The following is a 72089-nucleotide window of genomic DNA, read 5'->3' as shown; positions in this document are numbered from 1 at the left end:
GTGCAGATTTTGGTGTCGGACCTTGTGAGTAGCTTGAGGTAGCTGCCTTCAGTCCAGGGAGACCAAGGTAGATCTGCTAGCGTCTGCAGAACCTGAAGTCCCCCTTTCCTCGCTTTAGTTTTCTGCTATCTTTTTAGTTTTTAGAACAGCTGTACTTCTTTCAGACTTATATTTGTAGTAAATCTTAGTCGTTCGTGGATTGTGACACCAGATCTTTGGGTAGCTATGTACTTTAGTTGTGGTACTGTTATATTACTTCCGTATTTCCTATTTATCTTGTTTTAACTAATATCTGATTTTGTTTGAATTAATAGTAATGGTAGTAAAACTGTAACTGTCGACTAGCCTAGCTTTCACGGGTAGGTGCCATCATGATTCCCAAAGATGGAAAATCCGGGTCGTGACAAGTTGGTATCAGAGCTATAGGTTGCCTAGGTCTCACAATTCACAAACAAGTTAGGTAGAGTCTGAGGGATCGGTACGGAGACGTCTGTGCTTATCTCCTAGAGGCTATAGAGTTTAGGAAAAATTTCACATCTATTCCTTTCTGTTGTGCGACTTGACTTCTCAATGCTAATTGAACTTCCACTCTGTTCTTTCATAGATGGTGAGGACACGTACTGCTTCATCAGCTGACCAGCAGCTCGAGCCCCTAGTGGCAGCTCCTACAAGGGGTAGAGGCCGAGGCCATGCTAGAGGCCGAGGCAGAGGCAGTGCTCAGCCCAGAGCTCGAGCAGCAGCACCAACAGCGGAGCCTCAAGTAGAGTTTGAGGAGGAGGTTCCGTCCTAGACAATTCCAGCAGGGCCAGCTCAAGTTCCAAAGGGGTTCATTGCCACCCCAGTACTCTAGGATGCTCTGGTCCGTCTTGTGGGCCTTATTGAGAGTGTCACTCAAGCAGGCATATCTCCTGTGGCACCAGCCGTCTCTCAGGCTGGAGGGGGAGCCCAGACTCCTACTACTCGCACTCCGGAGCAGATGACTCCAGTTTCAGACTTCAGTAGCTCAGCCAGTTAGGGTAGTTCTGCCGGGTGTTGTGGCACAGACCGGTGATGGGTCAGCTATGTCTGTTGATTCCTTGTGGAGGCTAGACAAGTTCACCAAGCTTTTTACTACTACCTATGGCGGTACATCTTCAGAGGATCCCTAGGATTATTTGGACAGCTATCACGAGGTTCTACAAAACATGGGGATAGTGAGACCAATAGGGTCGACTTTGTTGCTTTTCGTCTGTCAGGTTCCGCCAAGAAGTGGTGGAGAGATTATTGTTTGGCTAGACCAGCTGGGTCACTAGCTCTAACGTGGGATCAGTTCTCTCAGCTCTTTTTGGAGAAGTTTCTCCCTATCACCCAGAGAGAGGAATATCGGAGGCAGTTTGAGCGCCTCCAGTAGGGTTCTATGACTGTCACCCAGTATGAGACTAGGTTTGTTGATTTGGCTCGCCATTCTCTTCTTATACTCCCCACAAAGAGAGAGTGTATGTGATGAGGTTCATTGAGAGACAGGGAGCGAGATTTCTTTTCAGGATGCGGCCAATGTGGCCAGAGGGGTTGAGATGGTTCTAGCTTAGGAAAGAGGTCAGGGGTCTGACAAGAGGCCTCGTCATTCTGGTAAGTTCAGTGGTGCCTCGTCTGGAGGCAGGGATTTTTTTGGTAGGGGCCATCCCCCCAGGCAGTTTCATTCAGCACTTCAGCCTTCTCACGGTGCTCCAGGTGGTCGTGGTTCTCATATGCAGTATTCAGATCAACTACCCTACAGTGCATCACCAGCTCCTATCAGTGCACCTCCGCTCCAGAGTTTTCAGGGTGGTTACTCAGGCCGTCAGGGTCAGTTTCAGGGTAAGTAGTCCCAGTTGCCGAGGACTTGTTATACTTGTGGCGATCTGAGGCACATTGCTAGATTTTGGCCTCGAGCATCGAGCAGTTCTCACCATCAGGGTTCTCGTGACATGGTTCAGGCACCGGGTGTTCCACCGCTCGCTCATCCAGCTAGGGGCAGGGGTCATATAGCTAGAGGTGGAGGTATACGTGTTAGAGGTGGAGGTCAGGCCGCTAGAGGTGGAGGCCAGCCAATAGAAGGTCATCCTAGGGACGTAGTTCAGAGTGTCTATCGCTCGTGTATGGTTATTATTGGGGGTGTTGAGACCCGTGTAGATCTCTTACTTCTAGATATGGTTGATTTCGATGTTATTTTGGGGATGGATTAGTTGTCTCCTTACCACGCTATATTGGACTGTCATGCCAAGACTGTGACCTTAACCTTTCCAGGTTTGCCTCGATTGGAGTGGAGAGGGACTCCTGGTCATTCTGTCAGTAGGGTTGTTTCTTATATGAAGGCTCGGCGTATGGTCGAGAAGGGGTGTTTGGCTTACTTGGCATATGTTCGTGATTCTAGTACTGAGAATCCTTCTATGGATTCCATGCCAGTTGTTCGGGGGTTTCCAGAAGTATTTCCTGCGGACCTATCGGGGATGTCACCCGACAGGGATATCGACTTTTGCATTGATTTGGCTCTGGGCACTCAGCCCATTTCTATTCCGCCATATCGTATGACCACGCCACAGTTGAAAGAATTAAAGGAGCAGCTGCAAGACTTGCTTGATAAGGGCTTTATTAGACCTAGTGTCTCGCCTTGGGGTGCGCCGGTGTTGTTTGTTAAGAAGAAGGATGGATCGATAAGGATATGTATTGATTATCGGTAGTTGAACAAAGTCACCATCAAAAACAAGTATCCATTGCCGAGAATTGATGATTGTTTGATCAGCTTTAGGGTGCCAAGGTATTTTCGAAGATTGATTTGAGATCTGGCTACCATCAGTTGAGGATTAGGGCATCCAATGTCCCTAAGACGATTTTTCGCACTCGGTACGAGCATTATGAGTTCTTAGTGATGTCATTTGGGTTGACAAATGCCCCAGCAACTTTTATGGATTTGATGAACCTGGTGTTCAAGCCTTATCTGGATTCCTTTGTGATTGTCTTCATTGATAATATTTTGATCTACTCCCGCAACTAAGAGGAGCATGAGCAACATCTTCGAGTCGTTCTTCAGACTTTGAGAGACAGTCAGTTGTATGCTAAGTTTTCGAAATGTGAGTGTTGAGTTCAGTAGCATTCCTGGGTCACGTTGTATCAGCAAAGGGTAGTCATGTGGATCCAAAGAAGATAGAGGCAGTCAAGGACTGGCCTAGACCCACATCAGCTACAGAGATCCGGAGTTTCTTGGGTTTGGTGGGTTATTATCGTCGGTTTGTGGAGGGGTTTTCATCTATAACAGCCCCGATGACTAGGTTGACCCAAAAGGGTGCCCAGTTTAGGTGGTCGGACGAGTGTGAGGCGAGCTTTCAGAAGCTAAAGATAGCTTTGACTAAGGTACCTGTATTGGTTTTGCCCACAGGTTTAGGGCCATATACAGTATATTGTGACGCACCTCATATTAGACTTGGTGCGGTGTTGATGCAGAATGACAAGGTTATTGCATATGTTTTGCGACAGTTGAAGATTCATGAGAAGCATTATCCAGTTCATGATTTGGAGCTAGCAGCTATTGTTCACATGCTGAAGATTTGGAGGTATTATTTATATGGCGTGTCATGTGAGGTGTTCACAGATCACAAGAGTCTACAATATTTGTTCAAGTAGAAGGAGCTAAATTTGAGATAGAGAATGTGGTTGGAGCTATTGAAAGACTATGATATCACCATCTTGTATCATCCATGGAAGGCCAATGTGGTGGCCGATGCTTTGAGTAGGAAGTTGGCCAGTATGGGTGATAAGTAGGGATTTTAACGAGTTTCATGCTCCTTCTTGCCTATGATTTGATTATAAATTGTTACAAAATAGTCCCAAAAGGCTCATAAGTTGTGTAAGATTGCAGATTTGATCGACAAAGTGACGAAATGTCAAAGATCGGCTCAAAAGGAGTAAAACCTGCTCAAGTATCAAAGGCAAAGTAAATTGAGGGCAAACAAGCCTAGTGCAGACCGCACAAAATGGAATGCGGCCGCACTAGGTGATTCAGAGAGATGGCAAGATCAGGCTTAGAGCAACGCGGCCGCAGTCCACACTGCGCAGCCTGCGGTAAAGGTTTCGCGGCCGCACTACCTTTTTGTGCGATCTGTGGAAGAGAGGTTCAGAGAGATGACAAAAACTAGGCTTAGGCAACGTGGCCGCATTACACATTGTGCAGCTCGCGGTGAAGATTCTGCAGCCGCACTACCTTTTTGTGCCGCCCGCGAAAGTGATATTCAGAGAGAGGCAAAATGCCAATGCGGTCCGTAGTCATAGTTGTGCGGACCATGACAACTGCCTCTATGGCCGCGGTCCATTTTATGCGGTCCGCGGAGCCCAAGTCAGAGAGCCTAGAATCGAAGTCCAAGAGCCTAGCGTGGCCGCGGTCCATTTTATGCGGCTCGCGCTGACCCCGCAGGGGTATTTTTGTCCAATTTTCCAGCCTAGTATAAATAGAACATTTTACCATTTTTAGGTCATCAGATATATCCAGAACTTAGTTGCGCTCGTGGGAACCTCATCTGTAGCCATTTTTTGGCATCTTAGCTTCAAATTAACGATAGTATCTTGTATTTTCATTTAGAATTTAATTAATATGCCTTGTTCTTCATCTAATTCTCTATTTTCTTCTTCAATCATGAGTAGCTAAACCCATTAGTTAGGGTTGTGGCTCAACCCTAGTGTGGATAATTGATGGGTGTTGTCATCTATTGTTAGATTGACTATGGGTGTTAGTTATTTGAGTCAATTTTATGGTTTAATCTATGAATTGGTGGTTGCAAACACTGGTTTGTGCTAAGTTATCTTCTTGAGAAAGAGAGTCTAAGTCTCCAAAATTGACCCAACAAGGAATTGGGATGGACTCAAGAGAATTGATAGTCCCAATTAAAGGGTTAAACCTCGAGAGAGTAATTACCCCACTTAAACCCTAGTTACTTGAGCTAATTTTCCTACTCGTTTAGTCTCAAGAGAGTCAATTGGACAAAATCACTCTCTCTACCAAGAGGTGTGAGAGTGGGTAAAATTGTGCAATGGTTATAGCATAAGCCCCAATTATGTCAATCGAACTTTAGTAACATCTACTCGTCAATTAGCTACCTAGGTAATGTCATGACCCTAGTGCCTTCCTTCCCATTAAATACAACTTAGCAATTATCTTGTAGCATAATCTAATTTCAATTAATAGTTTGATAATAGTAGTTTATAATCAAAAACCTAAAAATGTATGGAAGTGACATTTGGAACAATTACACAACTCTAGTCTAGATAGATACTCGACTCCATTCCTAGCTCCCTGTGGAAATCGATCCCGACCCTCATATTGGGTAAAAGCTATTGCGACATTTTCTTCCTATTTTTTAGTAGTGTGGAGTTGGTAGCGATCATTTTTTGGCACCGTTGCCGGGGAGCTAACGGTTTTGGCTATCTATTTAGTTAGTTTTGTGTATTGTACTTCTTTCCTTCTTTGTTACTTACTTGTTTGTGTCATTACTCAGGGACCAACATGGCTTTAAACAACGCTAATGATCCTCTTCGAAATGTGACAGCGGGGGAGTAGGTAGATGATCTTGAGCAAGATGAGGTGCCTCTTACAACTCAAGGTCAACAGAGAGGCCGGAATGCCAATGCTAATCCAAATGACAATATTCCAGACCCTCCCCCGGTTCCTCCAAGAGTGGCTCCCAGAGTATTACCGAACTAGGGCTACGCAAGTGCTATCATCCCACCCCGAATCCGGGGTTGGCAACTTTCAGATAACTAGTGTGATGTTGACCTTACTAGAGCAGCGTGGGTACTTCACAGGCGCTGCAAATCAAAATGCCTACAAACATCTCAAGGGGTTCGTAGATACATGCTGGGGGAGCAAACAGACGAATGTGTCCGATGATGCGTTGAGATTGAGACTTTTCCCGTTCTCACTTCGGGGAAAGGCATTGGATTGGCTCGAGAGACTCTCCAACCATTCCATCACAACTTGGGATGAGTTGGAGGATAAGTTTATTTCCAAATTCTTCTCTTCTAGTCATATGGGGACACTTCGAGATGAAATATTAGCCTTCAAGCAAGAGCCGACGGAACCTTTGCATGAGATTTGGGAGAGATATAGAACGATGGTGAAGGAGTGCCCAAATAATGATATGACCAAGGCCATGATCCAACAGACCTTCTACCGAGGCATAAATATCACAAATCAATGCATTGTTAACCAATGGGCTGGGGGCAATTTTATGAAACTTTTTTATGAGGAGGCATGTGATGTACTTGATGAAATGGCGGACACTTCTTCAGCATGACAGAGTAGAGCAAATGTGCCTCAAGGTGAGCCTATGATTATCCATTTGCACAAGGAATTACATGATCATGGGCAAGCGATAGCTGACCTTACCACCACGATGAATCAATTGGCTAAGGCACAGTTGCAACAAGTTCAGAATCCTTGCCAAGTGAATGCCATGGAGGGTGTCAGTATGCTTGTCAACAAGAGAAGGCAAAGGAGGCAACAAAACCAAGAAAATTCTGAGCATTTTGTTGATGAATATGATGGGTGTCAAAATGATGGTTATGATGGCCAAAGTGAAGAGGTACAATATGTCAACAACTATCAAGGCAATAGAGTCAACTCTTCAAACCAAAAATGGCGACCCCAAGGAAATTGGGGCAATCAACAACAAAATGGTGGCAATTGGAACAACAACCAAAACAACAATTGGGGTAATCAGAACAACAATCAAGGCAACTGGAATGGAAACAACAACTGGGGCAACAACAATAATCAAGGCGGGTGGAACAACAATGGAAACCAAGGCAACATGGGGCAAGGCTTTCAAAGGCCCCCAATGTACCAACAACCGAACAATCCACCCCTTTTCTCTTCTCAGGGTCCTAGTTCTTCTGGTAATGATATGGGTAGAATTGAAATGATGTTCGAGTAGATGATGAAGAGGAATTTGGATTAGGATGCATAATTAGATTCTCACAACACCTCTATCCGAAACTTGGAGGTGCAATTAGGCCAAATCTCTCAGTCATTGAATACTCGCCCGAAGGGTGCTCTACCAAGTGATACGGTAGTGAACCCTAAGGGTGGAAATAACAATCATGTGATGGTGGTTACAATAAGAAGTGGGAGAGGCGGTGATGTGAATGCCTCAAAGCAAAAGCAAGTTGTGGATGAAGATGTTGAGTTGCGGGATGATGATATACCTTTGATTGTTGAAGATGTGGTTGAAGAGAATGTGAACAATGATGTGAGGATTGGTATTGGTGAGGCCGAGGTAGAAACCCAAGATGTCGTGAACCCGTATAGGGAACACGTGATTGACATGCCAGAGCTGGTTGTGCCAAAATCCAAGGCTCCTTTACCAAGACCACCTCCACCTTATCCTCAGAGGCTCGCGAAGCAGAAGAATGATAATCAGTTTAAAAAGTTCATTGATGTGATAAAAAACTTATCTATTAATGATTCATTGGTGGAGGCACTTGAACAAATGTCGGGCTATGCAAAATTCATGAAAGACTTGGTCACAAAGAAGCGTTCTATGGACTGCAAAACTATAAAAATGACTCACCAAGTTAGTGCTATAGTGCATTCAATGGCCCCGACGCTTAAAGATCCCGGTGCCTTCACCATTCCTTGCACCATTGGAAATGCAGATTTTGCTAAAGCTCTTTGTAACTTGGGAGCTAGTATCAATTTGATGCCCTACTCGATTTTCAAAACTTTGGGTATTGGGCAACCTAGGCCAACTTCAATGAGACTTCAAATGGCGGATCGATCGATGAAGCGACCTTTGGGCATTATTGATGATGTGCTTGTTCGGGTGGACAAATTCATAATGCTGGCCGACTTTGTGATTTTGGATTGTGAGGTGGACTATGAGGTTCCTATTATCTTGGGCAGACATTTCCTTGCAATGGGGAAGGCATTGGTTGATGTTTAAGTGGGTGAGATCACTTTCCGAGTGGGAGATGAAAATGTCGTTTTCCACATTTGTAAATCTATGAAGCAGCCCAATAGCACCGAGGTATGCTTATTTGTAGACCTTGTCACAGTGGTGATTATAGATGATACCAGTGTTATGATCAACGTGGAAGATCCTCTTGAAGCAGTGCTCTTGAACATGGATGTCAATGATGATGCTAGTAGAGTGGAGTGCGTGAATGCCCTACATGGGATGGGCTCTTATTCTTACGAGCCGAGGAAGCTATCTTTGGATCTTGAAAACCAGAAAACTCCACCAACAAAGCCATCAATTGAGGAGCCACCGCTGTTAGAGTTGAAGCCACTTCCTCCACGCCTCAGGTATGAATTCCTAGGTTCAAATTCTACTTTTCCAGTTATTCTTTCTTTTTGCCTTACTAACATACAGGTTGAGGCCACGTTGGCGGTGCTTCAAAAGCGAAAAAGGGCAATCGGATAGACTATAGCTGACATTCGGGGAATAAGCCCCGCATTTTGCATGCACAAAATCATCTTGGAGGAGGATGAAAAGCCTTCTTTGGAGCATCAAAGAAGATTAAATGAGGCGATGCAAGAAGTGGTGAAGAAAGAGGTTATCAAGTGGTGAGACGTCGGTGTGGTTTATCCTATTTCTGACAGTTCTTGGACTTCTCCGGTGCAATATGCGCTGAAGAAGGGTGGTATGACTGTGGTGACCAATGACAATAATGAACTCATTCCTACTCGTACGGTCACCAGGTGGAGAGTATGTATTGATTATTGGAAGCTAAACAAGGTGACCCGAAAAGACCATTTCCTATTGTCATTCCTTAACCAAATGCTAGATCATCTTGCGAGCCGTGCTTTCTATTATTTTTTGGATGGTTACTCGGGGTACAATCAAATTTTAATTGCCCCGGAGGACCAAGAGAAGACAACTTTTACATGTCCTTATGGCACATTCGCTTTCTCTCGAATGCCGTTCGAATTGTGTAATGCTCCGGCGACCTTCCATAGATTCCATGCCTACTCAAGTTCATCCTTGTATAAGGACAAAATGAAGTACCTTCACGACAAATATGCTCGGGGTAAGGAGTTCAAGGTTGGAGATATGGTTCTCTTATTCAATTCTTGGTTACGTCTGTTTCCAGGTAAGCTCAAGTCAAAGTGGAGTAGGCCATTTGAAGTTGTGTTTGTGACCCCATTTGGTGCTCTTGATCTAAGGAACAAAAATGGTGAAGTTTTCAGAGTTAATGGGCACCGGGTCAAGTATTATCTTGAAAAATTTGATGACAGCCACTTGGTGGCACTTCTTCATCTGAAGTGATGTGCTGGTAACATGCGTCGTGCCGCGACGTTAAATCAGGAGCTTCTTGGGAGGCAACTCATGCCTTTTTCTTCTTGTTTTCTTTGATTTTCTTTGTAGTGTAGGAATGATTTTTGAGCTAATTGGTTGTGAGATGTTGCAGGGATTGTGTTGATACAGTGCAAAATATTTTGGAAAAATTGAACAGTCTCTGAAGTCGCCAGTACGGCCGCATTGCACTTTGTGCGGTCCGCACTGGTGAAGACCAAATGAGGTACTCTCTGAAGTTTGTCACCGCGGTCGCATCCCATTTAGTGCGGACCGCGGTGGACCTCCACGGTCGCGGTCTATTTTGTGCAGACCGCGGAGGTTGCCTTCTCAAGCTTCTTCTGAACAAATCCAGCATGGTCCGCGGTCCATTTTGTGTGGACGCGCTAGTAGGTGAGGCTAGGTCCCACGTGCTTTTCTATAAATAGACCTCAGAGGTCACCGGATACCCTTTTCGAAAAATTGAATCTCAGAGACCTAAAAATCACTGTTCATCTTCCCTCTTCTTCGTACTAGCTTGTTTGCATTGTGTTTCTTCACTTCTTCTCAATATATGTTAACAATTCAACCACTTCTTGTTATTTTAATTATTTAATTTCATTTTGTGTCATTTTCTATTAACTGTGTAGGCTTCTTTCCCCCCGTAATTCTTCAATTTTGATGTTAGTTTAATTTAACAGTTAAGTTTTGTGTGCTTGAGGAGTATTATTAACTGGGTAAATTGAGTAGGGACAAAGTTAGGTGAAAATTTGAACAAAAATGCAAGACCAAGAACCCTAACTCAGTGCCTTGACCAAGCACCCACCGTGGACCGCAATCATTTTTGTGCGGTCCGCGGTACCACTTTGTGCGGACCGCGGTGAGGATTTTTCAGGATTTGACCTCTTGCCCAGCGCGGCTGCATTGCATTCTATGCGGTCTGCACTGGCTTACCACGACCGCAGTGTTACTTTGTACGGGCCGCGGTGGTTGGATTCAGAGAGGTGGTGTTGTAGACCTTGCCTCAGTGCGGACTGCGGTCGCCTTTATGCGGTCCGCGGTGCCCCTAGTGCGGTCGCACTCCTTTTTGTGCGGGTCGCGGTGCACTGTTTTTGCAACATGTTCTGCAGCTTGTGGCTTCTGTTCTACAATTCATTTTCCACAACTGATTCAATGTTTGTGCTGGTACTAACAAAGCTAGATGTTTGTGCTTGCAGATAATGGTTAAACAACGAGGCAAAGGCTCGAAACAACCCGGCCGAGGTGATTCTTCCCGAAGATGGAAGCAGAGGATGGTAAACTCACTCCCCAGGCTAGAAAAAACATAAAGGACATGAGGAAAGCAATCAAAGCGGCTGACAGAGCCATTGACAACTCGGAGAGTGAGTACGAGCCCTCCCGGGAGATCTCTTCAGATTCAGTCTCACTATACATCCCGTATCCGGAGAGAGTCATACATAGAGACACTCCTCCCTCTTCCCTCGATGCTCAAGCTTCAATCAACATTTTTTCTGGGTCGTTTGAGGGCTCAACGGCAGGTAGTAGGGATGAATACTCTACCTCTCCCACAGCGTCAATATCTGGAGAGGGTACTAGGGGTGATGAGGGAGATAGGGAGTTACCTGAGGGGTGGTGTGCCTCAAGTTGGGGGTGTTGACCGAACGAGAAATCCCGCTATTTGGGAAGATAGATTCGTCAACCAGGTGGTATTCCACAAGTTTAGGGAATGGTGGCCGGCAGGAAAGTTGATTCTTGAAAGGAGCTTCATTGACAAAGACCTTCTACCCCTACACCCCAATGTACATAGACAGTTTCAAGCTCGAGTGGGTTGTGAGCACTTCAAAGATAATTGTGTGAAGGTGAATAAGCACATGGTCAAGGAATTTTATAGCAATGTGGCCCACATCTTGAAGGGCACTAAAGTGACCAAAGTGCGAAACAGAAATGTGGTATTTACCGGGAAGGCACTAAATGAATACCTGGGGTTCAATGAAGAAGATGAGTCCATTTACAATGAGAAGTTGGCAATGGGCAAGGAGGTTCGTTCGTGGTTAGCTTCATACCTGGCAATCCCAGGTACGGTTCCAAAGTGGTTGCAAGTAGGGGCCAAAATACTTTGGAGAACCTTTAACTTTGAGGCTAGAGGGTGGTTGACTTTTGTGTGCAATCGACTCGACCCCACTACCCATGATCAGACTATTCCACTTGCCCGGGCTGTTCTTGTTGCATCTATTATGGCGGGATACACTATTAACATGGGCAATGTGATGTCCCGCGTCATTTCTGCAGTGGGGGTTGAGCTTGACCGGAACTACCCTTTTCCCAGCACCCTCACTATGTATTTTCGGGACCTAGAGGTGGAGAAGAGACCTTTTGACATCAAGGTCAAACCTGTGGCTCCGTTTTCGTGGTATAGTTTGAAGGGGTCAGACAACCCCAAGGACAAGAATTACAAGTCGCCTGCTTCTGTCCCAACTGGCCAGTCTGAAGAGCCAGTTGCGGTAGAGCCCTCCACTGAGCCTGCCTCCACAGTTGCTGACATGTCTCCCGGACCTTCCACTACTGCTGGTCCCTCTACTTCAGCTGGCTCGGGGATTCCATCTTCTCGGGCCCATCTTATCACAGCCCACCAGCTGAGCCAGACACTTCATAGCTTGAACAACTAGATGGCGACTGCGTCGTCCAAGTTGTCTACATTGACTTTTACCATTGCGGCTCAGTCAGCACCACAGCCAGTGCAGGTGCCCCAGTCCATCGAGGATTCACTTAAGGAGATTCTTGCCAACCAGCAGAAGATCCTTGATTCTTAGGTTGCCTTGGCTAAGGCAGTGGATTCACATGGCAAGGCCCTAAAGGAGCTTGCCAGGGAGCACAAGAAGCTGCGAAAAACACGGGCTTCCAAGGAGTCTGTGAAGGAGCTTAGAGCGAATATGGACAGACTGAAGGCACACCAGCTGCCTTTAGATTTGCTATTTGAGGATCCAGCTCCAGCAGCAGAGCCACAGCAGGAGCAGACACAGAGGCTTCCTAAGAAGAAGATGAAGCTCCCTAGTGCAGATGAGGCGATCATCCAGTTGGCGGATCCACCGGAGGCTTCCTCCAGTCAGCCACAGGATGTTCTTGATATTCAGCCCATCTAGGTCCAGGACCCAGCCCCAGCAGATGAGTAGCAGGAGACCGGGAACCAGTCTGAGGTTCCCGCACATACAGAGGACCCGGGGACCACTGATGATCCCATGCAGACGGACACAGCTTAGGGAGTTCCCATATCCTTTCCATATATGTTTTTTGGTGCTTATTTGTTTAGTTGGCATTGGGGACAATGTCAGATTTTATTTGAGGGGGTGCGCCCTACATTTTTGGATGACTGTATATATTGTTACATTTTATGTCTTTTTGATTTTCATCTTTGGTCTGTATATAATTTTATGTTTTGTTACTTTTATCGCACTTTTTATCTTTCATTTGGTCTGTATATAAAGTTACATTATTGTATATATTCATCCCCAATTGTATATTCAAATCCCCTATTGTACATATTCATTCTATTTTCTATTTTCGTAAAAAAAAATCGTTTTTAGCTTCTTAGATAGGCTCGTAGATTTTTGTTTTGTTTTTGGCGCTTCAATAAGCCTTTGGTTTTCTTAATGCCACGGTTCTTTCCAAAGGTAAAATATTGTGTGAACCAAGTGGCTCTTCCCGATGATGGATGGCGTGACAACCTTCTTAAGGGTTTGAGTCCGTTTTTATTTTTATTTTTGTAGCTTATAGTTAAGGGTACCTCAAGCAAAGCTTCACTTGAGCCTAATACATTTGCCTTTGATCCCATGATCAAAGACAAGTTGTTGTGTTTAGGATGGTGAAAGTTGTGACCTTGAGACTCTTGTGTTGACCAAACAATCATCATGTGGTCTTTCGGAACTATTGTGGGCTCAATCGTGTCTAAGGTTATTGTGGCCCCCCGACTCTATGTCTTTAGCAATCCTTGAGCTTGTGTGGTGAGAAATTGAATTATGAGTCCAAGTTTCGAGCCAATAGTCTAGAACTTGCTCTGAATGTCTGTTGAGGCAAAATCTTGAATGAAATTTGGATTGAGAAGTGATTATAGGCTCTCCTTGATCCAAATGATAGTTGAACAACTTCATAGCCCACCAATGATATAATTCCTAGTTAACCCTTTTGAGCCTTAAACCTTTTTCTTTCAAGAACCAATACTATAAGCTTATATCCGTTCAAAAATATACCCTCTTTTGGCACCCGATCTTCCCTTGAGCAATGGCAAAAGTCTAAGTTTGGGGGGAGAAACGAGAGAGGGAACAAAGTGGTAAAAAGTACTAAAGCAAAGAAAAAGACAAAAAAAAACAAAAAGAAAGCCCAATGTGAAAAAGAATAAAAAGGGATTCAAGAAAAAAGAAAGAGAAAAAAGTGTGGAAAAAGGAGAAACGCTTTGAAGTGCAATAAAAAAAGTGACATTACGTCTCTCTAACCCCTTAAAATGAAGTGCGATACTCAAAGAGTCAAGAGAATTGTGCCAAATGAATCAAAAGAAGTGCTTAAGGGAAGATGGAACCCATTTAGACCAAACTTTTCCTACCCTGAACCAAAAGCCTTCACATTGACTCCTTAAAAGCCCTATATGATCTTGAGTTGAAGGACGCTTACATTAGTGGATACTTACATGAGGGGCAAGCATATGGTACTTAGATCCGGACTTGTGACCTTTCCTTGAGAGAGATGAATGAATTCCCATTAACCTCGGTTTGTGTGGTAATACTCGAAAAGGTGAGGTTTGCTTAGAGAGAGTTGAGGATGTGTGAGCTTGGGTTCCACAATGACCAAAGTAATTGAGAGAGTTCTTTGATGTAATGAGTCAACTCTCAATGCTCTTATGTCACACTTGATCCATAGTTTTTCAAAGTTTAAATGTTGTTAATGATTCATTCGTATTGAGGGCAATTGTTAGTCCCAATTGATGCTTGTTGAGGTTACTTTAGGATAGTCGGAAATACTTGGATTTTCCCTTAAGGGGTGGGTCTTATTTTGTTTGCTTGAGGACAAACAAAGGCTTAAGTTTGGGGGAGTTGATAAGTTGGGATTTTAACGAGTTTCATGCTCCTTCTTGCCTATGATTTGATTATAAATCATTACAAAATAGTCCCAAAAGGCTCATAAGTTGTGCTTGATTGCAGGTTTGATCGACAAAGTGACGAAATGTCAAGATCGGCTCAAAAGGAGTGAAACCTGCTCAAGTATCAAAGGCAATATAAACTGAGGGCAAACAAGCCTAGTGCGGACCGCACAAAATAGAATGCGGCCACACTAGGTGATTCAGAGAGATGGCAAGATCAGGCTTAGAGCAACGCGGCCGGAGTCCACACTGCGTGGCCCGCGGTAAAGGTTTCGTGGCCACACTGCCTTTTTTTGCGGTCCACGGAAGAGAGATTCAGAGAGATGACAAAAATTAGGCTTAGGCAACACGACCGCATTACACATTGTGCGGCCCGCGGTGAAGGTTCCGCGACCGCAATACCTTTTTGTGCGGTCCGCGGAAAAGATATTCAGAGAGAGGCAAAATGCCAATGCGGTCCGCGGTCATGGTTGTGCGGACCGCGACAGCTGCCTTTGCGGCCGCGGTCCATTCTACGCGGTCCACGGAGCCCAAGTCAGAGAGCCCAGAATCGAAGTCCAAGAGCCTAGAGTGGTCGCGGTCCATTTTATGCAGCCCACGCTGACCCCGCAGGGGTATTTTTGTCCAATTTTTCTATCCTAGTATAAATAAAATATTTTACCATTTTTAGGTCATCAGATATATCTAGAACTTAGTTGCGATCGTGGGAACCTCATCTGTAACCATTTTTTGGCATCTTAGCTTCAAATTAACGATAGTTTCTTGTATTTTTATTTAGCATTTAATTAATATGCCTTGTTCTTCATCTAATTCTCTATTTTCTTCTTCAAGCATGAGTAGCTAAACCCATTAGCTAGGGTTGTGGCTCAACCCTAGTGTGGGTAATTGATGGGTGTTGCCATCTATTGTTAGATTGACTATGGGTGTTTGTTATTTGGGTCAATTTTATGGTTTAATCTATGAATTGGTGGTTGCAAACACTGGTTTGTGCTAAGTTGACTTGGATCTTCTTGAGAAAGAGAGCCTAAGTCTCCAAAATTGACCCAACAAGGAATTGGAATGGACTCAAGAGAATTGATAGTCCCAATTAAAGGATTAAACCTCGAGAGAGTAATTACCCCACTTGAACCCTAGTTGCTTGAGCCAATTTGCCTACCCGTTTGGTCTCGAGAGAGTCAATTGGGAAAAATCACTCTCTCTATCGAGAGAAGTGAGAGTGGATAAAATTGTGCAACAATTATAGCATAAGCCCCAATTATGTCAATCGAACTTTAGTAACATCTACCCGTCAATTAGCCACCTAGATAATGTCACGACCCTAGTGCCTTCCTTCCCATTAAATACAACTTAGCAATTATCTTGTAGCATAATCTAATTTCAATTAATAGTTTGATAATAGTATTTTATAATCAAAAACCTAAAAATGTATGGAAGTAACATTTGGAACAATTACACAACTCTAGTCTAGATAGATACTCGACTCCATTCCTAGCTCCTTGTGGAAATCGATCCCGACCCTCATATCAGGTAAAAGTTATTGCGACCCTCTCTTCCTAGTTTTAGTAGTGTGGAGTTGGTAGCGATCAATGAGTAGCCTTGCGTGTATTCCAGTTGGTGAGAGACTGCTTGCTTTGGATGTTCAGGCTTTAGCCAATCAGTTCATGAGGTTGGATGTTTCTGAGCCCAGCTGTGTTTTAGCTTGTACAGTCGCCTGGTCTTCATTATTTGAGAGTATCAGAGATCGGCAGTATGATCCTCATTTGCTTGTCCTTAGAGACACGGTGTGGCACAGAGGTGCCAAGCAGGTTACAATTGGAGATGATAGAGTTTTGAGGATGCAGGGTCATATTTGAGTGCCTAATGTGGATGAACTTCATAAATTGATTCTAGAGGAGACCCATAGTTCTTGGTACTCTATTCATTCGGGCACCGCTAAGATGTATTAGGATTTGCAGCAGCATTATTGGTGGAGGAGGATGAAGAAGGATATTGTTGCATACATAGCTCGGTATTTGAATTGCCAGCAGGTAAAGTACGAGCATCAGAGACCTGGTGGTTTGCTTCAGAAGATTGAGATTCCTGAGTGGAAGTGGGAGCGTACCACTATGGACTTTGTTGTTGGACTCCCAAGGACTCAGAGGAAGTTTGATGCGGTATGGGTTATTGTTGATAGGCTGACCAAGTCAGCGCATTTCATTCCTGTGGCAGTCTCTTATTCTTCAGAGAGGTTAGTTGAGATCTATACCCAGGAGATTGTTTGTCTTCATGGTGTGCCTGTGTCTATTATTTCTGACCGAGGTATGCAGTTTACTCACATTTCTGGATGGCATTTCAGCGTGAGTTGGGTACACGGGTCGAGTTGAGCACATCATTTCATCCTTTGATGGATGGACAATCTGAGCGTACTATTCAAATTTTGGAGGATACGTTTTGCGCCTGTGTTATTGACTTTGGAGGTTCTTGGGACCGGTTCTTGCCATTAGCGGAGTTTGCTTAGAATAACAACTATCAGTCGAGCATCCAGATGGCTCCCTATGAGGCATTATATGGTAGACGGTGTTGATCGCCAGTTGGGTGGTTTAATTCGGGGGAGGCTCGATTGTTGGGTACAGATCTAATACATGATGTCTTGGACAAGGTTAAGATCATTCAGGATAGGCTTCATACAGCTCAGTCCAGGCAAAAGAGTTATGCCGACCGTAAGGTTCGTGATGTGGCATTCATGGTTGGAGAGCGAGTGTTGCTTCGGGTGTCGCACATGAAGGGCGTGATGAGATTTGGAAATAAGGGCAAGCTAAGCCCTAGGTTCATCGAGCCTTTTGAGATTCTTGATCGAGTGGGAGGGGTGGCTTATAGACTTGCGTTGCCACCCAGTTTATCCACAGTGCATCCAGTGTTTCATATGTCCGTGCTTTGGAAGTATCACCTCGATCCATCCTACGTGTTAGACTTCAGCACTGTCCAGTTGGACAAGGACTTGACCTATGAGGAGGAGCCGATAGCTATTCTAGACTGGTAGGTTCGTTAGTTGAGATCGAAGACAGTTCGTGTGCAGTGGAGAGGTCAGCCTATTGAGGCAACAACCTGGGAGTCCAAATTCGATATGCGGAGCCGATATCCCCATCTTTTCACCGACTTAGGTACTTTTCTATGTCCATTCGAGGACGAACGGTTGTTTTAGAGGTGGAGAATGTGATGACCCAAAGGGTCATCTTGTATTTTAGAGTCCGAATCCGGGTTCCGAGGCCTTGAAAACCTTATTTTTTCTTCTCAATTTGTATGTGCAGTACGGGCACGTTTCCGAAAAGCTTCTATGTGAAATTTAAGAAAAATATTAAATTTGGCCTTTAAAATTGAATAAAGTTGACTTCGGTCAATATTTTTGGTAAACGGACCCATAGCCGTGATTTGATGGTCCTGTAGGGTCCGTAGTTAAAATATGAGGGGCATATGCCCGAAATCGAATTCCGAGGTCCCTTGGCCGAGAAAATTTTTTTTAAAGAAAATTATTTGCTGGAAAATATAAGGACTTTTAGAAATGAAATGGTGTGTGATCTTGATAGTATTGGGTTCGTATTTTGGTTCTGGAGCTCGGTATATGTTTAAAATAATATTTAAGTCAAATATGTAAAATTTGGTAAGAATCGGAGTTGATTTGACGTGATTCGGACGTCTGGTTGTGAAAATAGTAAATTTAAAGTGTTCTTGAGGAAAATCATGAGTTTGAGGTTAATTTATAGTTTTTGATGTTATTTTGATGATTTGATCGCACGAGCAAGTCCGTATGATATTTTTAGACTTGTGTGCATGTTTGGTTTGGAGCCCCGAGGGCTCGGGTGAGTTTTAGATAGGCCACAGAGTGATTAGAACTTAGGAAAACTCAGTTGTGCATCTGGTGTTTTGCACAGGCCTCTGATCTCGCGAGATCAGGCTTCGCAAATGCGAACTCTGTTGGCCTGGAAAATGCAACAATGTTGTCGCAAATGCGAAGAAGGCCTGGGAAGGCCAACCTCGCAAATGCGAAACCTTGGCCGGAATTGCGAAGGCCCCAGAGGTTGCAAATGCGACATATGTGTCGCAAATGAGAAGGCAGCAGAAATTCAAATGCGAACCCCTAATCGTAATTGCGATAACTGCAGCCTGTTAAGTGATATTTTAGATGGGATTTTCACTTCATTCTTCAAAATTTCAAAACTTAAACTTAAGGGCGATTTTTCTAGAGCAAGTTCTTCCCTAAATCATAGTTAAATGAATCTTAACTCTTTTTCTTCAATTTACTTCATCTTTTTATATGATTTCATCTCAAAATCTAGGGTTTTTCATGAGAAATTAGGTGTTCTTGGGTAGAAATTAGGAATTTCAAAAATTGGGAATTTTGACCTCAAATTGAGGTCGGATTTCAAAACCAATTGCATATATGAGTTCGTGGGTAAATGAATAGTCGGATTTTGATTCGAACTTTGAGTTTTGACCAAGCGGGCCCAGGGTCAATTTTTGACTTTTTGGAAAAAATATTGGAAAATCTATATTCATGCATTAGAATTGGTTTATTTAGCATTTATTGATGTTATTAAGTAAATTATGACTAGATACAAGCGGATTGGAAGTGGAACCGAGAGGTAAAGCGGTAATTGAGGCTTGATTTTGTCCGTGGAATTGAGATAAGTGTTTGGTCTAACCTTAACTTGAGGGAATAGGTGTTGTGGTCTTATTTGCTACGTGTTAGTGTTGAATACGACGTATAGGTGTGGTGACGAGTATCTATACGTTGGTGTCAAGCATGCCCGTGAGTCTTATACCATGATTGTTGTGACTCTTATTACGTACTGTTCATGCATAAGTTGATGATTATCACTGTTGAACTAGACTTATGATAATTTCTTGGTAATTGACCATTGTTGGGTATTGGCTCAAGTTGAGATTTATTTTGTGAAGTAATTGTTGGAACGACATTGGTTATAGTTGATTCCCTTGCCGGGATGTTATTGTTTCTGTTATTGATTCCCTTGCCGGGACGTACTGTTCTATTGTTTGGATGAGGAAGAGTGTAAAACACGAAGAGTGATGTCGTGCATGATATTTGTGAGTGGGTGTTAATGCACGAAGGGTGATGTCGTACCAATATTGTGAGTGTTAATGCACGAAGGGTGATGCTGTGTTGATATTGTGAGAGTTAATGCACGAAGGGTGATGCCGTTTCATGATTATGAGAGTTAATGCACGAAGGGTGACGCCGTGCCGATTCTGTTGTTTCTTATGGTGAGGACGGGAGTAAAAGCACGAAGGGTGATGCCGTGCACGTGCTACTGTTTCATTATTCCTGTTGATACAAATATGGTTTTCATTATGCTTCTCTATTGAATTACTGTTAGAATTTGATATTTCCCGCAGCATGTTCCCCCTTCCCATCTTTATCTGTTATTTCCTGTTATTATCGTTCTGTTCGTATATGATTTAACTGCCCAGGTTTATATGGCTGTCGTGTCCTAGCCTCGTTACTACTTCGCCGAGGTTAGGCTCGACACATACCAGTACATGGGGTCGGTTGTACTGATACTGCACTCTGTATTTTTTGTGCAGATTTCGCTGTCGGACCTTGTGAGTAGCTTGAGGTAGCTACCTTCAGTCCAGGGAGACCAAGGTAGATCTGCTGGCGTCCGCAGAGCCTGAAGTCCCCCCTTTCCCCGCTTTAGTTTTCTGTTGTCTCTTCTGTTTCGAGAACAATTGTACTTCTTTTTCAGACTTATATTTGTAGTAAATCTTAGTCATTCGTGGATTGCGATACCAGATCTTTGGGGTAGCTATGTACTTGAGTTGTGGCACTGTTATATTACTTCCGCATTTCCTATTTATCTTGTTTTAACTAATATCTGTTTTTGTTTGAATTAATAGTAATGGTAGTAAAACTGTAACTGTCGGCTAGCCTAGCTTTCACGAGTAGGCGCCATCACGATTCCCGAATGTGGGAAATTCGGGTCGTGACAAAAAAAATGAATACTTTTGAAACTTGAGACCTTAAATATATTATTGTATTTGTGTGGTTGTAAAACTTTTGAAACTTGTAGCCTAGGATATGTTATAACATTATGCGGCTACTCATTAAGGGAAGAATCGAAAGTATAAAAATAATTATTTCCAAATATAAAATTATGTAGCCTAGGATATGTTATAACATTATGAGCCTACTCATTAAGGGAAAAATCGAAAGTATAAAAATAATGATTTCCAAATATAAAATTATTAATAAGAAAACAGTGTTGTGGTACTGCATTAATGGTTTGCAATTTATAAGTCGCATTAATGGTTTGCAATTTATAAGTCGCATTAATGGTTTGCAATTTATAAGTCCTTACTTGAATGGGATTTATATATTGGCTTAGGCCAGGATAAGGAAAAATGTCCGAGTATCCTCTCTTCAGTTAGCTACTTTTATAGTTTCATTTGCTGCATTAATTAACCAAAAAATATGGCCGCGGCAACCGCACACAGCTGGTTCACGGTGCTGACCTCCACCGGCGGCGGCACTTCACGATGCTCTCTCTCATCTCACCGTCTCTTTTCAACTTCCCTTAGACCTTCTTCTTTCTTCCTTCCTAAAGCTTCCACTCAAAATCAAAATCATAACAAAAATGTTCTCAAGAAATCATCCGAGGTAAATTAACATCATCGTCTCTGCTATTTTTTTTAATACTCAATCACCATTGGATTAGGTTCTGTTTTACTTTATCTTTATTATACTGTGTATTGTATTGTCTTAAAAGATAAATTATTTAGTATTTTAATAAAATTTCCCTGGATAGAGCTGAATGGATCGTGAATTGTGATGTTAGCTTTTGGCAGAGATGAAGCCAGGATTTCAACCTTATGAGTTCAAAATTTTAGAACGACGATTTCAAGTGCTAATAACTGGGTTCTACACTTAATATTTGTACATATTTAATAAGTTTCTTAACATAAATACTCTATTTGAGCAAACCCGTAACCGGACTTCTAGCTCCGCCCCTGGCTTTTGCTGTATATATTATAATTGAGTTCTCATTTATTGGTTGCTTTATAAATTCTTCTTTTTTTCATGTTGGTCAATACGCTGTAGTCCAACTAATAAGAAAACATTCCTAGTTGGTGCTGTGGAATAATATGCACTCACTCACTCACTCACACATATATAATATTATATATAACATAGCGAAATAGTGGGACTTTAATATTGAGTCGTTTTTTATGATACTTCCCGAAATTAGATAAGAAATGGCGAACTGAGTGTATGAGAAGGTTACATGAATTTTGCAGTGTCGAAAATGTATTATGCTTAGCCATGCTTGTATTGATATGGATTTTTGTTGGCGGTACATGCGAGAAAGGAAAAAGATGAAGAATACACTTCTAACCTCTTGCATGCTTTATATAATCAAGGAGCGATATGGAGTGCAACTGAAAATGGGGTTAAGGCAAGTTAAATCATGATTTTTAATGTTTTCTGGTTTTTTTACTTGATGAGAAAGATTGAAAGAAGTATTTTGTGAAGGAGACATGCAATGCAAGCTTAAAATATAACCTCTTGCAAAAAAACTACTTTTTCCCCCCTCTTTTGGTCCTTATTTGAAAATTATTTTTACTTGTTGTTTGATTCAGTTTGAATCACTATGATCTGCTCTAGCTGTTCTCATGGTTCTGCTCATCAGAGCCAGTCATGTTACTTTGTTCCAATTTAGGGAAAAAGTATTTCATTGTTGTTTATGAGTAGAACTTTTATTAAACAAGCAAAGCCATGAATTCAGAAAGAAGCTGATAAACAGAAGTTTCCACAGAGATCAAAAAATGAAGGGCCTTTTGCAAATGCAGATGGCAGGAGCAGTACGAATGAAGCAGGACGATCTCAACTGGCATCAATTAAATCATTTGGTCTGCAGAGAAAAGGGAAGGGAGTTCTGTTGGACTCAAAGGAGCAGCAGGTAAGAAAGTCAACTTCTTCTCTCCATTTTGTCTAGGTGATCGGCTTCTTTCTTGCTCTTGAGAAATATACAGAACAAGGGAAAATGGGTGTTAGTCGTGCAACTCTGTGTGTCTGTGGGGTTGGGGTTTTTGGGGGTGGTGGTGGTTGGGTAATAACATGAAAGGCCTTGCACTTTTTCACATTCTCTTTTACCCTTTTATAGTTTTTATCACATGATGCTGTTATGCACATTTGCATAAATGGGTGCCATGCCGAGGTGAACCTATGACTTTAAAAGTTCCCCTGTACCATCTGCTCTTTTGTTGTTGTAATATGTGCCGTCATATAAATATATATCTGTAAAAGTTTTCAATTTCATATATGTACATGTGTGTGTGTGTGTGTTTTCCAAGTTGAAGACGATGTCCTGCAGCCAAAACACTCCATCTATTGCCATGTTTTCAACTTATTGCTTTTGGCTTTCTATTCTTTATTTTTGCTGCACTTCAGGACAACAACAATGTTCTTGAGATTCTTTTTTTTCTAAGATATAGGGATGTTATCTTGGAGAGGATGTAACTTAACTCTGATACTTCTATGTTCTTCCCAAATATACTTTTTATCCCGCCATTCCCCTATCTATTTTATCCTGCTTACTTGTACTCAAGAATTATACGACTTTGGTGCTGTCAAGTTCTTGATCTTTCTTATGTTCCAAAAGATGTTGTTTCAATTGTTCTACACCACTGCACCTAAGTTGTTTTTCTTTTCCAGGTAGAAACTAGTAGCATCCAAGATGCAGCTTTTCTTAATGCTGTTGTGAAGGTGAATATATTTTAATGTATATGGCAATGTTCTAATTATGCAAATTTGTTTGAATGCCTCATCTTCAAATCTCAAGGTGAAGGTGTAGATCATTTGAATCATGAAATTAGTGAAAGGGGATCCCCTGGGAAACTATCAAATTCAGTACTCATCTTATCCTTAGCTTGCTTAGAAAGAGAAATTTGTGAAATAGCCTCGTGTATCTCTAAACAGTTGTGTCACTGGGCATTTATAAAGTGTGTTGTTGTCGTTGTTAGACACGAAATTATTCTCGAATGGTTTGGTTCTTCCAGTTCAAAGATAATAAAAACTGTGCTTAAAATACTTATGCAGCACTTAGAATGGTGCTCAGTTTCTTCTGTAGCCTCAATAGGTCCATCATGTGATTGCTTTCAACATATCTGCAAGTGCACTTATGAATGACTTTTATATGGATTGCATGACAATTTAATAATGTTTACTAACATTCCCATTTCCATTTTGTTTGTGTCAAGGTTTACATTTCCATTTTGTTTGTGTCAAGGTTTACTGTACACATACTGCTCCAGATTATTCCCTTCCTTGGCAGAAACAAAGACAATATACAAGTACTGGAAGGCATGCTCTTTCTCCTTTCTCTCTTAGTAAATTATGGAAAATGGCAAATTTCCTATGAACAGTAGTTCTGCGATGTGTTATTCTCTGATATTGTCTACTATATCTGGTAGGCTGATCTTTGTATGGGGGGGGATAGCCTAGAAGTCTGACTTTAGTTTGATTTGTTCAGTGCTTTCATGATTGGTGACGGAAAGCTCTTAACCAATGCACATTGCGTTGAACATGATACACAGGTACCTACTTTTATGGCTCTCTCTTCTCAAGTATAGTGGCTAGTGTTGTAGTCAGTGTTCACTATTGTTGAACCCCTGCTATTTAGTTGTCGATTACATTGTTCTACTCCATCGCCTGTCAAATGCGACTTTTAACTTAATCAAAATTAATATTTTTGGTGGCAGGTCAAAGTGAAGAAAAGGGGAGATGACACAAAATATGTTGCTAAGGTATGCTTTCCATGATAAGTTTTAAATACCTGCACAAAATATGCTCTATTGTTTTACTCTTGTAAGACGAATAACGGAGTCATCTCGGGCTCTTATATGGAAACAGAAAACAGTTTGAGACCAATCATTAGATGATGTCTCCTAAAAGGTACTCCCTATGTACAGTTTATGTGAAATTATTTCCTTTTTAGTCTGTTCTAAAAAGAATGTTCCCTTTTTAGGTTTTGAAAACAATTAACGTTAAACTTTCCATTTACCTTTAATGACATGATTTTATAACCACTCAAATGTCACGACATGTTTAAGACCACAAGTTCCTAAAGTCTTTATTTTTTCTTAAATTCCGTGTCCACTCGAACAAGTTCCCAAAAAATGAAATGGAGGGAGTAATACTATTGGAATGAAAGGGATTGTGGTGATTATTCTTTGACAAGATTTATTTTGAATGGTGAAAACATCTGAAGCTAAGTGAGACATGATATGTTAGACCAAAATCATTGGGACGTATTATAGTCTTGGAGTAATGCATTATACGATGTGCGTTAAAGTAGATCTGGTATTTCTGCAGCTAGATTGCTTTCTCTTGCTTCTACTAAAAAGAAACTGAATTATAGCTAGATATTACTGCTGTCTCTCCAACTCTCCCTCTTTTCCTCTTTGCTTTACCTGTAATAAGAAAACCGTGCACCTAGACTTTTATATATGAGGCAGTACACATACGCAAGTATTCCGGGCTCTTTCCTTGTTTATTATTATGTGACTTTATCTGGGGCTAATGTGCTTCTCGTATTTGTTTAGTCCTGAGCTAGCATACGGGATGTTCTGGTGTCCTTTGAGAAGTAGATGTATTCTTTCATATGATCCAATCTTGAGTTTGATTCAGCTTGTTTCCTTTCCTCAACAGCCCCCCCCCCCCACACACACACCCCACTTCCAAACCCCTAAACCTAATTATATGGTGCTTAATTCTCATCATGTATGACATGTAGGTTCTAGCCAGAGGGGTAGAGTGTGACATAGCTTTGCTATCCGTGGAAAGCAAGGACTTTTGGGAGGGAGCTGAGCCCCTTCGTTTTGGACGGTTGCCTCGTCTGCAGGCACTTCTCATTTATCAATTTCATTTTAAAAAGCTGTTCTACATGTGTGTATGTGTGTGCGTGTATATATATATATATATATATATATTGAATGTATATTTCTTGCCTTACCTTATAAATAAAATTATGTATATTTTTTTCCTCTGAAGATGTGCTTTCTCATTTTTAATGTTGGTCTAAATGTGGATAAGCCACCCTGCACAAGTATTCATACTGAAGAAAGTTGGCACCTATCTACATTGATGCCTGCTTACTAAATTAGTCAATCACACCTGATCTTGGATGAATCAAGTTTGTAGATGTCCTATCCTTGAGTCGAGATCTGTCTCTGATATGTATGATTATGTGAATTATATATTTGTGAGGCAGCTTCACATTTGATAGTAAGCTTCAACAGTTGATAGATAAGTAAATGCTTAGTTATTTCTTGGGTGGAATTATACCTTAAAAGAGAGAATATTACATTTATTCCCATGAAAATATTTTCTATAAAAGCTAATTCTGGACTCATAACCACTTTAACATAATCTTGTTGCCTTTTTGCTTGTCATTTGATATTTGAACCTCTGTTACTACTCAATTTGTGTTGCTGGATTACTTTCTATTTTCCGTAGAATATAAAAAATCGTGGACATATTCAAAAACCCAAATCTCTTGCCGAATCTGATGCAATGCATATAGCTTACATATTAAGCTGGTCCTTTTTCTTTTGCAGGATGCTGTAACTGTGGTTGGCTATCCACTTGGAGGAGATACAATATCTGTGACTAAGGGGGTGGTTTCAAGAATTGAGGTTTGTTTCTGTTGTTCACCTTTCAGTTAAGGCAGTATTAGTTTATTCCTTAGCTGACGGTGACAGACCTCTAGATGCTTTTACTTAAGAATTTTGATCGTTACTCGTGCTTTGACCAATGTGGGTCATTTGTCTTTTCCTGGGTACATTATAGTCTGTTGTGCTCTTTTACTGATGACTGGTATTGTTCTCATCATGTCATGATCTATTCAATCTTAAAGGGTAATGATTGCTAGAATTTAGATTAATAAATGGATAATGTTAGGAGAAGAAACTTGCGTAGATAATGCACGATAGTCACAACCGTTGCCAATTCACTGTGTACAGCTATAACAGTAATATTAGTATAACGTCTAATATGTAGATTCTCTTTCCAAAAACAGGACCTGCGCTTCTTTTTTTGATAAGGTAAGTTTTTTTAGTGTTGGGGAAATCCCCGCATACAAGAAGTATACAGAATGAAACTGTGTTTAAAGGGGGTTTATCAACTATTAATCTGGTTTCATGATCCTAATTAAAATCCCCATCAGTAACCTGCAATAAGCAAGTTGATTCACCTTAAAGAGATACACTGGGTATGTTGTTGTGTTGTTGATTCACCTTAAAGATATGCGAGGTACTTTTATAGAGATCATTGTTCTTTGTTATTATTATTGTTTTCCTTCGTTTTGTTTTTCTGACCCTTTTACACCCTTATTATTCCCACTTTTAAAGGTTGTGGTTATAGTTAAGAGTATTCAAGCATATAGTTGTTCCCTTAAATTCCAGTCAGTTCTATAGGTTGGAAAAGAGTTGATTATTACAAATGAGACAATCTTCCCTTTGCTACTAGTGATAGATACAGCCTGATTTTTTTTCTCCTAGATATTGATTACAAGTGCTAACTCACAGATTTGTCTTCATCAATAGGTTACATCATATGCTCATGGATCATCTGAGCTGCTGGGCATTCAAATAGATGCAGCAATAAATCCTGGTAAATGGACGTTGAAATAAGACTGCTTTTTCATATAACAAGCCCACAGAAATTTACTCTTATCTTATTTGTTTTAAAACTTATCCATGTGTACATACACGGATGAATAGTTGTATTTTTTTTCTTGCTTTACTGTAGTTGCTGCTACTAATGGCAAGGATTTTAGGTAATAGTGGGGGTCCTGCATTCAATGATGATGGAGATTGCATTGGAGTGGCATTTCAGGTAGTTGCTTGTCAGATTTGGATAATGGTTATTTATGTGACCAGACTCTTGCTTCTTTTGGCTTGCCACTTTAGTTTACGCAAAGTCCTCTCTTTTAGGGATTTGTAATGACAGGATGCAACTATTTATTTCAAGTATGAAATGGTTACTTAATCACATAATTGTAGTTGTTTATATTACCGCTGCTGTTATTTTCATCTCTTTTGAAAGGCATTCTGAGGCTAGCTTAAGAGCTCGGCCCAAGGCAAACCATAATAGTATCGCTTGGGGCAACTAAGGGTGGTAGTATCTCTTACGGCTATGTGCTGCATCAACAGTTCTTCAAATTACTTTTTATATTTGTCACTTTTTTTATCTTGCTTGATCTATTTAGTGAATGAGGTCAGTAACTCCTCAGGGTACAAAATGTTTTCTGGTGCATTTGCCTTAAAAACCAATAATGATCAGCATACTGTTCCTCCACTATGTTTGACAAAGTTATGATCCTCTTCAAGAATCTCATGCCTTTTTTTTTTAATTTACTTCATGTGTTGTTTTCATATTGCTAATGCTTGCACAACAACTCCTTTAGGTTTACAGATCTGATGACGCTGAAAATATTGGTTATGTAATCCCCACTACAGTTGTGTCTCATTTTCTGGAAGACTATGAGAGGAATGGGAAGTATTGTGGTGAGTCTGTCTCCTTTTGTGAAATTATCTGCTCATTCAGGTCATCCATGCTGAGGAATCACCTAAATGGCTAGGACTTTGCAAACAGTCTCTGTTTTCAATTACACAGTTTGTTAACCAAGAATATTTATTTTCTTGAATTAGATTATGACAACTGACTGATCTCTGGGATTAGCTTCATTTCACTATGTTTGGTCTGAATTCTGTGTCTATTTTTTTTAATGCATCAATCACGGAGTTCTTAAGTTCGATTCTGTTGCTGGAAAAATCAATTAATACGCAAATATGAACTAAAACAAGTGTACTTTTGAGTTGCATGTTATAGAAAAATATCCAGTTCTAAATTTTGAATATAAGCTTATTTCGAACCTAACCAACTGATGACTGTGTCTGCTCCTTTCTTATTTGCCAATCAAGTATCTTTGTTGCTGCCAGTTGGCTTGTCATGATGTCTAGCTGTAATTGTGTGATGATGATACTTGATGGGAGAGAAGTAAGAGAAATATTTAACTCCCAGACTGTGGTTAGTTTTGCTAATGAGAAGGCGGCTGGATGAATGGAAACTCCTCCAGGCATTTCAGCCTCTGACATGAAGGCATATGTGGAAGAAACAGAGATGCCTCTTGGTCCTGTAAAAGGAGAAAGGAAGAGAAGATAAGGTGTCATTGAAAGAACTAAAAGATTGGCATTATCAACGTGATAAAGGGTCATAAATTGAGGTTTAACTCTGAGAAATAAGGTGTCAGCAGCACAGGGGCCAAGCAGGAATTTTTGTTGGTGAACACGAATTTTGTTTATGTTATTTGCTTCCCTTTAATCCTTAATCACAACATTAATTTATGCTGTGGCGGGGGGGCCCTGAAATAAGAAAGCCATCAGTATTAATTTATCGTTTCAAACTTGTATGGTTCCACCACTACATGCTGTTTTTCTGTACATGCCAAATCATTGACTGAAGTTTTAACTTGTAACTTCTTAGTTTGCTCTTTAAATGGGTCCACTGGGACCAAAACTCTGGTATATGATATACTACTTCTAACTAATATCATATTTTCAGGTTTTCCTTGCCTCGGGGTCTTGTTGCAAAAATTGGAGAATCCAGCACTACGTGCCTGCTTAAAAGTGCCATCTAACGAGGTCTGTTTATTTATCTCTACAGAATGAAAGTCCTTGTGTCTGCTCTTCAGAATGATTGTCTTTCTCTGTATACCCCCCCCCCCCCTTGTTTTTCATTTTTGTGTGTGTAATTGGTGAATTCATTTATCAAAAAAAAAAAATTGGCAGCTGATACTGCCTATCCTAAGATACTTCATATGTGTTGGCATATTATCCTATTGAGAAATGTACTCTCCGTTGATCCCAGCCCACACTGAACAGCTGGACTCCTAATTCATGAAGCTTTTGCAGACTGGAATCCTAATTCATGAGCTTAAAAGCTTATGAATTTTTGGCTGGAATTTGTCGTCTGATAAATTGCAATACTTTGAACTTAGGCGAAAGCCCACTCAATTCTGAGTTTGGTCTCAACAGAACCTCAGAAGAAACAATTTCAAAACATTCATTCAATAAGGTATAAACCCGATCTTTGACATCCAGAAAGGAGAGCTTGGGCGGAAATTCCTTCGTTGCGAAACTTCCGCTCATAGAAACTGGTAAGTACAAAATCATAAGCTATACAATCTAATATGGAGCAGAAGGCTTTGCATTTGACAATTTAACTAATCATCCTTCTAAACATCTTGCTGACTTGGAGTCATTTCCCATTCTTTCTTAAACTGCATTTTCCTGATGAGGCCTAGATTATGTTGGTTCCAGTGAATCTTACTGAACAATGATGAGCCAAGTAAAAATCAGAGGGTTATATTAAGATTAGACCTTCTGAATTGGGTAAGAGGCAGATCTTGGTGAGTTATGGTGAATGATGATGAAGAACGAATAATGGATAGCAAACTCGACTAGGAGATGGCGGAGGGAAAGGTTGAGCTTCTTTTTTTTTTTTTTTTGTGGGGGGGGGGGGGGGAGAAGATTGAGAGAGAGTTTCTTTTTATGAACCAGATGAAGCCCTTTTCCTTTTCATTTAGCTCTTGTTTTGTGTCTTTATGTTCTTGTTTTGCAGTAGAAGCCCTTGACCACTCTATTAATGCTAGAAAGAACGGTACAGCAGCTACAGGCACTTTTTGTGAAAGAGAGGATGATTTGGTGTCTATGGTTATATAAAGAGATGGTGGTGCCGAGGTGCTGTGGCTAGAGTTCAGCAAATGTCAGAACTGAATCTTTGGATTTGGTCATATATACATGGGAAAAGTGGGCATTGACTAAAATAACTTCTATTTAGTTATGCATACATACACTTATCAGTTAGAATACATATACACTTATCATTTAGAATACATAGAAACGCATTGGAAAAAGCAATATAAAGAAAATGTGTAAGGCATCCTTAGGCTTAAGGGCGTGAAAAGTTGAATTTATGGGCATGGATTGAGCTGAGTAAAGCTAACTCTTCTTGATAATGAATCATCATTGGTAAACTTTTTAATAGTTAACTAATTTTTATTTCAAGAGGAAGTCATCCTGAATGAAGCAGCATTTACAATATCTTCAGCTTTCTGGTCTCTAATGCTGTCAACTCCTCTAAATCAGATGTCATGGAATTAAGTTATACCACCAGCCAACCAAGTGCATCTATCAGTTTAGCGTTTTCTTGATGCTACTTTATGCATCATGGGGAAAAAAATAGTTCTACATGAAAGCAAACCCATTCTGTATTCATTCAACTGAATCCACCTTGGCAGTTATGTGTTTTGAGACATAGATGTGCAGCGATTACTCAGTAGTTTGAGCGGAAAATTTACATACTTGTATAATGCTTCGAGACGTCCTCTTTTAATACAGTGTTTTTTGTTTCATAGGGTGTACTTGTCCGGAAATTTGAGCCCACTTCGGATGTCAGTAATGTCTTGAAAGAGGTATTTTTATTCTTTATTTCAGTAGGCTATTTTTCATTTTACTGTTACACATGGATTTTTTTGCACTATTGACAGCACTTGGTAGCTCTGTTCTGATAATGATAGTTAATCTAGTCGAGAGAGCCTCAGCTTAATGGCTTTTTGTTTCACTTATCGAAGTTTTCGAAATGTTTAACCCTTAAAGTGCAACCTACAAATAGAAGGACCATAAGAAAAAGATTTGATTTGACTGAGTAGTGACAACTGACAAACAGTGATTAGCCGAGGAGCTAAAACAAAAGGTCTTTGTTATTATGAGAAGCTCCGTGGAAGTCATGGTGTTCAAGCATCTATTTTATTCAACTGAATGTGCTTCACTTCTTTTCCATCCATTTTTGTCAATTAACTTGATTTAGTCATTTTATTATGTTCTTTTTAGAACGAGTGTGAATGGGAGCCTCGAAGCAACTGTAAAATCGTCTCCGTGTGACCTATAGGTCACGAGTTTGAGTCGTGGAAGCAACCACTAATGCAGTAATGTCAGTGTTGTCAAAGGCGCGCTTAAGCCCTAAAGCGAGGCTCAAAACATGTTGAGCGCTTCGCCTCGCTTTAGTGCCGCATCAAGGCTTTAAGGCATATTTTTCCTTACTTAATGAGTGTAATCCTAAAAAGGCGATATTAAACAATTGATATTTCACTTTATCGTAAATTTTTTTCAATTTTTTTGTCCATATATTTGTTATTCATGCTTATAATTATTAGTCTTGAACTACAAATACATATTTTTACTTTTTCTTCGGTTGTGCCTTTTTCAATTAAAGTTCACGCTTTATTTGTGCTTTGCGCTTAAAGCCCCAACAGACCTTAAAGCTTTTCTGCGGTTTTCGCCTTTCATAACACTAAGTAATGTTTGCATTAGGGTAGGTTGTCTACATCATACCCCTTGGGGTGCGGCCCTTCCGCGGACCCTGCGTGACGCGGAATGCCTTGTGCATCGGGCTGCCTTTTTTTTTCTTCGTCTTAGAACAAGTGTGTTTGCTTAATATAGTAAGAGGTGGAGCCAGGATTTGAAACTTATGGGTTTGAGATTTTAGTCCTTTTAAGTTAGTGGATTCTAAATTAACAATTTTGTACATATTCAATGAATTTCTTAAGACAAATACCGGTTTTGGACCAAAGCTACTGTGTTCGGCTGAAACCATAACCAAAGCACTAGCTCCGCCCCTGAATATAGTGGTTTTGACTTCCTCCTTCCCCTTATAGGTTATAGCAGGTAACTCTTTTTGAAACCAATATCCACTAAGGACGTGTTCCCAAATAGAGCATAATGAAAATGGTAGATTCAGAATGCCGAACCCAACTAGTTTGGGATTTAGGTGTAATTCATTGATTGAATATGGACTAGGGACTCAAGTCATAGTTGTCACACCTCCTTTTTCCTACCCCGTAAGGATATAAGGGAGTTTTTTCAATTAAAGGACAATCGAAACGAGATTTGTTTAATTAATTCAGAGTCGCCACTTGGGAGATTTATGGTGTCCCAAGTCACCGGTCGAATCCCGAATCGAGGAAAAGATTGACTCTGTTTAACAGTCCGCGAACCAGAAATCCGGATAAGGAATTCTGTTAACCCGGGAGAAGGTGTTAGGCATTCCCGAGTTCCGTGGTTCTAGCACGGTCACTCAACTGTTATATTCGGCTTATTTATCTGATTTTTAACAATTAAGAACTTATATGCAAATTTTAACTTTGAACCGCTTTTATCAATTTTATTATTATTGTTATTATTTTACGGAGAATTGCAACGTTGTGAAAACGTATCTCGAACCACGTCACAGTCAATGCACCTGTGGTTATCGACACATTTCGACTCCGTTGAGATTTGGATTTGGGTCACATGAATGCACACCCGTATTTAAGAAAATAATTTATTAAAGACACGCCTAAAGCGACTAGCGTATTGTTGTTTTGGGAAAGGCCGTAAAATTTTGCTAAACGGCCCCGTCCCGAAATCTAAGCAGTTTCATCAAAACACATATAGAGGGCCCCGCAGCCAGCGTATTCTTGTTTGGCGAGGCACGACTCATTAGTTAATTTTTTTTTTTTTTTTTTAAAAAAGAATTTGCAACGTCATGGAAATGCATCTCGAACCACGTTACAACCAGTGTACACGTGGTCGTCGGCACATTTCGACTCTGTCGAGATTTGGATTTGGGTTGCATAAATGCACACCCGAGTTTTAGGAAGGTAAGATTAATTAAGGCGCGTCCTAAAGAGACTATCGTATCGTTATTTTGGGAGGAGGCCGTGAAAATTTACTAGACGGCCAACTCCAAAGTCTTTCCGGTTATTGAGTCCTTTTATTGAGGGCCCCGCAATTTGTGATTTACTGTGGCGAGGCACGCCTCCTTTATTTTAAGGATATCCTAAAGTGACTACATTTCTATTTAAATTAGCCTCTAAAATAAAATAAAAATCCTAATTAATTACGAGCTTAAAAAAAAAAAAGAAAACGTAACATACTAATTGCTAGATTAAGACAAATATTAACGGAAAGGAATTTTACTTAAAAAAAGAAAAAAAAAATTCGAAATTGTAAATAAAATACGAAATTCGCCAACTAATATTCAAAAGAAATCAATTATAGCTAGATTAAAAGCTCGCATTGTTATAAAAAAAAACTATTGAAATTAATTATTCACAACCACTTGAAACTAGATTTAACCATAATTACTAATGCTTATTAGAAAGTTTATTAAACTTAAACGTTGACTCATCTTGCTCAAGCTCGCATCTAATGGATTAATGTTCTTAGCCTTGCTACGTTGAATCACACATTAAAAGCATCAAGCCTGCTGATTCTACGAAATTATTGGCCTAATATTTGCGGATCTTTGTTACTAACAAGATTCAAAGATTAAAAAAAACTCAAATTGCTTCTATTCCAATATTTGCAAATTCAAATCTAGATTTTACTAACCCTTTCCCCCAAAATTAAATCGATTTCCCATATTGACTATTTACCAATTTGATTTGAATGCGATCTCAAACTAAAAAATTAACAAAGCCGAAACTAATACTTATGGTGTTCATACCGACACCCATCTAATAGTTCCGCAATTTAACGCTACCATTCATATAACATGAAACACATAATGAATATCTAACCAAAAATACGAATATTCTATAATTAGAAGCATAAATCTTCTGGCCATTTCATTTCAGCTTCAATGCATATGTCAAAATGATTCAGAGTAGTGTACCTGATATTTGAATACAAGGAAAGGAAGAATAGGATCAGCAGCAGTAGGAATAACGCAGCAACAACAAACAACCAGTAGCAGTAATGCAATAGTCCAGAAACAGAGTTTGAAAACCGGTGGAGCAGTAACCAAAAAATCAACCAGACTTCGGAAAAACGAAGCGAAGACCCAGAAATCCCAATAACTCTCAAAAGACAGGACATTAATCCATTAGATATCGAGAAAGGACATCACCCGAGTTTCAGAAATCCCAATAACTCTCAAGGCTAAGAACATTAATCCATTAGATGTGAGCTTGAGCAAGATGAGTCAACGTTTAAGTTTAATAAACTTTCTAATAAGCTTTAGTAATTATGATTAAATATAGTTTCAAGTGGTTGTGAATAATTAATTCTAATAGTTTTTTTTTATAACAATGCGAGCTTTTAATCTAGCTATAATTGATTTCTTTTGAATATTAGTTGGCAAATTTCGTATTTTATTTACAATTTCGAATTTTTTTTCTTTTTTTAGTAAAATTCCTTTCCATTAATATTTGTCTTAATCTAGCAATTAGTATGTTACGTTTTCTTATTTTTTTTTTAAGCTCGTAATTAATTAGGTTTTTTATTTTATTTTAGAGGCTAATTTAAATAGAAATGTATTCACTTTAGGATATCCTTAAAATAAAGGAGGCGTGCCTCGCCACAGTAAATCACAAATTGCGGGGCCCTCAATAAAAGGACTCAATAACCGGATAGACTTTGGAGTTGGCCGTCTAGTAAATTTTCAGGGCCTCCTCCCAAAACAACGATACGATAGTCTCTTTAGGACGCGCCTTAATTAATCTTACCTTCCTAAAACTCGGGTGTGCATTTATGCAACCCAAATCCAAATCTCGACAGAGTCGAAATGTGCCGACGACCACGTGTACACTGGTTGTAAACGTGGTTCGAGATGCATTTTCATGACGTTGCAAATTTAAATGCACACCATGTTATATTCGGCTTATTTATCTGATTTTTAAAAAAATTTAACTAATGAGACGTGCCTCGCCAAACAAGAATACGCTGGCTGCGGGGCCCTCTATATGTGTTTTGATGAAACTGCTTAGATTTCGGGACGGGGCCGTTTAGCAAAATTTTACGGCCTTTCCCAAAACAACAATACGCTAGTCGCTTTAGGCGCGTCTCTAATAAATTATTTTCTTAAATACGGGTGTGCATTCATGTGACCCAAATTCAAATCTCAACGGAGTCGAAATGTGTCGATAACCACGGGTGCATTGACTGTGACGTGGTTCGAGATACGTTTTCACAACGTTGCAATTCTCCGTAAAATAATAACAATAATAATAAAATTGATAAAAACGGTTCAAAGTTAAAATTTGCATATAAGTTCTTAATTGTTAAAAATCAGATAAATAAGCCGAATATAACAGTTGAGCGACCGTGCTAGAACCACGGAACTCGGGAATGCCTAACACCTTCTCCCGGGTTAACAGAATTCCTTATCCGGATTTCTGGTTCGCGGACTGTTAAACAGAGTCAATCTTTTCCTCGATTCGGGATTCGACCGGTGACTTGGGACACCATAAATCTCCCAAGTGGCGACTCTGAATTAATTAAACAAATCCCGTTTCGATTGTCCTTTAATTGGAAAAAATCCCTTATACCCTTACGGGGTAGGAAAAAGGAGGTGTGACAGCTCTGGCGACTCTGCTGGGGATGGTTTTTCTTTTCTCCTCCTTCCCCGCTCTGTGTTGTTCGACCATTGTGGAACTTGGTCGAGAATCTGTCGGAGTTGTTCCTGTATCTCGCAAATCTGCTGGTGATCCTCTTGGAATTTGATCCATAACTTTTCAACTATTGTTCTTTCTGTTTTTCTCTAACTCCCCTGGAAATTTGGTCCTCTTGGGCTCTAGACCCATTCATTATTTGGTCTTGCGACCAACTTCTTTTGCTTTGTCGCCTTATCTTTGGCTTGTCCTATTCGCATTTTGTTTTGCACCATTTTGGCAACTGGTAGTAAGCTCTGAAAATCCCTTTCAAAAACAAACTGCTGGGGAGGTAAAGTCTTTTAAAGCAAGAAATGAAAAAGTGATGATTTCAAAAATAGAAAAAGAAGAAGTCTTTCTGAACAAATGCTGGGGAAAAAGAAAGAAAATAACTTATCTGAAAGATATAACCGATCCCAACGATCATGTCGTGCATTCCGGATTAATCAACCCAATCTATTTGTGTCAATCAATCTTTCGGACAGCCTTATCCTGTCGGGGATAAATAAAACACTCAACTCTTTGCCAACCGCGGATCCTTCTTGCCAATCTTGCCTTGTCGCCTCATAGTGCCCTTCGAGGGGTTTTCACTAATAAGACTCTCTCATTTCTCTCAACTCCCGTCGCCTTATGGTGCCTGTGAAGGTTTTCACCGATAAGACTCTCTCATTTTATTTCTCTCAACTTTCGTCGCCTTATGGTGCCTGTGAAGGTTTTCACCGATAAGACTCTCTCATTTTATTTTATTTTTCAGCTGGGGATTGGAGTGCTGCCGATATGACTCTCTCTGCTGGGGATTCTTTTCGGCTATCAATTCATTTCCAGTTTATGGTCCTCTTCTCTGCTGGGGATCGGGGGTTATCCCCGACTTCCGTTTGCATGACTTTGCACTTCTCGGATACTGATCGGGAGGTCTTTTTTGGACATCAATATGGGTTTTCGTGTTTGGCTGAAAGGAAAAGGGGTATCAAAAGGCTCGAAATACTTTTGATGGGTAAAATATTACAACTCTTGGAATCAAACTTTCTTTTCAAAATTACAAACACAACTTGTGCCCCAGTTTTTCTTGCTTGGGGATTTTTATTTTTTGTTACACTATGACCGAGCTGTGAGGCGCCTACGTATCCTTCTTTGAGGAATCATGTCAAACGTAGTTCCCAATTCCTTTGTTTTTCTTGTGATTTTCTTTTGTCTTTATTATCATTATTTTTCTCTTTTTCTTTTTCTTTTATTTTAATTACTGATTCCAAAAGAGGGATATGAAAGAATGAATAAGGCTCAAAAGGGGAAGCAAAAGTTAAAGTGTTTGGATATAAGAAAGAATTGCCTCCGTCATTTCATTCTCCGATAAATGCCAACCACAAACAACAATTACAATCAAAAGAAATCATATATAATATCTCTTAACTGCGTCAGAATTGATAGCCATGTCGACGCATTTCCCGTCGATATCTGTTAAACATAACGCGCCATTGGACAACACTCTGGTTATAATGAACGGTCCTTGCCAATTCGGGGCAAACTTGCCTTTCGCTTCGGCCTGATGTGGCAGGATTCGTTTCAACACCTGCTGCCCCACCTCAAATTTTCTGGGGCGCACCTTCTTGTTGTAGGCTCTCGCCATCCTCTTTTGATATAACTGGCCATGACACACAGCTGCCAATCTCTTTTCATCAATCAAGTTTAACTGTTCCAAACGGGTTTTGACCCACTCGTCATCATCAATCTCAGCCTCAGCGACAATTCGAAGGGATGGAATTTTAACTTTTGTCGGTATTACTGCTTCAGTTCCATATACCAACAAATAAGGGGTTGCACCTACTGAAGTCCGGACAGTGGTGCGATAACCCAACAATGCAAATGGTAATTTTTCATGCCATTGTCTGGACCCTTCTACCATCTTCCTCAGTATCTTCTTGATGTTCTTGTTGGCTGCTTCAACTGCTCCATTCGCCTTGGGACGATATGGGGTGGAATTGCGGTGTGCAATCTTTAAACTGTTGACATACCTCTTTCATCAAATTGCTGTTAAGATTAGCACCATTATCCGTGATGATCACTTTTGGGATCCCAAATCTACAGATGATATGGGAGTGAACAAAATCCACCACTGCCTTCTTGGTTACCGACTTGAAAGTTTTAGCTTCAACCCACTTAGTGAAATAGTCGATGGTCACCAGAATGAATCTATGACCGTTGGTAGCTGCCGGCTCAATAGGTCCAATGACATCCATGCCCCATGCAACAAATGGCCATGGCGCTGACATTGTATGCAATTCTGTCGGCGGAGAATGAATCAAATCTCCGTGTATCTGACATTGATGGCATTTCCGCACGAAACTGATACAATCACGCTCCATAGTGAGCCAATAATACCCTGCTCGAAGAATCTTCTTTGCCAATACATATCCGCTCATATGTGGCCCACAAACTCCAGCATGTACCTCTGTCATAACCGTCGTGGCTTGACTGGCATCTATACATCTCAGCAATCCCAAATCTGGGGTTCTTTTGTACAACACTCCTCCACTAAGGAAGAATCCATTTGACAATCGCCGAATGACTCTTTTGATCTCCGGTGGCCTGCTCCGGGTATATCCCCATCCTGAGGTACTCCTTGACGTCATAAAACCATGGCTCGCCATCCACTTCTTCCTCTATCATGTTGCAATAAGCATGCTGATCACGAACCTGGATGTACAACGGGTCAACATGAATTTTGTCTGGGTGATGCAACATCGATGCTAAAGTGGCCAATGCATCGGCAACCTCATTGTGAACTCTCGGGATGTGTCTGAACTCCACTGATCGAAATCGCTTGCTCAGACGTGCAAACATTGTCGATATGGTATGAGCTTCAAATCCCGTGTTTCCCATTCACCCTGAATCTGATGCACCAGGAGGTCCGAGTCTCCCAAGACCAAAACGTCCTGGACATCCATGTCTGCAGCTAATCGCAGACCCAAAATGCATGCCTCATACTCAGCCATGTTATTGGTACAATAGAAACGCAGCTGAGCTGTAACAGGATAATGACGTCCTGTTTCAGAAATAAGTACCGCTCCTATTCCAACACCCTTCGCATTTGCGGCTCCATCAAAGAAAAGCTTCCAACCTGGTTCCTCAGGTAATTCCAACTCATCTATATGCATTACTTCCTCGTCAGGAAAATACGTCCTCAACGGCTCGTATTCTTCGTCAACAGGATTCTCAGCCAAGTGATCTACCAGCGCTTGGGCCTTCATGGCTGTCCTCGTCACATAGACGATGTCAAACTCCGTGAGTAATATTTGCCATTTCGCTAACCTTCCTGTGGGCATAGGCTTCTGAAAAATATACTTTAGCGGATCCAAGCGGGAAATGAGATAGGGCAAATAATGCTTCAATTTCTGGGCCACCCAAGTTAGGGCGCAACATGTCTTCTCGAGTTGAGTGTACTTAACCTCATATACTGTAAACTTCTTGCTGAGATAATAGATGGCTTGCTCCTTTCTTCCTGTAATGTCGTGTTGCCCCAACACGCAGCCAAACGAATTCTCCAAAACCGTTAGATAAAGAATTAACGGTCTCCCTGGCTCAGGTGGAACCAATACAGGTGGATTTGATAAATATCCTTTGATCTGGTCAAATGCCTCCTGGCATTCTGCCGTCCATTCTACCGCGGCATCCTTCTTCAATAGCCGAAAGATGGGTTCACAGGTTGCTGTGAGTTGTGCAATAAATCTGCTGATGTAATTCAACCTTCCCAACAGACTCATTACTGCTGTCTTGTTCTTCGGCGGTGGCAAATCTTGGATAGATTTGATCTTTGACGGGTCCAGTTCAATACCTCGCCGACTGACGATGAATCACAACAACTTTCCAGATGGAACACCAAATGCACATTTGGCCGGGTTGAGCTTAATATCATACCTTCGAAGCCTTTGGAAAAACTTCCTTAAGTCTGCTACGTGGTCTTCCTGATGTTTGGACTTTATGATCACATCATCCACGTACACCTCAATCTCTTTGTGGATCATGTCATGAAACACAGTGGTCATTGCTCTCATGTACGTTGCCCCAGCATTCTTCAAACCAAATGGCATTACCCGGTAGCAATAAGTCCCCCATGGCGTGATGAATGCCGTCTTTTCCGCATCTTCTTCATCCATCAGAATCTGATGATACCCAGCATAGCAATCTACAAAAGATCCAATCTCACGTCTGGCGCAATTGTCGATCAAGATATGAATGTTGGGTAAAGGAAAGTTGTCCTTTGGGCTTGCCCTGTTCAGATTGCGGTAATCGACACACACCCTGATCTTCCCATCTTTCTTTGGCACCGACACCACATTAGCCAACCAATCAGGATATCGAGTGACACGAATAACCTTTGCTTGCAGCTGCTTGGTTACTTCCTCTTTAATCTTCACACTCATATCCGTTTTGAACTTCCTCAATTTCTGCTTGACGGGAGGGCATGCCGGGTCAGTGGGCAATTTATGAACCACTAAATCTGTGCTTAACCCCGGCATGTCATCATATGACCATGCAAAAACATCTTTGAACTCAATAAGTGTTTTGATCAATTCCTCCCTGATATTTGGTGCAATGTGGATGCTTATTTTAGTTTCTCTGATATCGTCGGCATCCCCTAAATTGATGGCTTCTGTGTCATTTAAGTTGGGCTTGGATTTTTCTTCAAACTGGCTTAACTCCCTGTTTATCTCCTCGAAGGCTTCATCCTCATCGTATTCCGATTCATTATCATAATCGACCTCTTGTATAGTCAGTTCGGAATCAGATTGATCTTTTAGACTAGGTTGAAGATCCGTTGTGTATGCCATGTCGTTAAGACCAGTATGAAAAGAACTGTTCAGGAAAAAAGAAAAGAAAGAAACAAGAATTAAAATAAAAAATAAAATAAGGAATGAAGAAGAAACTTTTCATTTTATTGAATTATAGGATAACAAGGTTTCACATTTTGTTGAACAATAATAGAAATAAAAAGGAATCTGGATTACAACCCTGGAATAATCCAGAAAACAGAAAAGGAAAATCAGAGCCAACTACCAGGACTCCCTCCAAGTAGGAAGGGGAGTAGCTGTCCAGTTGTTGACATTGGCTCTAGGCCCCACAAATTGTATGTCTGCCTTACTGGAACCCTCTCCGGCTTCTATTGTGTTGACCTCAGCGAACATTCTTTCAAAGCCCTCATTCAAATCTCCATCTGGCCCGATCAAGGGTCCAAGAACTTCCGGGACTGGCAACTTTCTGCACCCTGCTTTGACAAATGATCTGGACAGGCGTGGGATTGGCTTAGAAAGGACCCAGACTCTTTTCTTCAATTTGCGGGCCCGCTTTACATCCGCTGCGGTAGGCTTGAATCCCAACCCAAAAGTATCCAAGTTCTTAGGCAAGGAAACTGGCTAGATCATTCCCTGCAGATCAATCTCCAGACCTTTCCTTGGTACAAACCCGCTGTTCAACATCTCTGAGGCTATCATGAAGGTTGCGGCTGTGATTCTGGGAAGTGGAAGGCTCCCACCCTCAGGAATTTTGTCTACTGAGATTGTGTCAAAAACCTGATAAACCCATGGGCCCTTGTCATCGTCGGTTTCTATGAAGGGCACAATAGCATCACTGGCGGCATGGGTGCTGTCATCCCCGTGTACCACAATCTCTTGTCTATCCCATTCAAATTTGACCATTTGATGCAGTGTAGAAGGCACTGCTTTAGCTGCATGGATCCAGGGTCGTCCCAACAAAAGATTGTACGACACCGTCACATCTATCACTTGAAATTCCATGGTGAACTCGACTGGACCAATGGTTAATTCCAGTACGATATCACCCACTGTGTCAGTACCGCCCCCATCAAAACCTCGGACGCAGACGCTGTTCTTGTGGATCCTATCATCAACAACCTTTAGTTTGTTCAGAGTGGCCAAAGGACAGATATTGGCACTTGACCCATTATCAATTAGTGCTCGAGTGACCACCGATTCTTTGCATTTTACCGTCAGGTAGAGTGCTCTGTTGTGTTCAGTACCCTCTACCGGTAACTCATCGTCAGAGAATGTTACTCGGTTTACTTCGAAGATTTTGTGCACTATTTTCTCCAAATGGTTCACTAAGAGCTTGTCCGGGACATGAGCTTCGTTCAGAATCTTCATTAAGGCCTGACAATGATCGTTTGAATGGATCAATAAGGATAGCAAAGAAATCTGGGCTGGGGTCTTTCTCAACTGCTCTATAATTGAGTAATCCTGTGCCTTCATCTTTTTCAAGAACTCCTCTGCTTCTTCCTCCGTCACTGACTTCTTGATTGTTACAGGATTGGCCCTTCTCAATTCTGCGGGAACAAAACACCTTCCCGAACGAGTTAACCCTTGAGCCTCACATACTTCTTCCACAACCTTCTTCCCCTTATGCATCACTGTCACTTGACTGTAGCTCCACGGCATAGCTTTCTCACTTGTTACCGGCAACTGCATGACTGGCCTGATAATAACTGGTTCCACGTGGACCCCCTTCACCATCAACACTGGTCTGCTTGATACTCCTTGCAGCACTGCCTTGGCTGGCTCTGGCTTCTTCGCAGCAACAGACGAATCTTTCCCCATTACCACAAATGGCTTATCATCTGCCTTTCCCAACTGTACCACTGCCTTTCCACTGGTCGAATTTTCGTTCGGACTGGCACGAATCATCATTACCGTTTGTGAGGGTGTTTTAAGTTTCCCTCCTTCGTGCACTAGTTCGATCATGTGGGCCTCATGGTGCACCAGTAACGAGTTTTCATTGATGTTGGGTGCCTCTTGTGCCTGAACCTCGATCCTATTTGTGTCAATAAGATCTTGTATGGCAGTCTTTAACTTCCAACACTTCTCAGTATCATGCCCGGGAGCCCTCGAACAATATTCACAGCTTACTGAGTGGTCCTGATTTCTGGGAAGGGGATTTGGCAATTTGGGTTCAACAGGATTTAATAAGCCTATCTGTCTCAACTTGTGGAACAGAGTAGTATAGGTTTCTCCCAACGGAGTGAATGTTCTCGGCTTCTGCATCCTTTCATTCCTGAAAGCCTGATTTCCATGGAAGCTTGGCCTTGGAGGATTCCTGTATGCTCTCGGTGGTGGATATGTGTTTTGTGGAGGTGGATATGTATGTTGGGGAGCCGGCGCACGCCATTGCGGACGAGCCGGAGGCTGGGTGTAAGTTTGGGCATGATGGACGGAGAAATAGGGTTGTGGAGGGTTGTATGGATTGTGCGGATAATTTGGGTAATGGGGTCTGGTTTGATAGCGAGGGGCTGGACCTCTTGATCTGGACCAAGTACCTGCTTCGACTGTTGCGACCTCCTCTCTCTTCTTTTTCCCGAGCGCACCTCCCGTGCCGCTTTGGATAGCCTGAGTTGTGGCCTTGATCGCCGAATAACTCATTATCTTGTTGGACCTGAGTCCCTCTTCAACCATGCCGCCCATTTTTACTACTTCATTGAAAGATTTACCAACCGACGTCACCAGGTGACCAAAGTAGGTTGGCTCCAACGTTTGTAAGAAGTAGTCCACCATTTCACCTTCCCTCATTGGCGGATCGACTCTTGCTGCTTGTTCTCTCCAACGGAATCCAAATTCCCTGAAGCTCTCTTCGGGCTTTTTCTCAAGTTTTAACAGTGTGAGACGGTCGGGGACGATCTCGAGGTTATACTGGAAATGACCTGCAAATACTTGTGCTAGATCGTCCCAAGTATACCACCTGCTGGGATCCTGCCTCGTGTACCATTCCAATGCGGACCCACTTAAACTTTGACCGAAATAAGCAATCAGCAACTCATCCTTTCCCCCTGCCCCTCTCATCTTACTACAGAAACCTCGTAGATGCGCCATGGGATCACCATGCCCCTCATATAGATCAAACTTTGGCATTTTAAAATCGGCCGGCAATTGAACATCGGGGAAGGGACACAGATCTTTGTAGGCCACACTAACTTGGCTGCCCAATCCATGCATATTCCTGAAGGATTGCTACAGGCTTTTCACTTTACGGAGCACTTCATCCTGCTCCGGATTCTTAGCTGGCCTCTCAGTTTCTGTAGGGAACTGAAGGTGAGGGGTGTAAGTGTATGGCTCAGGTGGTTTGAAGGTGAGTTCAGGAGGATAGTATTGATTGTCTTGAACCTGAAACACTGGTTCATCAGGTGATTTTTGCAATGTGGCGGGTGGAGGTGCCACGAAAACAGGAATAGCTGGTGGAGGAGGGTTTTGTTTGGGTGGTGAAGCTTGGGGATTATAAGAAGTTCCCCCCTGAGGAGTCGTTTGGTAGAGTGTATAAGAATAATGTTGAATATGGTGTATTAGTAATGCTGGTATTAGTTATGCTTGCATTAGTTATGCTAGTATTAGTTATCCATTGTTTGGTTTGATGTATTAAAGCACTGCACAATTTCTAAAAGAATTGCTTGTTTACAAAAATACCCTCAATACCAGTCCATCACTTTAAAACTTTTTAAAAGAAACATATGTTGAGAAATATTTTTATACGAAAAAGTTTAAAAAAATTAATTTGTCTGCCTATATTGTAATATAGAACTAAATATTTATTTATAAAAAAGGAAATATGCTAAGTATTTATTTATTTACTAGAGATATAATTTTATTTCTCACTATTTGAATTATTTTAAACTTGCATTAATATAATAACTAGCATATTTTAATCCAGCATAAATTTTGAAGGACAATTTTGTCTTTAACTAAGCTAATGCATGCATTAAAACCCATTGCATTGCTAATACCATGGTTTTCTATGCATTAATTATGCATAGGATAATACCAAATAGGATGTATAACTAATGCTTGCATAACTAATGCATAAGTTCAAAATGTCTATCAAACAAGGTATTATTAATACACAAAGCTAATACAAGCATTATTTTATCTAATACATCCTACCAAACGACCCCTGATAGTATTGGGCAATGGGGAAGCTCGCTGATGGACCAGTGGAAGGGTGTTCCGGAGTCCGAGCTGGTGAAAGGGTAGGAGTAGGGGAAGTATTGGTGGTGTTTGTCCCTTAGCCCAGGCTAGGTGCATCCCAGCAATCTCTTGTCTCAACCTGTCTACTTCCTCCTTCATCATTTGCATCTCCGACTTTTCCTCCTCAACACTTTTGTCCGAACCAGACATACTTTCCGGAATGGGCCCTTTTGATCTTGTGTGGTAATGGTAATCTGCCAGACCGTTCTAACGAGCTAACTGTTTTGAAATCTCTTTCTCTGGAGTTGGAACAGAAACAAAGTAGAAGAGAAGTCAGCAGCAGCAATGCAACAGTGGCAGCAGGTAGCACAACAATCCAGTTAAAATTCCCCAGCAATACCAACAACAACACAAACAGACTCAACCAAGCGTGTATTAAACCCAAAACTGAACTCGTAGACCAACTGAACCAATTAAGCAATCAAAAGGAATCAGATTCACAGTCCAAAATTCGAGTTACTCCTATAGATGCAATGAAACAGTATCTTTCTTTTTTGTTTTCTCTTTTCAACTCTCAAGCCCTCTCTTAAGATTTTCAGAATAATCTCCCTCCAATTCTCCCCTCCTCCCAAAATCAGTCCCTCAATCCCTTTGGTTCCCCATTACCAAATTAATTAATATCCCACTAACAAAACACTAACACTAAACTATTATTCTAACTGTTTCATTCCTAAATCACCCCTGAAACCCTACTGTTATCACTTCATTACCCTAAACTTTACAAGTCTGAAGTTACATTTGTAAGTTCAAACCTGAAACTCATTTGGTTAAACACCTAAATAACTACAGCTATATCCAATTCACAATCCTATTTAGACACAGATTTAGGGCAGAAGAACAGAAGAAAATCGAAATGGTATTAATCAGGGCAATGAGATAAACGAGTAATCTGGTTAAAACAAACAAGACTGAAAATAACATGTTCAATTCATTACACATTTAATCACAGAAGACAAAAAGAAAAATGGTAAACCCACTGGAAAAACAACCAAGAATTACTATCATGTTTTTCTCTAATTTTTCGAGAAATTATCGACAATTAATCAGAAAAACAAACATATGTGATTCGAGTATTATTTGACAGAAACAGTGAGTTGTAATACAACCAACTAATTGATAAAATTAATCACTTATACTATACAGTTCACAACATATACTTAATCAATGATCAGAAGAATTCGACCAAATAAAAGGTCTATTGGAGATGCGAAGATGAATTGAAAAAGCATGGAAAAAATCAATAAAACTAAACTAAACAGATACATAGATAGAAAAATCATAAATACAGAATAAAGAAAAAAGAAAAATACCTCAAAACCTCAAAACTATACGGACCCAGGCTCGAACTCGAATTTGGACATTTTTGAGGTCGAACAAACTTTAATCGAAGTATTCTCAACTGAGAATACCTCGATTAAGGTCTATTAGACCCCAACCCTTCCTTTAATCGGACAGACCCCAAGCTTTGGAATTTTAGGGTTCTGTTTTTTTCGGATTTAGGGTTTGAACATTTCTAGGCAGATTCTAAGGGAACCAGTGGTGGTTCAAGGGTGAGGGAGGTCTGGGGGTCATCTGGTACGAATTTGGGGTAGGTTTAGGTTTTGCTCGAATCTTCGATTGAAGATTCGAGAAGCTGTAGGGTGATTCGAGGTGAACAACCAACAGATCTGTAACGAGGGTGGTTAGGGGGTGCTGTGGTGTTAATTAGGGATTGGTTGGTTTGGATCTGAGTTTGGCTCGAATCTTCAAATGAAGATTCGAGAAGTTCCAGGAAGATTCGAGCTAAACGGTTACCAGATTTGGATCGAGGGTGGTCAGGTGGTCTTAGGGTGTTGGTTTGGTGACCGGCAACGTAGTTGCCCCCGGGTTTCAGGCGAGGGGGAGCTAGGGCGGCTAGGGTTTGGGGGGGGGGGCATCGTCTCAAAGACGATGATGAACAGGAAGACGAGGGAGCACCCTGGGTTAGGAGATTGAGTTTATATAGGGGAGGGGTGGTTTGATCTTGGCCGTTGGATCAACCACAATCCACGGCCTGGATTAATTCACTTAAAGGGGACGACACCGTTTGGTTTGAGTTGGGGAATGGGTTGTCCGGGGGTGAAGTGGATCGGGTCGTGTTGAGGCCTTGAGGCCGTTGGATCAAAAAAAATGGATGGCTCAGATTGATCATTTGAAACGGTGTCGTTTCAACTATGCAGGGGCTGAACTGGATCGTTCGATCCAGTTTGATCAACGACTCAGATTTGAGACGCCAATACGGCGTCGTTTGGATTAATTGCAGGTGGACTGGATTTGACCGGGTTTTTTGGAACGTTTGGGGCCTGATTTTTGGGTCTAAATTTCTGGCCCAGATCTGATTGGCCCTATATTTTTAACTCTTTTCATTTCTTCTTTTAATCAATTTAAACACAATTCATAATTAAATTGTAACAATCAAAAAATAAAACTACACAAATATTAATTAACACTTACAACAATTAGCACACAAATTAGGATCTTTAAAAAAAATCACACAATGACAACAAAATAGAATAAAATGCATATTTTTATGATTTTCCTTTTAGAGTCAATTAATTGTTTAATTCATTCCTAAATGCATAATTAAATCCTAAATATGTATGCAATATGTATATATATATATTTTTATTTTTCAATTAACTATAACAAAGTAAACATTTACGGACAAAAACACAAATAATTATCCACAAAATGCCACGCAAATCCTAAAAATTGTACACCAAGAAAATTTTATTTTATTTTTTGATTTCTTTTGGAGTAGTTTTCATGAAGCAAAAATCACGTGCTCACAATAGTTTGTACATTCTTTTTATTAATTGCTACTTTCACAACATCGAGTAACATGCACCATTGATGTGGTGCTGGAACTCAAGTGATTTCAAGACATGACACTTTAAGGTGTGAAAATGAGTTAGGCGACATGGATATTCTGTCGGTATCTGGATTCATGTCACCTGTCTATTTGATTTACTTGATTTTTCCCATTCTTATGGTGTTAAGTTAGTAGGAAATTTCGTTTGGATTTAATTGTTTCACAGGCATGTTATTTTGGTAATGTCACTAAGTTAAATGATACTTGGTGCATTTTTCAGGGCGACGTCATTGTTAGTTTTGATGGTGTTCATGTTGGGTCTGAAGGAACAGTGCCGTTTCGATCAAGTGAACGTATAGCTTTTCGCTATCTCATTAGTCAAAAGTAAAGTTCAATTACTTGCAAAGAAGTTAAATTTGCATTTAAGGACATTAGTATGTTTGACAAACATCTTTTTTATTTATTTATTATAAGTTTGACAAACATTATGCACTTAATGTTCAGTTTGAATGACAAACTCTGAGACTGGTTAGTTTATGTAATTACCAATTTTCAGGACACCACTTCCCTCTTTGTCTTTTCCACATAAGTTTCTGCCTAAGTTGTGCAGACTCTTCGTTTTTTGTGCCGCACCCGTCTCGACACGGGACGGGAGCGGAATACGTCCTGGATTCGATCAACTAACTTCGGATACTTGGACCTAAGTCCATCGACAAATTTGGAGGGAAATTGAGATTTTGATTTCTTAAAATTAAAAATAAAACAGATTTAGGACATGCGAAATGGCATACCTTCAATATTGTAGTACTTTTGTCTCATATTTGCTACTTCGTGTTCTAGAAAAACCAAGAATTCAAGGGGTCGTGTTCTGAGTTCGGACTTATAGCTCTATTTTTTATAATTTTGAATCTTTTAGCCGAATCCCTGCACCCGTATCCTTACCTGTATCCACACCCCCGAATCTTAAAATTTAGATTCTGCCGAATCCGACACTCGGATCCGTGCCCGTATCGGATGCCCGCACCCGAGTCCGAGCAACTTAGGTTTCTGCCCTTAAATTAAGTTTGCCAAAGCTAGCAGGGAATGCTTATCATTTTGTATACTGTGAGGGTTGAATAGTCTTTTTTATTTTTTCTCCCAGTGGATCCATTTCTATTTCCTTGATGACCTTGAAATGGATATCAGCCTAATGCTACTATTTCAATGAATCCTTGATATCAAACTCCAGAATTTCCCAATCTTCCATATCATTGTTGGTCCTGCATGTCGATTTATTAAGTATGCACTTGCTACTGTATATCTTACAAAACTGTTGTTTCCTTTTCAGATTCAGTGGTGATTCAGTTGAGCTTGGTATTATAAGAGCTGGAGAATTCATGAAAGTTCAAGCAGTTCTGAAGCCGCGTGTGCATTTGGTATAAAAGAAATGTTAGCTGACCCTCAGTCTTTTTGTTGACCAACACTTGAATCTCAGTTTAATTTATTTAGATATGTTTGCTCTCATCTGAAGGTTCCTTATCATATAGAAGGTGGTCAACCTTCATACATAATAGTTGCAGGCTTGGTCTTTACACCACTATCCGAACCACTAATAGAGTAAGATTTGCCAGAATTCTTCATATTGTTATATGGAGCTAGCAATCTGCTAGTTTTCTAGTACCTATTAGTATAAGAGTTCTCCCTCTGATAAAAAAACTTTCATACTTTATTTGGCAGGGAAGAAGAAGATAGCATTGGGGTGAGTCTTCACAAAATGATGATTGCTCACTATAATTAGAACTATTTTATTTTTCTTTTTGTTTCTTTGTTTTGATAAGTCAATGATTAGAAATACTTTGTTGTCGTGATTGTTTTCTTTTAATTTTATTAGCTGAAACTATTGACCAAGGCTCGATACTCTTTGGCCAAGTTCGAAGGGCAACAGATTGTTGTACTATCCCAGGTGTGTATGGAGTAAGTTTTGGCCTTTGTAAATTGATTTGCGGATATAGTGACTAGTAGATCCTTTCTCTTGTTCATTACTGGACATGAAAGTATCCTGGGCCATGGTGGGGGAACAGGAGCAGCGGACATAACCTAAGGGTGATGATTTAAGGTTAAATGGGTTTTAGCCTGCCATTATCACCCTTGGTGTTCGAGGCTACTTTATCACTTAACCCATTTTATCACCTCTAGATGATGCCGAGAGGTTAATTTACGTAAAATAATTCTATATTTTAATGGTTTATTTTGCTTGTAGGTCTTGGCGAATGAAGTAAATATTGGGTATGAGGATATGAGCAATGAGCAGGCAAGTTACTTATGTACATTTATTTTACAATCCTACCAGTTAAATTGTAATTGGTGTGAACATCAAATTTCAAATTAGTCACATATGCTTCTTCAATGAAGTGGATTCATATGCTGACCCCAACTAGCTTTGGAATGAGACATAGTCGTTGCTGTTGTATGCTTCTTCAGTGAAGTCTCAGTTTTCAATTTATTGGCAGGTCTTGAAGTTGAATGGCACCCGAATTAAAAACATTCACCATTTGGCTCATCTAGTGGATTGTAAGTGTTAATATATATACATAGTTTGAGTTCTCTTTCTCTTGAATTGGGGCAGTTACAGATTTGTCTGCTCGTGCAGCTTGCAAAGGCAAATATTTAGTGTTTGAATTTGAAGACAATTTTTTGGTCGTTCTGGAAAGGGAGGCAGCCCTAGACGCCTCAGCTAGTATTCTCAAAGACTATGGCATTCCAGCTGAAAGATCATCTGATCTTATGGGAGCATATGTTGATTCCATAGAGCAAAGTGAAGCAACCAATCAACAGAACTTTGGTGATAGTCCAGTTTCTAACATGGAATTTGGCTCTGAAGGGCTTCTTTGGGCTTGATCACATAGTCTATGAAGCCTGATCCTGATTCTCACTTGAAGCCAAGCCATTCTTTTAAAGTTTTCATGCCTAAGATGGTTATTTTGACAGTTAAAGATCTCTGTCACATTTGGTTACTTGAGGGGAAAGAAATCAGCTGACCAGGCAATCTGCATTGAGACTCTACACACGAGTGCTTTTCTTGGCTGCCTTCTGGATTTGTAGCAAGATTGCCAGCAAAGTGAATAATCAATTATGTAGCAAATGATACAATTGATGGATGCAAAAGAATTGTCCAGTTAGGAAATCAAGGTGCTGGTGGCTATTGCCTTTGAATGAAATGGAAGTGCATGGGCATTGCACATTTAGTATGCATCATTTCTAATGTTTATTTTTTCAGGTATAGGCTGTGACATCTCTTTTTAGGAAATTTTGAGAGTTGATGTGATTTGAGGTTTTCTAACCATTCACATTATATTCAATGTATGTAGCAATTAATAAAGGAGCTTCCAATTTAATTTAGTACTTCTGTTTTTTCTTTGGGATTTTTTCCTTCCTATACTAGTAATAAAACTTTATTACCAAATATGTGCATATTTTGTAAATTACCCGACATGTGCACTGTTTTTCTACAATTTTTATACCATTCATTAATTAGTAATTAATAGTAGCTGAATCTTCCTAATATGGCGCGCCAAAAATCAGGAAAAGAATATCCTAATTGATTTAGCGTCCTTCAGTTCAAATTTGAACGCAAATCCTTTATTTGATCTCTCCCAAATTTTTTTCGTAATTCAAAAAAAAAAAGACGAAAAGCTTCAACAAACTGAAATCAAATTGTAGAAATCAGTTCGTCGAGTTTCTTCCTCAATCCAGACATTAAAAAGGCGACCAGTTATTGTGAGCACGTGATTTTTGCTTCCACGACAACTACTCCAAAAGAAATCAAAAAATAAAACAAATTGTTTTTGTGTATAATGTTGAGAATTTGCGTGGCATTTTTTGATAGTTATTTGTAGTTTTTGTCTTTGATTGTTTGTTTTTATTAATTAAAAATACAAAAATTTGTTGCGTATAAATTTAGGATCTTATTCTACTATTAGGAATTAAATCGTATTTGGTTTTTAAATGATTGAAAATCACAAAAAAATATTATTTTGGTAATTTTGTCATTTTATTGTTTAATGGTGTGATTTTGTTTAATTAATGTTTGATCTTGTGTGAGTCAATTAATGTCTTTTTAATATAATTGTAGTTTTACAACTTATTTTAGGATTTTTGGTAGATTAGTATTTAGAAAAGGAATTAAAAGAAGAAAAGAAATGAGTTAAAATTGGACAAATCGGGATTGGGCCATTTAATTTGGACCCAAAATCAGGCCCAAAGCACTGTTTTTTGCCTGGTCCAGATAGGCCAATCTCAGAGACGTCCAAACGGCGTCGTTTTGATCACACTTGATCTGGGCCGTTGATCTCAGATTGATCAATGGCCAAGATCACGTCTCCATACCCGCGCCTTAACCCGACCCGTCTCACCCAGAGACCCACCGGTCTCACTTAACCCATACGACGTCGTTTCCATTAAGTTGATCAATCCAGGCCATTTATCTTGAATGATCTGACGGCCCAGATCAAATTTCCCCCTAACTATATAACCCCAATCCCTTACCCCACGCCCCCCTAAGCCAGACCCCCCATCTCTCATTCTCGTCTCTCTGAACTCAGAGACAGACTTCCCCATGAAACCCTAGCGCCGCCACCTTACCCCATCGCCTGAAACCCGGCGGCATCGATGCCACCGGTCACCAGATTAACACCCCTAAACCATCTGACCACCCCCGTTCCAAATATGTTACTCCCTTGTCTCAAATCTTCCCCCATCGTCTCGAATCTTCATTTGAAGATTCGAGCCAAACCTCAACTTATGCCAAACCACCCCAAATCCATACCAGTTACTCCCCTGACCTCCCTCGTGACCAAACCAAGCTTGGTTTGGTTCGAATCGAACCAGAAAAGCTCGAACCCCTAATCTGAGCCCCAAGAACCCTAGAAATCCAATAACCAGGAATTTGTCCAAATTAGCAGAGGTTTGGGGTCTAATAGACCTTAGTCGAAGTGTTCTCCGTTGAGAACACTTGATTAAGGACCATTCGACCCCAAAAGAGGTCCGAGTCAGAGTCCAAGACGGGGTCGTCTAACCTTCAATTTCTTAAGGTATTTTCTTTTCCTTGTCAGTTCCATGTTTTTGTCTGTTGATGTTTGTTTATGTGTTTAAATGTCAGTTTGAGTTGTTTTCAATTGTGTCGACTATTCTGTCCATCTCGCCCGGACCTTTTATTTGGTCGAATTTGCTTCTGCACGTTTGTTGCGTGTAATTACAGTTTGTGTAATCGAGTCGAATAGGCTCTGTCGATTAGTTAGGTTTTCATAAAATCACTGTGTCTATCAGTATGAAATCACCCCCGCGCCTGTTCGAGTTCGATTATTTGTTATCGATTGTATATATTGTAATATATAGTCTGTTAAATAAGTGTCGTCGATTAGTCTCGCAGTTTTGAATGTTAAAATAACCTGATGACAATTTGATTCATATTGCTTCAATTCTGATTGAGTCAATCTGTACCCTTTATCGATCAGTCTAGGGATTGTTTTAACTTATGAAATGGATTTAATTCACTGCTTTAAAACTGTTAGTGGAAGCCATGTGTGGTCAGATGCGTTTGAATTAATCAATTCATTTGTCCATGCTTGATTAGAATTAAATATTATTTGAACATCCACTAATGGTCTGCAGAGAATAACAGGCCTTTCAGACTTTAAAAAACTGAAAAGAGGTACATCCGAAAAGGGGTATAGAATGAGTGCTTTTTTTTTAAAAAAAAATAGAATAAGGAAGCATGGGGGGTCAGTTTTTAATTGGTTTTAACAGGCTGGAATGGAGGTCAGTTTGGGTTATAAAAGGGGAAGGGTTCAGGACATCCAGGGAGGGGGAAGAAAAGGGAGCTTTTGGAGAGCAAAAGAAAAATACTGTTTGACTTCTTTCTCTTCTTTGAATTTGTTTTCAATATCCCATTGGAAGTTTAGCTCCTATATCTCTTTTAAAAGACCAGAACATAGTTTCCTTTTTTAGAAGGAGAAACACTGTCCAGTACTAGAAGTTTGGAGTCATTGGACTCATTCGAACCATAGTAGCGAGTCATTCGATTTGTTTCTGTTTCATTTGAGTTTGGCTTGTGGGTGCTGGATTCATTTGTTGGGCATATTGGTTTGTTTGGAGTCATCTCTGCAATCTTATTTGGTTCTCGAAACCATTCTGAAATTTGGTTTGGCCCGCCTCTGCTGCTCGGATTTTCTGTCACTGATCTCGATCGATTCAGAGTGTTTCTTTTGGGTCATACTTCGATTTCCTAGGATTTTGTTGTGTTGCTGAACCTGTTGTTGCTGTGTATTTACACTACTGCTGCTGCACTGATCACTTCTCTTCTTCTTTTGCTTTCCAATATCAGGTACACAACTGATCCACTGGTTCAATGTAAGCTGAAATTTGAAGCATGAATGAAAAATGAAGAGTTGAAGTTGTTTTTGAATACCTTTTAGTTGTATATTGAACATTAAGCGGTATACATATAATAGTTCATGTCTTCTACTAGAATCACATAGATGTGGGCTATGTATAACTGAACAAATGTTTTGTAGTAGTTTAGTTGTAAACTTCCTCCCTTGTGCGCTTAGTTAAAATGGAGTGATGTTGTAGAAAACATATTCTGTTGTTTCAGTATTATTTGTTAAATAGTATATCTCAAACAAAAAAAACATGTTAGGCCTCTTAGACTATTTCTAAATATTTAATAGTTACCCCATGGAACAAAAGGCTTGTTTTGAAACTTATAGGAACATTGTTTAATTAGATAACACAGGTTCACATTTCAGCCCCTTTGTAAATGTCAAACATATGTAAAAATAAGTTAACTAGGCCCAATTGGAATAAGGATGGCCCAGGCCTAGTTTCACGCCATGCACATTGGGCCTGGGCCCATAACTGTCAAACAGACTGCTCTTACTACGTTCATTTTAGATTTAACGAATCATGTTCGAAACTTAACTATAATAACTCGTAAGTATGTAAATAAAGTAGGACCTTTTCTTCATTTATTTTAGAGACAAACGAAATAGAAAACATAGTCATTATAGGACTACCTTTAAAATAAAATGAGGCGCGCCTCGCCAAATAAAAAATGCAAATTGCGGGGCCCTCAATAATTGGTCATAATAAAATACTTAGAATTTGGGATGGATTGTTTAGTAAATTTCACTGCCTTCCCCAAAGATAACAACGCGTTAGACTCTTTAGGCGCGATTTAATTAAATTACATTCTTAAAATTCGGGTGCGCATTTATGTGACCCAAATCCAAATCTCAACGGAGTCGGAATGTATTAACAACCACGGGCGCATTGATTGTGACGTGGTTCGAAATGCATTTTCACGACGTTGCAATTCCATAAAAAATAAATAATAATAAAAGCGGTTTAAACCTAATAAAAGCACACAAGTTATAACATGTATTAAAATCAGATATTTAGCCATTATAACAATTTAAGCAACCGTGCTAGAACCACGGGATTCGGGGGTGCCTAACACCTTCCCTCGGGTCAACAGAATTCCTTACTTAGAATTTCTGGTTTGCAGACTTCATTTGGAAAGTCGAATATTTTCCTCGATTTGGGATTCAAGATAAACCGGTGACTTGGGACACCTAAAGCCAAACCTTTCCCAAGTGGCGACTCTGGAATGAATAAATAATCTCATTTCGAATATTATCACTTAAATTGGAAAAACTCCCTCACGCATTTATCCTTCGGGGTAGACGCGCAAAAAGGAGGTGTGACAGTTATTCAACAAAATCAAGTCAAATTGTAGAAACCAATACTGTCGATACTCTGTTCTTCATCTTTTTTTTCTCAATCCACAAATCAAAAATATAATAAAATATAGAACAATACCTCAGCAACAACACTCAATCATGTCCAAAAGCCCAATCATACTACAATTGAATGGGAAAAATATGATTATAAAAAATAGGTCTCATGTATTTTTTGAGAAGAAGAAGGAATGGAGAAGAGGAAGAAAGGGGAGAGGGGAAACGACGTTGGTCTTAGGAATTAGGGGGAGCTTATTAAAATTGTTATGTTACAAATTCTATGAAAGTCTGATTTTATGTTAATATCTACAAAATTCCTACATTTATCTACAAATAAACTACAAATCAGTATTGTTTTTAAGGGTATCTATAAAATTACTACATTTATACTACAATTAAACTACGATCTATGTTGAAAAAAAATATTGACTATAAAATTTTCTCTCCATCTACAAAATTTCTACAAATAAACTACAAATCAGTTTTAGTATTGTATAAAGCTGTATTGTTTTTAAGGGTATTTACAAAATTACTACATTTATACTACAATTAAACTACAATCTATGTTGGAAAAAAATGTTGACTACAAAATTTTCTCTTCACCTACAAAATTTCTACAAAAAAAAAACTACAAAACAATTTAAGGTTTCAGGGTGAAGCTTAGTCTTTAAAAGTTGAATCTTTGAATCAAAGTCAGAAGAAGGGGTAGGGGATTGATTGGTTTCAGAGGTGATTTGAAGGTAAATATTGTATAGAATTTTGAGATGGATATCAATATTTGACACGCCTGAGGCTGGGCTTATGCTTCTCTTCTCCAACGGAAAAATTGAGAGGGATTGCTTTTATAGTAAAACCATAATCCTATAATAGTTAGTATTTTGAATCCGAGAAGAAGTAGGAAAACTATGAAAGCATGTGCCCTAGATTGCTTTTGCTTACATACCAAAAAGGCAGTAGCTCTATATCGTAAAACCATAAGAATATGATTCTGAATCCGAAAAGAAATATGAAAGTGTGGGCCTTACTATTTCGTACGTAACAAAATTGCAATTTCCATCTCTGTATTTTTTGAGAAGAAGAAGGAATGGAGAAGAGGAAGAAAGGGGAGGGGGGAAGCGGCGCAGATCTTAGGAATTAGGGGATAGAGAAACGTGGGATATATGGACATCTTTAATTAAGGAGTAAAAACTGCTCATTAATTAGACCCTTAATTAAGTATGGTATAAGGATTGATAATTTGGTATACTAAGTATAATTAAATCAAACCTTAAACATTAAGGATAATAAGGTTTCATATGTGGCATAGGAAGATAAAAATCCCTTTTTCTTTTGTTCTCAGCCCCTCCGGCCTCTCCTTTTAAAAAAACCAGTAATCTTTGGTCTGAAACATGTTAAAGGGCGTATCAAATCATTTTCGGGTCATCTGTATAAGTTCTATTAGGCAGCAGAACTAGTTTCATTTTGAATATAACGTCTCTCTAGTTTTTATTTTATAAAAATGAAGAGTAAGATCAGATGGTGTATTAATTAGTTTTTCTTACCCATGAGGATTGTGGTGGAGTAGTAAGTACTCCTTCATCTTTAACCAGAGATCTCAGGTTCGAGCCTTGGGTATGGAGTCGCCTTTGTTAGGAAGCGTTTTACTCCCCAATGTGGGACTTCTCGGTGCGAATCCGGATTTAGTCAGGCTCCAATATGGGTACCAGACATCGGGTGAAAACCAGAAAAAAAAAATGCTTTTTTCTTAACCCTATGGGGCCACATCACATTTCTATGAGCTCAAAAGGTCATCGAACTGTTCTGGAGTAGGTACCAACCTTTTCATGTTTGACTACACATTGTAGAACATACTCCAACTAACATAAAATTCCAAATTCCTAAACGTGCTTGCTTATAACTTACATGGATACATCAAGAAATTCCAAATTCCTAAACGTGCGTGCTTTTTTACCATATCTTTCAAGTTACTAAATCACATTTTACATCATCAATTTCTTTTGAAGATAAGAGTCTCGAGATACGTGGAGGTAGGTATTCCACTTTTTCTTACCCTATAAAGTGTAGAGTCTCAACTAATCAACTATCAAGGGTGGAACAAAAATCATCCAAATGGATGGAGATGGTGGAGTTGGGTGGAGGTGGCAGACGCAATTTTGAAAATGGTTTGTCAGATCAGACACAGAAAATTCCATAGACTATGAATGGCAACAAAAGGCCACTGAGGAAAAGGACACATAAGTTCCTGTTCATCCTCATGTGATTTCACAAACAATAACCATTCACCAATCTTGTCCTATTGCCAATACATTCCAAGCTGTCTTCTTAGACCATTTCCCTAACTACATTCTTCTTGATAATCCTTCAATCATAATACCAACTCTGTCATTCTTTCTTTCATTCTTTCCACCAAAGATAATACCTTTACTATTTCTGTGCCAAGAATAGGCAAAAGGGTGTCCATTCATTTCATCATCATTAATGGCTTTCACTTCCAAAAAGCCATTCTTGATTATACTCATGATTTTCTTGGTATGCCAATCTTTTTCTTCTTCTCTAGCCTTGGATAGAACTTCCCTAAGAAAGGTGCCAGCTTCAACTATTTCAGCTGCACCTGCATTATTGCCAAATCCACCATTATCTTCACCTCCATTCCCTGCACTTTCTCCAGATATAACTCCTCTGTTTCCTTCGCCCGGTGGCTCAGAACTTGCTCCTAGTGATTCTTCACTACCCACAATACCTTCAAGTCTCAGCCCACCAAATCCAGATGCTATGCTTGCTCCTGAATCTCTCATGCCATTTCAGCCTTCTGGGTCATTGCCAATTTACTCTGCAGTTCCTCTACCATTATTTTTTAGTGCAATTCTGGTCTTTGCTGTGTAAATTTCCTAATGGCTGCTGCATTCTGGTATAGTTTATTGGTTTATAAAATTTCACACCTCCTGTCCACATGTACTACAGTATATTCATGCTATTTTGCTTTTTCATCAGGGTACATAATCACTTGCTGCAACATTAGATTTCATTGTTTGGCGTATGACATTTTCATTTCTAAGTTAATTGAGATGTATTACGATTCTTGCATAAGAAGGGAATAAAACAATGACTCTCCACTTTGTATACAAAATTCATGCTTTTCCATTCTCTGTTTGAGGGTTTATGAACACAGTTGATTGTGCCCAACAAAAGAATATTAAAATGACACTGACATACACTATTATACATGACAATTTTGCTATAACTATAAAGAATATCAAGAATAATTTCTGAGGTATAATACTACACAAATGAAGTATAATCTTTGAGTATGCCTTTCTGCATATACTAGCTAAATCACTAGTACTTGATCAGTTGCTCTTAGTAACAATTGCAGCCTCTGAACTGGGAGTTCAGCTAAAGAGCCTTTTCCAGAACCCCTTCTTTGATGCTTTGAGCTCAATGGAGTTTTCTTTTTTCGGAGAGGTCGTAGCTACACTCATCCTCAGCTTATTGTTTTCCTCCCTCAGAAAATCCAAAGCTATACAAAGCTGTCTGATTGCCTCTCTTTTCTCTTCATCTTTCTGCATTAGAAGCTCTTGTTGGATTCTATTCTCTTCCTTCAATCTCTCAATTTCTTCCCTCAGTTTCAGTACTTCATCAGTTTTAAGGCTAAGGCCAGTTGATACTTCCACTTTCGCCTTCTCTACTTGGATTTGGATTTCTTCTTCGTTGTTATCAGGATCCTCTATCTCTGACAGATCAAAGGACTCGGACTCAGGGCCAAATGATTCTGAATAGCTGTCATAGGCTTTCTCCATAGAGTTGATCAATTTGTCCTCTGAGTATTTTGTGAAAGGCATTGGAGACTTCCACGATGCTAAAATGCGCGGGTCAGTTGTATGCTTGATTTGATCATATCCCTCAGCTAACAACCGATGGGCATGATAAATTTCCTCAATCATGTTAATGAGCTGTGGTCGCTTCTTGTAATACATCTCCGCTCTTTGGGCGAATGTATCTACATCTTCCTCAATGATCATGAGCATTGCCTCAGTCTTCTCATCTAGTTCTGCAACAATATACAACTATAGGCTACATGAAGCAAGTAGAGAAATTTTGCTAGTCCTTGGTATTTTAAAATATTTATGTTAATGCAATAGAAGGGGAGCCTTGGAGCAACGGTAAAGTTGTCTCCGTGTGACCTGTACGTCACTTGTTCGAGCCATGGAATCAGCCACTAATGCTTGCATTAGGGTAGGCTGCTTACATCACACCCCCTTGGGGTGCGGCCCTTTCCCGGACCCTGCATGAATGGAGGATGCATCGTGCACCGAGTTGCCCTTCTTTTTTTTTTGGTTACTGCAACTGAAAAAAAGAAGAGCGAAAGTTTTGGCATAATACTAAGGCACGAGCAATCTTAAATGTTGCTGATGAATATAACAGAAACAACAACTCCGCTTGTGTGAGCTCGCTCACATTGCTGGTCCTAAACTCGGATAAAAGACGGGGGTTGCGGCAGGCTGACAACGAGCGTAAAACTAGTTGACTTCTTGTCACATTACTAACAAGCATCAACTATTCTTAAAGTATTGGCTCTTTAGCCAAAAGGGACTCTAAATAGGTCCACATTATAATTAGGCAATCAGTTCTTAATACTAAAGCAAGATAATAAAAGTTTGACGAATTAACCTGAATAGCAAAGTTTCGCACCAGCAATTGGACCATAAAGATGGCGCTTTAATTGATCAAAACCAATACTTTTCGCTTCTTAGTTGAAAATAAAGACAAAACAGATTCAATTTTTCATAGCCTATTCAGTTTTCACTACCTTTTTAACGAGCATCGAATTTATCAAAAAGAAGCATGCAAAACATGTCAATTAAAATATAGACAACAAAAGTTATAAATTTGAAATCAGTGACTGGTTTCTAGCCTGTAGAGTGTAGAAAGATAAGAGGAAGAAGATGGGAGTACAGTTTCTCACCGGCTAGAGTTGATTGAAGCCACGGCGACCGGTTTTGGGTGGTATTTTTGTCACTGTTAAACCACCACCAATATGATGATAGCTTATCCCTTGCCACTCCCATTTGCTTTTAAACAATCTGACTTAATATAACTAAACAAAAAAAGATACACAATCAAATTTTTAGCTAGTATATGAATTTAGATATGGATATAAAGTGCAGCAGTAACAGATTCAGAAATACAAGTCAAAACCTATTAATGAAACTCACCTTAAAAGTTGTATAATCTTTCAAAGACAAAAGAAGACGGAAGCTGCTAATTAGTGATATTTTGCACTTTGATTTGTGTAGCGAAAGAAGTTACGTGGTACTGATATTATACTACAGTAGTAGGAGTTTAATCATATCCCGCTCCAGTTTCAGGAAAAGCGTGGTGGTTGGGCCCAAGTTATATTGCCATTTGTATTTGGACACTGGAGCGTTGTGAAGCAACGGTCCAAAAATGTAATCTGTTAATGTATTCTGTTTTTTTTCCTATTGTGCATTGATCTCCCCAATTACTATTATTATGCGTTTATCTTATATGATCCGGAAAAAAAGAGATCTAACTTTAATGACTATATATGTTGATAGATTCATCATGCCTTATTGAGAAATATTTATCTTTCCTTTAGTTTTATGTAACATGTTTCACTAGCATGAAATTGATGCAATCTATTATATATAATTAGCGATAGTAGTAGCCCTTTTAATCCTTCAATTATTGATAAGTTTTAATTTTGGTCCTTGTAATATGTGATTAGATATATTTAACTTTTAATTTATTGGAGTATATGATTTTTACCCCTTTATATAGGGAATTTGTTATATATAGACTAATTTTAGAACAATCTTGTTGAGATGTATAGCTTGTAATGATTGCACATTGTGCTATTTAAGTAGTAGTGTTCTAGAAGATTAGTTAAGTGAACTATGTGACAGTTGTACTGTTAGTTAGTCCGTCACATTAGAGTTAGTAGAGGTTAGAATTAACAAGTTTATAAATAGGCTTGTACAAGTCATTTCTCAGTAGAGTTTTCTGTTAATAAGAAAAGATATTTTTCCTTTCAGTTCCTTCTCTCTCTATATAGAAGGTTCTCTTCAGTGAGCTTCGATCATTCATCAATGGCAGACCTAGGGCACATTTTAATATGGTATCAGAGCCCGCTTCACTGCGATTCGAGTTGATGAGTCTCTGAATTTTTCAATTTCCTCTTCAATTCTTCGTTTCTCCTTCTTCTTCGTTGTGTTCTTCTCAAGTGACACTTGCTCTGTTTTTTACCCTAATTTTTTTCCTTTGCTCTCTGCTTTTTCAAAATGGTCATCGATAGTCCTCAAAGTACAGCTGGTACATCACATGCAAATAATCAATTGCTTGATTGTAATGATCCACTGTATGTTCATCCATTCGATACACCTGGTGTTTCACTTGTTCCGCAAATATTAATAGGGACAGAAAATTATTCAGAATGGAGTCGGTCTATGAAGATGTCACTATTAGTGAAGAATAAGATCGGTTTCATTAATGGAACCTGTGTGCGAGAGGGTTATGAGAAAGATCAATTTCGACTGCATCAGTGGGAACGGTGCAATGCAATAGTAAAATCGTGGATTATGAGTTTTGTTGTGAATGAATTGAGGCAAGGAATTGTGTTTTCATCAAATGCCAAGAAGGTTTAGGAAGCCCTAAAATCGCTTCGATAAGGTAAATGCTTCTAAGATTTACTACATGAATAAGGAAATTAGTTGTTTGACTCAAGGAATTTCTAGTATGTCAGTCTATTTTTCAAAGTTAAACGACCTATGGGACGAATTTGAATCAATTAGCCCTTTTCCTAGTTGTGACTGTGAAAAATCTAAGACGTTTGTTGAATTTCTGCATACACAAAAGCTTGTGAAGTTCTTAATGGGATTAAATGAGACCTATGCACCATAGAGGAGTCAAATTATGATGATGCACCCCATACCCTCACTCGATCAGGTATTCTTGATGCTTATTCAGGAAGAAAGTCAGAGAATGAGTAGTGGACTCATGACACATAATGACATTCTAGGTAGTGTCCTATGGAGATGAAAAATAGTCACTTAATTGCAGCTAATGTTGGTATGAGGCCAAGGAAGAATTTTAATCTACAATGTGATTATTGCAAGATGAGGGGACACCTAAGGAACTCCTGTTACAAACTCATAGGATGCCCCCGGGCTTCAAATTCAATAATAAAAAGAAGGGAGTGCATGGCATTCCTACTGCAGTTGCACATAATGTGAATGTCAAGGAAGAGATGCAGCACATAATGTGAATGTCAAGGAAGAGATGCAGCACATAATGTTCTTCCTGGAAATGTGGTTCCACCTAAAATGTGTTTCCCAAATGGTCCTATATTTATTGTTGAACAGTATTAGCAAATTCTAATAATGCTAAGCAAGGAAAGAGAACCAGAAGTGATGGGCAATATGGAAGGCAAGTCGAATACCGATCAAGCTAGTTGGATTATTGATACTAGGGCTTCAAATCATATAGCTTCCTCTTTGAATCTATTATCTAGCATACACCTATGCCTACTTTTAAGTCTGCCTCAGTACATTTACCTAATTGAGATAGTACTAAAATCACTCACATAGGCACTTGTATAGTACTAAAATCACTCACATGGGCACGTGTACTCTGCCTAACTCAGAGACAATATATAACGTTCTTTATATACCTCAATTCCAATATAATCTTCTATCTGTTTCCAAATACACAAGAGAATTAAACAACTCAATTCACTTTTATCCTGAATTTTGTGTCTTTCAAGATCTCTTCAGTGGCAGGGGTGAAAGGGATTGGTAGATACCAAGGCGGCCTCTACATTCTCAACCATTTAACACTTGTTGCTGGTTCCTCTAACTCTACTTGTTTGTCTACCTTTGTTCAGAATAAATCAAGTATTCTATGGCATCAAAGGCTTGGTCACGCACCTTATTCAGTCTTATAGAAAAACCTACCATAAATAAGCTTTTGTTAAAAACAGATTCTTGTGATTGCATTGTCTGTCCTTTAACAAAACAAACAAGATTGACTTTTGCTAGTAGTACTTCTAATTCTACTTCTGTTTTTGAACTTGTTCATATGGATATTTGGGATCCTTATAGAGTCTGTACTTTCAATGGCTTCAGATATTTTCTTACTTTTGTTGATGACTATACAATGGTGACTTGGATTTACCTTTTGCGATTAAAGAGTGATATGTATGTTGTCTTGAATGACTTTCTTAACCTAGTAGAAAATCAGTTCTCTACCACTATAAAAACAGTCAGATCAGACAATGGCTATGAATTCTTCAATACCTTTTGTTCTAGTCTCTTCAAATCTAAGGGTATCATACACCAAAGCAGTTGTGTCTACACTCCACAACAAAATAGAGTCGTGGAGAGAAATCACAGACACTTACTAGAAATGAGTAGAGCCTTGAGATTCCAAGCTCACAGTCCTCTAAAATTTTGGGGTGATTGCATCTTAACTGCATCATATGTCATAAACATACTTCCTAGTGTTGTGTTGCATGGAAAATCTCCTTATGAGATGTTTCATGGTTCTCCTCATGCTCTTGATTATTTAAGGACTTTAGGCTGCCTATCTTATGCCACAAAATCAAATTTCAGTGATAAATTCACTCCAAAATCAATACCTGGAGTATTCATGGGATATGCCCCTACTAAAAAGGTTACAAAGTATATGACATTGAAGTTGACAAATTCATAGTCAGTCGAGATGTTATCTTCAAGAAGAATGTCTTTCCATTCAAATTTTCTAGAAATTATTTTCTTTGTAGACCTGATATTAGTCATGTTTCCTCATACCTTCTTATTTCCCTTCCCATTCTCCTGTTTCTGTTACATCTGACTCAATTGTTTCACCTCTTTCCTGTCTTGAATCTACTCCTAGACAACCACTTTCTCCTGATCCTCCTTCCTTATCAGAAGGCACACCACCTACTCCTCTTCCAGAAGTAGTTCAGTCTGTAGCCCTTACTTCCTCACCTTATATGTAACGACCCGACTAGTCGTTTTGAGCAATTGCGCCCAATTCGGTAGTTTGAGGTCTTGAGAAGCTTCACATTAGGTATATCGACTTGTGTGCATGGTTGGATTCAGTTTCCGGATGAATCAAAATTGAATTGGGAGAAGGAACCTAGTTTTGGAAGTTTAAACAGTGAAAATTTGACCGGAATTGGAGTTTTGAGTAAACGGCCCCGGAATGGGTTGTGGGTGATCCCAACAGCTTCGTATGGTAATTTTGAACTTAGGCACGCGTCCGGATTCAGATTTGGAAGTCCGTAGGGTAATTTGAGGTGTTTCGGCAAAAGTTGGAAAAGTTGAAGTTTGGAAAATGGAGAAGTTTGACCCATAGTTGACTTTTGTGATATCGGGGTCGAAATGCAATTCCGAGAGTTGGAACAGTTTTGTTATGTCATTTTGGACTTGTCTGCAAAATTTGGCGTCAATCCGGGTTGAATTGATAGGTTTTAGCACGAGTTTTGGAAGTTAGAAGGTTTGAAAGTTCCTAAGTTTGATTCTTGGTGTGATTCGATGTTTCGGCATTGTTTGATGTGATTTGAGACCTAGAGCGAGTCCGTGATAGGTTATATGACTTGTTTGTATGTTTGGACGGGGTCCGGGGGTCTCGGGTGTGTTCCGGGTAGGCTACAGGTCATTTTTCCTTATTTTTGAACTATTGTTTTCTGCTTCTGGTATCCTCTTTCGCGATCGCGAACCACTTTCCGCGTTCGCGAAGCTTTCTTGCTGACCACCTGGAAATCCTTTTTCGCATTCGCGTTTAGAGCCTCGCGTTCGCGAAGCTCTGCTTTATCCCTCATCGCGTTCGCATCCCCCTCACGCGTTCGCGTAGCTATGTTGTTCCACTCTTCGCGTTCGCGTACTTGTTCACGCGTTCGTGAAGAGCAATCTCTAGGCCATAATATTTTCCTTCTTCGCATTTGCATACTGTAAGCACGTGATTTTTTCCCTATATAAGAAATACTCCCAAAATTCCAAAAAAATAAGACAATTTTTGTTTGTTTGCAATTGTTGTGAGTTTTGTGTTATTTTTCGTGTATTGTTCGCATTTTTGTCTGCGCATGTTTATTTTATAAATTAGTTAAAAATACAAAAAAATACATGTTGCAGGCATTTAGGAATTAATGGTACATTTAGGAATTAATTAACCAGAATTTGGTTTTTAAAAGCGAAAATCACTAAAATAGGCATTTTATTCTATTTTGTTGTCATGGTAATTTTATTAAATGTTTTAGTTCGTGTGATAACTGTTGTTAAGTGTTAATTGATATTTGTATAGTTTAATTTTGGTTTTTAGGAATTTTTGTTTAATTATAAGAAGGAAAATATCGGATTTTGGCCAAAAATTCAACTGAAATCAGGCCCAAACCAATACAATGACCCAGTCCAAAACCAGGCCTTCCAGGGACGCCCCCAAACGATGCCGCATAGGGCGTTTGATCTAAGCCGTTCATCCATACTCATCCAACGGTCCACGATCGCGCCCGTAACCCGACCTGCTTACCCGGGTCGACCCAGCCCCTCATTAAAACCAAACGACCCCGTTTCTACACCAAACGACCTCGTCCTATCCCTCACCAATTAATCCAAGCCGTTGAGATCATTTGATCTAACGGCTCAAGTTAATTGCCACGTCCCATATATAAACCCCTCATCACACCCCACGCCCCCTATCCGAACACCCCCCTTCCATCGTCTCTCTCAGACACTAACCTAACACCCCTTGCCAAACCCTAGCGCCGCCCTTCCATCCCCTCACCATAAACCCGGCGACAACGATGTCGGTGACCACCAAATTAACACCCCTAGTGCACCTCGACCCCCTGGACACGGATCTGCAAACCGTTGGGTTCGAATCAACCTACACCGTCTCGAATCTTCTTCTGAAAATTTGAGCCAAACCCTGATCTACACCAACCCACCCCAGATTCACACCAGTCATTACCCTGCCCTCACTCGTGACCAAACCAAGTTTGGTTTGGTCCGAATCTACCCACAAATCCTCAAGCCCCAAATCGGACTGTTCGAACCCTAGAACACAAGAACTTTGGGAATTCGGCCAGTTTAAACGGAGGGTTGGGGTCTAATAGACCTTAATCAAAGTGTTCTCAGTTGAGAACACCTCGATTAAAGTCTGTTCGACCTCAAATGGTCAAATCCAGTTCAGGCATGGGTCGTTCGTTATTGAGCTTCCACAGTGAGTTTTCCTTTTCCTTTTCTATTTTGTTTGAATGTTGTTTGAGTTTGTTAACATGTTTAGTTAGTTTGTTGGTATTTCTGATGTGTTCTTTCAATTTCCTCCGTCTTCGTAAGACCTTTTATTTGGTCGACTATTCTTCTGTTTATGGTTGAATACGTATGGTGATATACATACTCGATTTGATCAGTGTCGTCAAGTGTTCCATTCATGTTGTTCCTCTATTTTGTGCAAAGTTGTCTGAAGCCATTTGGGACCCTGTTCGTATTATTTGTTTAATCGACTTATTGTTCTACATTATAATTAGTATAGTCGATTATATAAATGTCGTCGATTAGTTTTATAGGACTTAATGTTCAAATGTCCTGATTCTGATAAGCTTCATATGATTGATCGAACCATTGTCGTTTAGCTGATTGTTTGAAACTATCTGTGAATGGTTTGTACCTGCAGTACAATAGCTGGAACTCAGTTTAGGATAGTTTGAGTTTGAACTTTCAGAAGTTCAAATTTCAGGCTGCTGAAGCTTAGGTTAAAACAGTAATAGCAGGGGTTAAAAGGGGTAGTTTGGGGTTTGAAAAGATCAGAAAATGGTTAGTTTAAGTTGGGCTGACAGTAGGGTACTGAAGTATGATTAAACTAATACAATAGTGGGGAACAAAACTTGATAGCATGGGATGTTAGTTGAGTATTATAATAGGCCCATAACATTTGAGTAATAATAAAATGAATTGATGGGGGATTAGTTGGTTGTTGTCAGCTGCCCATACCACTTTGGGCACAAAACACCTAATAATGGGAAATTAAGGGGTATGGGCAGAGTTGAGGTCTGAAGGAATGAGGCAGCCTGGGGCTTGCCTATATTTTGCCTATAAATAGGCTCATTTAGAAGAGAGGAGGGGGTTGGACATCAGAAATTGAGAGAAATAGAGTGTTAAAGCTGAAACTCCACATTAAGGAGTTTGAGGCTGTTTTTCTGGGGTGTTTGACAAAATCAGAAATTACTGCTTTCGTGCACCAGTCTGCTGTGTTGGGACACTGTTGGATTTCAGTTTAGCTTTCCTGGTTTCTTTACTTGTTGAACACTGTTTCAGTTGAGTGTCTTGGTTTTCTGTTGGTTTGAAAGTTCACTAGTTTTCTGTTTGGTTTAAACCTGTCGCTTGTTCCTCCTACTGGTTATTATTGGGTTTTCCGGCTGGGTTTGTTTGGGTCTCAAAAATTTGACTGCTGGGTTGTTTGCTGCTGAGTGCTGCTTTTCTTGTTGCTGCTGTTGCTGTGTATGCTACTATTCCACTGATCATTCCTCTTCTTCTTTTGCTTTCCTATACCAGGTACACCGCTGATACATTATCAATGTAAGCTGAAAGTTGAAATATGAATACAAAAATGAAGAGTTGAAGCTGTTTTTTTGCTGAGTTTTTCGAATCTGTTTCAGTCTGTATATTGAACATTAAAGTTGTATATATAATAGTTCATATCTTCTATTTAGGATAATGAAGGCAGTCACCATGTATAATTAAACCTCGCGTATGGTTTCTTGGTATCACCTTATGCATGTATGTTGGTAGATAGAAAAGAAGTGAGAATGTAGTAAGCGATATCTGGAATTTTAGCTGTGTTTGTGATTAGCATATCTTCTAACGCACGTTAAGTGTTAAATGGTCCATTGCTAGTTAATCTTACTCCATTTAGCAGGTTGTCTCGCTATAACTTGCAACAGTACCATTAGAATAAAATAACAACAGTTTCCATTTCAACCTTATAAATGTTGGGCCTGAGTCGAATGAACTAACATGCCCTTATAGAAAAAAGAATGGCCCAGGTCCAGTCCATACACTGTGTGTTGGGCCTGGGCCCATGATATCTAAACGACTGCCCAGGCACGCGGTCATGTTTCGAATTTGGCAAATCATATTCGGAACCCGACTATAACTAACTTGTAAGCATGTAAATAAAGTTGGACCATTCTTCTTCTTTCATTATTAGAGACAAACTCAATAGAAAACATAGTCACTATAGGACGACCTTTTAAATAAAACGAGACGAGCCTCACCAAATAAAAATGCAAATTGTGGGGCCTTCAATAATTGGTCATAATAAATACTTAGAATTTGGGATGGGCTGTTTAGTGAATTTCACTGCCTTCCCCAAAGATAATAACGTGTTAGATTCTTTAGGCGCGATTTAATTACTCTTACCTTCTTAAACTCGGGTGTGCATTTCATGCAACCTAAATCCAAATCCCAAAACATTGAATAAAATATGTTCCGGATTGCGGGTGCATTTCATGTGACGCAATCCAAAGACATATTTTTAAACGATGTTCACATTCCTTAAAAATATAATGAAAGCGGTAAAGAGTTAAAATTTGCATATGAGCTCATAATTGTATAAAATCAGATAAACAAGCTGAATGTGATAGTTGAGTGACCGTGCTAGAACCACGGAACTCGGGAATGCCTAACACCTTCTCCCAGGTTAACAGAATTCCTTATCCGGATTTCTGGTTCACGGACTATAATACAGAGTCATTCTTTTCCTCGATACGGGATTAAATTGGTGACTTGGGACACCCTAAATCTCCCAAGTGGCGACTCTGAAATAAATAAACAAATCCCGTTTCGATTGTCCTTTAATTGGAAAAAACTCCTTCACCCCTCGCGGGGGCGGAAAAAGGAGGTGTGACAGCTCTGGCGACTCTGCTGGGGAATTAAACCCAGAACGTTTTGTTCAGGATTCAGAATTCGAGCTTGGAATAATTGTTGTATTTAGCTTTATCTGATTTTGTTACATGATCTGTGCATAATGTGCTAACTAACTGTTTTTACCGCTTTGATATTTTGTGAACTGTATATAAACTGTGCCGAAACTCATCTCCTCTTCGAGTCTTTTAAATCATGAAGAAGGGCGTACTTCGTACGACTTCTTTTCTGTATAGTGTCAAATCCCAATTTAGAACAAGGTTTGGATAAGTTGCAAAGCCGGCGAAGCTTCTGTATTCCCGGATTGCTGCCTCCCCTCGGCTCGAGCTGTCCGCTCGGGTAAGCCAGGTCTAGAACAAACACCCAGGTTCTGAACCTAGAATAACTCAACTTCATGCCGGATCCCTAGTAGGAACGCTTATCTGCATCATGTGCATTTTTGACTTAGGGGACTCAACACAAGGGTTGGGTCCGTCTAGGAATAGCAACCTGAAACAGAAAAGACCATCCTGATGTATCCTACTCACTGCTTGTGCATTTATTTGCTTTGGACTTGCATGATGACCGGTTTTGAATATTGGGAAAAATTAAAAAAAAAAGAGAGAAAGAAAGGAAAATAGCAGTGTATAGGGTTAATCTTCTGTTTTGAAAAAATAACAATATCCAAATAGTGTCAAAACTCTGCCGAAATTTGTTTTAAAAAAATATATATATTATTTTTGATAGTTGGTTTTACTAAAAGCAAAGGAAAAATAGGAAGAAAAAAAAAGAAGAGTCTTTATTTTTGGAAATTGATCGCAAAAGAAAAAAAAAAGAAAAGAGTCGTTGTTCTGTCTTATTTCCAAAAGTAGAAAAGCAAAATAGTTTGTCTTGCCATGAAAAATGAAAAGGAAAAAAGAGTCTTGATTTTTGTTTCAAAATAGTTTATTCGCCGAGGGAAATAAAAATATGTTTTTTTTATATATATAGTTTATTTAATTTGGCGAACTATGCCGGTTTGATTCTCACCGGATGTGAGATACGTAGGCAGCCCTAATCGGGTCCAACCTCCCCTTTTGCTAAAAATAACCAAAATATGTCAAATGTTAATTTCATCAGAAAAATAAATCAAGTCAAGCTGTTTTGCCATAAATAGCCGAGTATTCCCGAAAGGGACGCCGGAAGGCTGAATTTGCACAAACGGCCATTTTTGTGGTTTTTTGACTGGTAGACCCACACAGCCTTAAAGTCTTCGTCCCCGAAGTGCTGAAAGGTCGTATCTGAAAACCGAGTCCTTCATCTTCAAAATTGAAAAAAAAAATGGAATATAGATAGTTTGTTTTGAGTCTAATAAAAGTTTTCCTTCTTTAATCACCTTAATAAATGTGCAGGATGAGCACAAATCAAAATGAACCGTTCTCAGTCTTTAGCGAGGTCCCTCTACAACTCCACATGTGGTGGAATGATCTGGAAGGTGATAGTAAAGAGATAGTGGGAAGAGTTTTGGGAGGTTTTGTCAATCTGCTGAATATCAAGCCGAGGACAGATATCCTCGAGGCTCTAATACCGTTCTGGGACCCAACCCGCAATGTATTCTATTTTGTTGACTTTTAACTTTCACCTACACTAGAGGAAATCGCCGGATATGCGGGATTGAATGGGAAATTAAGAGGACAATATTTACTTTCACCAAGACCAGTATCTCCGATCGGGTTTTTGGATTTGCTAAGCATTAGTCGGAAGGTGCAAAATGATGATTTGTCGAGAGGATGTTGTGCTCTCCAATTCTTATATCAACGGTATGGTACTCCTCAGGGTTTTGAAGAACCAAACCTCGGACTAATTCATGCTGGGAACAGAAACAAGTGGGAGGCGAGACGTACTTTGCCATTCATAACAGCATTCCTGGGAGTCGTGGTCTATCCCCGCAAAGATGAGAAAATAGAGATAGGCCTTGTAGGGATGGCTGATGTTGCAATCAAAAGAACTAACAGTACTGTGGTTCCTTTGATTTTGTCCGAAATCTACCGAGCCTTAACTATATGCCGAGAAGGAGGCAATTTCTTCCAGGGATGCAATCTGTTACTCCAGTTGTGGATGCAAGAACACCTCTGTCACCGAGCAGGATACATGAACCACAGGTTAACCGAAAAAAACTGTATTAGCGGTTTTTGAGAAACGAATGACAGGCGTTGTATTCCCCGAAGGTGTCGAAGCGTGGCTTACACGATTGAGGTCAACAACAGCCTACCAGATTGAATGGGCATTTGGGTGGTTGGCTGATACTGAGGTAATATACATGGCGACCGAGGAATGTCATATTCTTTTGATGGGACTTCGCAGCATCTAACCATATGCTCCTCATCGGGTATTGCGCCAGCTAGGAAGATTTCAAGTAATTCCCACTGATGAGGATCTAAGCAAGCATGCCATTGAGCTGAGCCCAGGAGTCCTATTACCCAAAGGAAAAATTAGAAAGTTGTGGCACGAATGTAGATTCCTTGAGCCCAAGACTATGGTTCGAGAACTGGCTAAGGGTGAGGTAAACCCAAAGTACGATGTTTGGTTCGGGAGAAGGTTCCAGATTCGTCAGAGACCTGCTAAAAGAACTC

General features: G+C 39.9%; 2 protein-coding genes across 5 annotated transcripts; one reads left to right on the top strand and one right to left on the bottom strand.

The window, feature by feature from the left end:
- Nucleotides 1–20803: 20803 nt before the first annotated feature.
- LOC104219576 (protease Do-like 2, chloroplastic) lies at nucleotides 20804–51161 on the top strand. Of its 3 annotated transcripts, none has more exons than XM_009770274.2 (21): nucleotides 20804–21061; nucleotides 22218–22361; nucleotides 23117–23167; nucleotides 23691–23764; nucleotides 23934–23997; nucleotides 24163–24207; nucleotides 25197–25304; nucleotides 26020–26097; nucleotides 27007–27073; nucleotides 27240–27298; nucleotides 27870–27969; nucleotides 29027–29106; nucleotides 30882–30938; nucleotides 48064–48167; nucleotides 49111–49198; nucleotides 49294–49379; nucleotides 49500–49521; nucleotides 49654–49725; nucleotides 50023–50073; nucleotides 50273–50333; nucleotides 50413–51161. In XM_009770274.2, the coding sequence occupies exons 1-21, from the start codon at nucleotides 20876–20878 to the stop codon at nucleotides 50658–50660; spliced, it is 1845 nt and encodes a 614-aa protein (XP_009768576.1). In that variant the 5' UTR covers nucleotides 20804–20875; the 3' UTR covers nucleotides 50661–51161. The 3 variants fall into 3 exon arrangements, with proteins under 3 accessions (XP_009768576.1, XP_009768575.1, XP_009768577.1); XM_009770273.2 differs by having other exon boundaries at nucleotides 22188–22361; XM_009770275.2 differs by lacking the exon at nucleotides 23117–23167 and having other exon boundaries at nucleotides 22188–22361.
- A 6778-nt stretch (nucleotides 51162–57939) lies between these two features.
- LOC104219575 (protein NETWORKED 3A) lies at nucleotides 57940–60861 on the bottom strand. Of its 2 annotated transcripts, XM_009770272.2 has the most exons (3): nucleotides 60772–60861; nucleotides 60522–60653; nucleotides 57940–59606 (listed from the first exon to the last, which is right to left on the bottom strand). In XM_009770272.2, the coding sequence occupies exons 2-3, from the start codon at nucleotides 60622–60624 to the stop codon at nucleotides 58948–58950; spliced, it is 762 nt and encodes a 253-aa protein (XP_009768574.1). In that variant the 5' UTR covers nucleotides 60625–60653; nucleotides 60772–60861; the 3' UTR covers nucleotides 57940–58947. The 2 variants fall into 2 exon arrangements, with proteins under 2 accessions (XP_009768574.1, XP_070006232.1); XM_070150131.1 differs by lacking the exon at nucleotides 60772–60861 and having other exon boundaries at nucleotides 57940–59622; nucleotides 60522–60608.
- Nucleotides 60862–72089: the final 11228 nt, after the last annotated feature.

The sequence above is a fragment of the Nicotiana sylvestris genome, chromosome 6 (genome assembly GCF_000393655.2).
Source record: "Nicotiana sylvestris chromosome 6, ASM39365v2, whole genome shotgun sequence".
Taxonomy (NCBI): Eukaryota; Viridiplantae; Streptophyta; class Magnoliopsida; order Solanales; family Solanaceae; genus Nicotiana; species Nicotiana sylvestris.
The sequence above is the reverse complement of the archived record's forward strand: the minus strand, read 5'-3'. Positions and strand labels throughout refer to the sequence as shown.

Bases quoted from the DNA above. Each gene is read 5' to 3' on its own strand.
- LOC104219576 (XM_009770273.2), top strand. From the start codon at position 20,876: ATGGCCGCGGCAACCGCACACAGCTGGTTCACGGTGCTGACCTCCACC. The intron at 49,726-50,022 runs GTGTGTATGGAG...TTTTGCTTGTAG, and splicing joins AGATTGTTGTACTATCCCAG to GTCTTGGCGAATGAAGTAAA. The intron at 50,074-50,272 runs GCAAGTTACTTA...ATTTATTGGCAG, and splicing joins AGGATATGAGCAATGAGCAG to GTCTTGAAGTTGAATGGCAC.
- LOC104219575 (XM_009770272.2), bottom strand. From the start codon at position 60,624: ATGGGAGTGGCAAGGGATAAGCTATCATCATATTGGTGGTGGTTTAAC. The intron at 59,607-60,521 runs GTGAGAAACTGT...ATATTGTTGCAG, and splicing joins GCTTCAATCAACTCTAGCCG to AACTAGATGAGAAGACTGAG.